This window comes from Armigeres subalbatus, unplaced genomic scaffold, assembly GCF_024139115.2.
Source record: "Armigeres subalbatus isolate Guangzhou_Male unplaced genomic scaffold, GZ_Asu_2 Contig302, whole genome shotgun sequence".
NCBI classification, from domain to species: domain Eukaryota; kingdom Metazoa; phylum Arthropoda; class Insecta; order Diptera; family Culicidae; genus Armigeres; species Armigeres subalbatus.
Genome location: NW_026943045.1, coordinates 70383 through 142471, shown reverse-complemented (window position 1 = coordinate 142471; position 72089 = coordinate 70383). Strand labels below are relative to the sequence as shown.

Below are 72089 nucleotides of genomic sequence, written 5' to 3'. Positions count from 1 at the left end.
GCTCAGAGCCTCCTTTCAAGAGGCTCAGAAGCCTCCTTTCAAGAGGCTCAGAGCCTCCTTTCAAGAGGCTCAGGCCTCCTTTCAAGAGGCTCAAGCCTTCTTTCAAGAGGCTCAGGAAGCCTCCTTCAAGAGGCTCAAGCCTCCTTTCAAGAGGCCCGGAAGCCTCCTTTCAAGAGGCTCAGAAGCCTCCTTTCAAGAGGCCTCAGGCCTCCTTTCAAGAGGCTCAGGCCTCCTTCAAGAGGCCTCAAGCCTCCTTTCAAGAGACTCAGAAGCCTCCTTTCAAGAGGCTCAGAAGCCTCCTTTCAAGAGGCTCAGAGCCTCCTTTCAAGAGGCTCAGAAGCCTCCTTTCAAGAGGCTCAGGCCTCCTTTCAAGAGGCTCAGAAGCCTCCTTTCAAGAGGCTCCAAGCCTCCTTTCAAGAGGCTCAGAGCCTCCTTTCAAGAGGCTCAGGAAGCCTCCTTTCAAGAGGCTCAGGCCTCCTTTCAAGAGGCTCAGAAGCCTCCTTTCAAAGAGGCTCAGAAGCCTCCTTTCCAAGAGGCTCAGAGCCTCCTTTCAAGAGGCTCAGAGCCTCCTTTCAAGAGGCCTCAGGCCTCCTTTCAAGAGGCCTGGAAGCCTCCTTTCAAGAGGCTCAGAAGCCTCCTTTCAAGAGGCTCAGAAGCCTCCTTTCAAGAGGCCTGGAAGCCTCCTTTCAAGAGGCCAGGAAGCCTCCTTTCAAGAGGCTCAGAAGCCTCCTTCAAGAGGCTGGAAGCCTCCTTTCAAGAGGCCTCAGAGCCTCCTTTCAAGAGGCTAGGAAGCCTCCTTTCAAGAGGCTCGGAAGCCTCCTTTCAAGAGGCTCGGAAGCCTCCTTTCAAGAGGCTCGGAAGCCTCCTTTCAAGAGGCTCGGAAGCCTCCCGAGCAGCACAAGTCAGGCAGAAATGGTTGCAGCAACTTGATTGTGACTAAAACTGGTCACATATTAGTTGCAATAACCTATTTGAAACATTTGTGCTGCTAGGGCTCCTTTCAAGAGGCTCGCAAGCATCCTTTCAAGAGGCTCGGAAGCCTCCTTTCAAGAGGCTCGGAAGCCTCCTTTCAAGAGGCTCGGAAGCCTCCTTTCAAGAGGCTCGGAAGCCTCCTTTCAAGAGGCTCGGAAGCCTCCTTTCAAGAGGCTCGGAAGCCTCCTTTCAAGAGGTTTGGAAGCCTCCTTTCAAGAGGCTCAAAAGCCTCCTTTCAAGAGGCTCAGAAGCCTCCTTTCAAGTGGCTCAGAGCCTCCTTTCAAGAGGCTCAGAAGCCTCCTTTCAAGAGGCTCAGGCCTCCTTTCAAGAGGCTCGAAGCCTCCTTTCAAGAGGCTCAGAGCCTCCTTTCAAGAGGCCTGGAAGCCTCCTTTCAAGAGGCTCAAGCCTCCTTTCAAGAGGCTTGGAAGCCTCCTTTCAAGAGGCCTCAAGCCTCCTTTCAAGAGGCTCAGAAGCCTCCTTTCAAGAGCTCAGAAGCCTCCTTTCAAGAGGCTCAGGCCTCCTTTCAAGAGGCTCAAGCCTCCTTTCAAGAGGCCTCAAGCCTCCTTCCAAGAGGCTCAGAAGCCTCCTTCCAAGAGGCTCAGAAGCCTCCTTTAAGAGGCTCAGGAAGCCTCCTTTAAGAGGCTCAAAGTCTCCTTCCAAGAGGCTCAGGCCTCCTTCCAAGAGGCCTGGAAGCCTCCTTCCAAGAGGCTCAGAAGCCTCCTTCCAAGAGGCTCAGGAAGCCTCCTTCCAAGAGGCTCAGAAGCCTCCTTTCAAGAGGCTCAGAAGCCTCCTTCCAAGAGGCTCAGGAAGCCTCCTTACAAGAGGCTCAAGCCTCCTTCCAAGAGGCTCAAGCCTCCTTCCAAGAGGCTCAGGCCTCCTTCCAAGAGGCTCGGAAGCCTCCTTCCAAGAGGCTCGGAAGCCTCCTTCCAAGAGGCTCGGAAGCCTCCTTTCAAGAGGCTCGGAAGCCTCCTTTCAAGAGGCTCGGAAGCCTCCTTTCAAGAGGCTCGGAAGGCTCCTTTCAAGAGGCTCGGACGCCTCCTTCCAAGAGGCTCGGAAGCCTTCTTTCAAGAGGATAGATTGAACGCAATGAGCGCCATGTCGTTTTGGAGAACCAAATAATGTCTGTAATACAGTCGCCATAGTAGCACGGTTCTGATGAATTTTGAGCAACAACTCTTATGCCACTAGATTTTGCGCTGCTCTGGCGATATTCTATGACTCGCTTATGAAAGGACCATTGATCAGTAAAAACTTATCACAACATAGCGAGTGCAGCTTTAACGTCTATTCTCTGAGGTTATTAATCGTAGATTGGACACTAGTAATACACATGTTTCTTTTGAATTCTGTTTTCAGATCAGGGAATCAAAATTCAAGCAACGCCTAACAATATACCTTTGTCATCAACATAGTTTGTTACTGACAAACGCACTTCGCAATAAGCCTTTATCAGAACAAGAACACAATATGATAAGAATTATTTCCATTGCATGTTCTGATATTTCCGAAAATGCGATGCTATTTTCGCTGCTATATAATATAAAAAAATTCGGATATTTGTCATTATTTTTTTCGACAAAAACAAAACTTTGTCGTTGGTTCTTTTTTGTTGCTTGTTTCGCAAGCGCATCCAAAAATTGATTACCTGGTCCAGATTGCTATTCGAAATCAAGGTAGGTGTAGTCTTTGATATCAATCTAAGACAAAAATTTCAAAAGCGTGAGGATTACTACTCCTGGCTACGCCCATCTGTACCACAACTCGGAGAGCGGAAGGAAATGTTGATGTTATACTGAAAAAGAGGCTCTCGACTCAACGACGCTCTCATAAATACCACGGAGTTGGATATTGGGACGGTATTCGTTGGGTCAGAATTTTCCTGTAGCTCATGTTGTGTTTAAAATGTGACCGTCTTACCCCGTAACACACCGCGTAAAATTGTCTACCCAGCGTTACGGGTCATGAACGTATGATGAACTATCAGTCCACAAATATGTTATTACCGATATGCTGTTACCGAGGCGGCTTCCTTTAGTTCTTCGAAACAGCATTGAAATATTTGGGAACACGGTTGATGGTGAACGCAGTATGAGCCAAAAAAGCACCTCTCAGCGCTAAAAGTTGACGGATCGAAATTTCACCAACTAGGTGTCTTTGACCAGTAATGGATTTGATTCAAAACTGGACTCTCTATTATTTATCTTCTTCTGTTTATCGATTCACCGCGAAAGTTTACGTTTCAAGTATTTGTCGATCGCGAAATTTTGCAACGAAATTCTAATACACCTAAATATGTCCCAATCTATATCCTCCAAATCATTCAGGAGTTTGAACCAATTGGTATTCAAGAACAATCCATTCGAGCTAAACAAGTTGAATGTCTTGATTGAATAGCCTTTTACCCAATCTTTTCATAGAAAAAAAATTACCGTGGACATTTTAAACACAGCATGAGCAAAAAATAAATTGTTGAATGATGCGCCATGCAAGCGGAATTGTTGAGTGACGATTAATTTTATCTAAGTATCTTTGGTAACGGAGAAAAACCCATCTATGCTGTCCGAATTAATGAAGCCCTTAATTAATGTTCCAGACAACGTCAATCAATTTCAAGTTACTGTGTTACGTACGTTGCTACTCCGATTTGAATAATCTATCTGTTCTGTAGTCATAAAATTTCATATTGCTAACATCGAAAGTTTACAGTTCGATGACGACCCTTGGCGCAGGAGTACAATCAGCAAGGGTTCTTCAAATCTTCAATATGCACCAACTGGTTGGTCCCGTCTCTGTAGGGTGAACAGAGCAATCAATTTTTAATATCGTGCTTCCTCACTCGTATGGACCGATTGTCATCAATGTCCACCGTTCATCATAATACACAATTGACTGCAACAATATTCCGTCGACGAACGAAGCAATCAAAAATATCTACGCTCTGATATGAGAAGACTCGAAATGCGTCTCTCATGTGTGATAGGCAAACTATCAGCTATAAAAAACAATGGATTTTCGGATATGGGTGTGTGGAGGTGCCAAAATTGTGATTGCAACCAAATTGGCTCCGTTCTTTATTGTTGCTACTATGGATGGATTTGTGGTGAATTTAGAATTTTAACGAATATTCCAAACGAGGGGATTCGGAGCTAATTGAAAAAAGCACCCTTTGGAGATATTGTCGCTTCAATGTGAAAGACGGTTTGAAAAATGAAATTAATTTCGGAACCTTATGAAACACGTCGAGAGTTATTTTCCACTTCAAGGGCAAGCACCGAAATCATATTTTCTCAGAACGGACACAAGCTGGTGCCGGTGTGCGCGGTGGTGAAAGGAATCACAGCATGACACTGAGCACAGCGTGACCTTCCACAGGAGGTAGCAGTGTTTGGTCTTACACCTGACCCAACGCTTCTCGTGAGGATCGCCCAGAAGCAGACAACCCGAACTGGAAAAGAAAGTGCTACGAGACTGGATGAAAAATGACGACATTATACAGCTTCTCGAGCTGGCAAGTGGCAAAGAGCATCCATGCTGTCCCATTTCGACTGACTTACACCATATGGCATTGCACTACTGGAGTTGCGATTATGGGACCTGGTCGAGAAAGAGCTGAAAGGGGGTGGTTACTGGTTATGGTATTAGCATTTCAGCCGTTTCTCGAAATGGAAATACAGACACAGTTCAAAAATCCCATTTATCACACCCATTTTTATGATATCAGGTACATGTACTCCATTATTCTAGGTGTGATAAGATTGCATTGTCTAGGAATGCTGAAATCTTCTCGCCGGTGTATTCAAGATGGAGATCGAAAAATTTGAGTCATTGAATGTGATTTAAAAAGGTTGTTGGTACTATTTTCTTTTTCAATGTTATTAAAATTCAATTACGTCCAGTTTACCTTAGATATGTGAAAAGCGCATTACTATCTTACTAAAAGGTAAATATTGTCTTCAAATAGCAAAAAAACCCTACTAAAACTCCTTCCTTCTTCCTAACAGACTACAATGAAGTGCCCTTCGCCGTTATTGATTATTTGAACAGTTGAGTTACAGAAATTTGCACACTGCGAATGTTCGTACAATCCCGGCCTACCGATTAGTTAATTCTTTGTGCGATTTCCGTCCGAAATGCCACAGTAGCAACGAGTTGTGGTGTCTCCATCGCTAATCGTCGCACCTTTGTTGACGTGCACGACAATAGCATTCATCGTGCAGCTAAATCGTCTTGATGACATGTCGTCATGACTTTTTGTTGCGCTACTATCTTCGTGGTAGGCATGCAACACGAAGAAACTGAATAGGTATTGCGTTGTTCAATATGTATTGTGACGAGACGGCGAGAACGACTATTGTCAGCCCTGATCATATATAATATATATGTGTTAGGGTGGCTCAAAAAACAATTTTTCAAATTTTTTGATGGGCCGCCCTTTCATTCGGTTCTATTTGATGCCCAGATGCTCTGGACAAAATTTCAGCCAAACCGGTTAACGTTTGGGCGGTGCTAAACTCGTTGGAAGTTTATATGCAAAAATGTATGCAGAATCATCCAAAAACAGTGATTTGCAGTTGGACGGTACTATTTACTATCAAGAACCATGATACTCATTCAGTTCTTGTAGAATTTAATACAGAATGTTATGCTGAAAACCGCGAGAAGATTAGAGTTTATTAGGCAAAGATATTAGCAATTTACTGGAGTGTTGTAGGGCTGAATTTATTTCTTTTCAAAGGTAAAAGAAACGAAATTTGCTCAAACCCCACTTCAGAGAAATGCTAATAACTTAGCCGGGCAAACTCTAATCTTCTCGCGGTTTTCTGCATAACATTCTGTATTAAATTCTTCAAGATCTGAATAAGTATCATGGTTCTTGATCGTAAATTGTGCCGTCCAACTGTAATTCGCTGATTTTGGATGTTTCAGCATACATTTTTGCATATAAACTTTCAACGAGTTTAGCACCATCCAAACGTTGACCGATTTGGCTGAAATTTTGTCCAGAGCATCAGGGCATCAAATAGAACCGAATAAGAGGGCGGCCCATCAAAAAAATTAAAAAAAGTTTTTCCCATACTAATTTGAGCCACCCTTAGTCAGTAGATGCTTAGCTAAGCTACAGACATAAAAAAATCAACAAATCTTACAAAATTGGCAGTGACAAAATTAAATTTAATTCTACGAGCTCGTTGTACGCTAAAAAAGATGTGTCAGTTCGGCATGAAAAATCAACTCTCTTTACCCAACCAGCGACTGTTAGATTTTCTAAAAATTCTGTATAAGATCCTACGGAAACCTGCTTAAGATCTGGGCATATGCGAAATTGTTAGTTTCTCTCAAGCAAATATTTTAAGAAAAAGCTTGCAAAATTGTAAGGTCTCTTACAGTATTTGTATGAGAATCTAGTATTTTCGCATATGCCCAGTTCTTATACAGGTTTTGGTAGGTTCTTATACAGATTTGTTAGAAAAACTTACTATCACCGGTTGGACGTATGCAAAAAAGTAATTTTCTAAATAAATAAATCAATTCCCATTAAAATTGCCAATTCAGAAAATAATCTGGTAGAGATAATCATTCGAATAAAAAAATTTGGCTTTTTCAAAACACCCTACGAAAAATAATGGTATTTCAAAAGCTGGAAAAGTTTATGCCATTCGAATCGCGTGAAAGGCGACCTTGCAGTGAGCAATAAAATGTAGCAAATTTTTCATAAACATAAATTTGAATTCTAAAAGGAGGTCTCAAAACAGCTAGGCAATACCGGTGTTTGAGCCCTGAGGGTCTGGGTTGGATTGCAATCATCACTGTTGGTGTTTTTTTTTAACTCGACCGAATATAAACACAAATACGGAATAAAACAAAATAAAAGCTTAGTGTACGAGAAAGGTAAAAAAAGAAAAGGCCTTGCTCATTTCCTTTATTTCCGCCTTGAAATTATTACAGCTACCAATTCCGCCTGGAATAGCTGGAGAAATTCTTCCCTGCAGCTTTACATAAATCAAATATACCTAATCATTGATCTTGTAATCGGTAGCTTCACTCATTCACTTCAGAGTTATCCCAAGAATTGGTGTAAGGTTTTTGCAAAAATAATCTCTACGGCTCATTAGTTTGTGGTGTGTAGCAGTTGTCCTAAACTTAATTATTTCAACTTAAATATGTTTAATTACTATCGAACGAGCTTGACCTCACTCAGTGGCTGAACTGGCGTTGCGTCTTCGGAACCGTAATTATTTATACCACTTCTTCTTCTTCTTATTGGCATTACATCCCCACACTGGGACAAATCCGCTTCGCAATTTGGTGTTCATTAAGCACTTCCACTGTTATTAACTGCGAGGTTTCTAAGCCAAGTTACCATTTTTGCATTCGTATATCATGAGGCTAACACGATACTACTTTGATGCCCAGAAGTCGAGACAATTTCCACTCCGAAAATAGACTAGCACCGGGTATCGAACCCAGCCAGCCTTAGCGCGTCTTACCGCACGGCTAAGGAGGACCCCTATTTCTATCACTAATGGTTTTGAAATTGGGATCCAAAGCAGTGATTGAATAGCTCCGAAAATATAATCTTATTGAACTTTTAGTGAACTTGACACCACTGCACAGTGGCTAAAATCGTGTTTTGAGCGCGTTTAATTATTAGTATCTTTATTATGCTATTTAGCGTATTCAGTTTACTAATCAATCTCCCTAAAAGTGAGATGAAAAATTTATTTTTTTCACTTCACAACATATAAGGTTTGATTCTTCTTAAAAGTTGTAGCAAAAGTTCTCCTGAAAAACTTTGGCGAAGACACCAAGTTCGTAGTTTCGTTAGTTTTGGAGATATTTTAAGTTGTATGCAGAACCACATGTAAAGTCTTTTTTTCATTATATCTTTTTCACTTTATTTTCTACATTTTGTGCATGTTCTAGAAAGTTTTAGATAATATTAAAATACGCCGTTTGGTGGCTTAAGAACTTGAAAAAATAAGAAAATTATAACAGTTTTATTGTATTTTTAGTAATAATTGATTTAATTGCTCATTGACAACGGGCAAATTGTGGCAGTCAATCCCATACGCATAACAAAGTACAAGTAATGAACTTTAAATTAATACCTGACCTGTAGAGTTGTAAGCGAATGTAAGGAATGTTTCATCAAAAACCATTTCCTACTATGTAAGGTAGAAATCAATCACCCATCAGGGAGTTGATAAACTAATGCACTATGCGTCTCCATGTGCTTGTATGTTTATACATCGAACATGTTCAAAACTTGTTGGCATAAAAATCAATAAATGTCCAAAAGTAATGAAATAACAAACTTGGTGTCTTCGACAAAGTTTTTCAGGGGAACTTTTGCTACAACTCTCGCGAAAGGAATATACCTTCCATGTTGTTCAGTGGAAAAAATAAATTTTTCTTCTCACTTTTAGGGGAATTGATCATAAGGATGAATACCTCCAAAGAAGCGTGTCGACTTACTGATAAAATGTCTCGAAGACGCCATTACGCTAAATCACATAATAAAGATACTGTCGTATTCCAGCCGAAATTGGCTGGAATAAACCGCCATTGAATAGCAGTGTGACATTCCGTTCGAAAAGTTTTCAACAAACTGATGTTCTATTTTCACCAAACAGTATCCAGTTACGTAACCTAGCAACTTACCAAAAATCCAACTTCCTTGGATTGCGATGTTTGAACCCAGCCCGAAACAAAAGTACTAGAGTACAAGGTGCACGATATTCTTCCAATTTTATCTATGATTCTTCTGTCATCCCATAAATATCAAATAATAAAATTAGTATCATGGATAGACATAACAACTATTTCGTTTATTAATTCAACATTAGCTCTGAATACAACAGATACTATTAAATAAACGCGCTAAAAACACGATTTTAGGCACTGTGCATTGGTTGTATGGAGTTGATGTGGCATCGCCCCCAGAGCTATCCCTTTATATCCCACTAGTGTGAAATTTTCCTGAAAAGAATTTCCACTTAGGTAACGGTGAATTTGGTGATATTGGACCCCCACCCTCCCCCACGTAACACTTTTTGTATGGAAGGTTTAATTTTTTGTATGGACCGTAACGCGTTGCGTAATTTTTGAAAGATCCCTTATGTATCCAGTCGGTTTCGATTCCAGAGACCCTTGTGATGTATTTCTGAAACGAAATTCCACGGCTCTTCCAGACCCGTCGGAAGTTTTTCCAATGAGAATTTCTTACGAAAGTGGGTGAAGAATTTCTTCCAAAAATCGTTTAATTTTGCTAACATATTTTCATTAATTTCCAGTACACATGACATCACTTGCTGAAGTTTCGTTACAGCTTATCGCCTAGCATTGCCCACAGACTCAACCCAGAGACGTTCACTAATGGGGGTGGTCATCGATTCTGCCACTTGGAAAAGTTTTGAGGAAAAGTAGAATCATGGAAATTTTAATTGGCATTATATTGAAAATGAGGATTAAAATGCCTCTAGAACGTTATAAATTATCATAACATCTGGTTTACAGTTTGTTTTTGAGTGATAAAACGGCCTACTTTTCCATACCAACGGAATGGGTGCTTTAATGAACATTATGCAACTCAAATGGGTGCTATGATGAAAAACCGTAGCTACATTACTACATTTTGCTGAATGAGCTTGGGTAAGGGTTCAAATAGTGTATTCTCTGCGTCGCGTAATAAATGAAATAGTTTGATGAACATGACATCAAAAAAGTGCATCTATCGCTTCACGGCTTATCTAACTATGCAATGTGGCACTGTATCATGGATCTGATTGTTCTCTGCAGTAACATAATTTATTGGTAAGAATGATCATATGGAGTAAATTAGACTGTACAATTTTCTTACAAATTTATCAGATTAAAGTCTATTTTTTGTCATTGCAAAAAATAGCCTCTGCAACTCGTTGCAAAAAGATGATTTTTTCAGCACGAGTTGTACGTTTATCCAACGAGGCTTGCCGCTACTTTTTTAGTGAGACAATTTTCAGTTTGTGTGGTTGGAAATTCAACAATCTTAAGCATTAACTACTTATTCGAGAAAATATAAAAATCAAGATATCATGCTTATTTTGTGTACTTTTAAAATTCTAACCCCATTAAACAAGATTTTTTGGAAAAACATCTTTAATTTTTGTTTTATAACAAAAATATACTTAATTTTCTAGCCACTGCAAGGGCGAATCATAAAATTTGACATTTAGTGGGCTTGTTGTTTTCTAATGTCTTTGCAGTGAGAAAGAGACAAAGCAGACCGTGCAGTGCTCTATATACAAGAGCGTAAAACTAAAACTGGATAGGCACCCCCACCGAGAAGTGATGATAAATCGCATTGTTCTCGCTCATTATGTGTTGGGGACTAAATGAGCTGAAATTTGCACCAGAGGTCTATCTTAGCAGAATAATTGTTCATACCACTTAACCGGTCGATTTCAAGAAACTTTTAGAAAATTGAACAGATCTATTCAAAAAAAAATCCGAATGCAGCATATTTTCAAATGATTTTGTTAAGTTTCTAATCTAATGTGTTTTTTTAGTCCGATCTAGTAGACACCGCAAACGGATTCAAAATGCACCAAAAGGTGATTTTTTACAGCATTTGAAATTGTGTGACTTGTGAAAACTGTTTCAACTTGCAAAAAACTCGAAAAAAAAACTAAAACGTCAACGTGGGTTTGACATCACATTTTTGACGTTTGGTTGCTTTATAATTGAGTTTCGCCCCAATTAGCAAATCCCCTAAAAAAGACCCCAACTGAAGAGAACCCAGTATGCGAATGTTAACTGTAAATGGTTTGAGGTGGATACCCGTGACAACATTCGATTAATTCGAATATGTACCGTCCAATCGAAACGGTGGAGAAACTTTCATTGAGATGATTTTTTTCAAAACAATTCGTTATTTTGTTAATCTTGGCATGAGTTTTGGGCGTGCTTTGTTTTGAGTGACGATCTTCTGAATCGATCCCATCGCTATTTCGGTTAAGTTAGATGCATGGCGCATTGTACACATCCCTATTAGGATATTGGGAGGGGTACTTGTTTTATTCGGTTCGTACATTTGTTCAACAATAAATATTAAATTGAAAAACATTGCAAGTAACCCCATTTGATGAAATATTTTATAAGACAATCCACCTTACTGGTACCTCACCGTTGCATTCAAACGACTCGGAATATCATCCTGAAATTTTTTGTTACATTCTGAATTTTTTTGTGGGGAAAATTTCGGCTCTGAAAACCCCTGAAACTCTCTCCTTCCGGAATTTTGAAATTTCTACCCGTATTTTAGATACTTTCCTACTTTCCTACTTGGAAAATTCATTATCCTTCGTGGAACTTTGAATTTCAACTGAAGCTTTCAGGTTTAAAAGAATCCTTTCCAAAATGTATGAATTCAATTTCAGCTACCTGGAACTTCTTTGTGACATTCTATAACTCTTCTTGCCATCCTTGAATTATTGGGTTTTTCCTCCTGAAATTTTATTAATAACGAGACATTCACTGAAAATCTATTCTGTAGTTTGAAATACCTTCTCCTACATGTGGAACGTGTTAACATTATTCCAGATACTAAAGATGAGCCAGACCCAGGCTAAAAATCTCTTTAATAAAGAAAGAAAAAAATCCAGACACTTCACTTCGATAAACTTTATAAATCCGATTGAAAATTCCGGAACCACGAAAATTGATTTTCAAATTTTAAAAAACGTTTAACGGATGCCAAAAAGTAGTTTGAAATTAAGGTTTAGGGTTATTTGGCCGAATGCCGTTGAAATTTGGTTCCTTATTAAGTGAAGTGAGAAGTGACACGTTCGACAATAAGTGAATAGTGAAAAAATAGATCTAAGAAGTTTTAAAAGAGATGTTCGAAGTTAGTACAGACTAATAAGAAGTACTGAAAACAAAAAATGACTAATAAGTAGTTAGATGTCACAAGCTAGAAGTGAGTTGTTGGAAGTGAGAAATGAGTAGTGAAAAGTGGAAGGTGAGAAGGGAGAAGAAGGATGAAGTAGTATGATAAGCAAGTGACAAGATTGTAATTGGAAAGTAAGAAGCAAAATCAGGGTTGTGCTAAATCATACGATAATACATATACGATAATATAATCATACGAACCGTATTTGTCATTGTTTTGCCAATTGGATTCCTTGTTTATGAGGTTTCATTATTAGTTCGCTTGGGCCAAGGTCGAACGTGTGAATTGTTGCGTGAAAAATTCCAATAAGTAGCGCCAATTTGCAGAAAAATCTGAAAAATGCCACTGATCGCTAGAACTGTCTCCGAACGCCGAACAACATATGAGCAGGTTGAAATCGCTGTTATTTTGCCTGTCTTGGTAAGATAGTTCCCACGCTATCAGCCAAGCCGTTCCTGGGTGGACGTTAGATAAAATAACAGCGATTTCAATTCCGTGTTGTTCTTCAATGGCCCTCTGCTTACGTTTCAACTTCTATACAATTTCATACTTGTCGCTCGCTTGCGATAACTTTCAATTCTGTGCTTCATCGTGCTTTTTAAAAATGCTCCCTTCCACTTTGAGCTTAGGTAGTTCGATCTCACCGATGAAAGCCAATGAAAATCAATCAATAAGTTTCTCGCGGTGTTGAAACCTCATAAACAAGGTGTGAAAAGTTGGCGAGTTGTCATCGACGATAACTTTTCAAATTCTCACTTCTCAATTCTTATTTTTCACTGCTTACTTCTCACTTCTTACATCTCACTTCTCAATTCTTACTTCTCACTTCTTTCTCATTTCTCACTGTAATTTCTCACTTCTCACTTCCCACTTCTCTTTGCTTACTTCTTACTTTTTACTTTTCACTTCTCACTTCCCACTTTCACCTTTCACATTTCACTTTCCACTTCTCACTCCTCACTTCTAAACTCTTACAGCTCACTCTCACTTTTCACTTGTCACTTTTCAATTTTCTTTTTTCACATTTTATCTTCCACTTTTTATTTTTTACAAGTCAAAAATGGTTTTCGTAAAGCCGAGTTGCCGAATAATATGCAATTAATTGAAGTTAACAGATTTTTTTCATTTACTAGTCACTACTCACTTCTTACTTTTTATTTCTCACTTCCCACTTTTCACTTTTCATTCTTCCCTTCTCACTACTCACTTCTCACTTCTTACTGTTTGCTCATACTTTACACTTTTTATTTTTCACTTCTCACTTTTAACTACTCAATTCTCACTTTTCACTTTTCTGAGATAGCATTTAAAAAATAAGATCAAGACCTACAACCAAAAAACAAATCTGACAATTATTGTATAAAATCTGGGCATATACAATTCTGTAAGCTTTCTATACAAATATTGTATTAAAATAATACAAATCTGTATTATTTTAATACAATATTTGTATAAAAAGAAGGTTCTTATGCAGAACTGTATTAAAATCTGCCATCGCCTGGTTGGGTGTATCTCCGAGAAGGAATACTGAAATTCAAGAAGGAATTCCAAAACTTCAATAAATTATTTCATATTTCAACGTTTCGAAAAAAAAACAATAATTCCAAGAAGAAACATCAAGGGACATCAAAATAGTGTCACGGTGTCAAAAAAAGGTAAGGTAAGCAATGTAGTGAATAGACATTACGATAGGTGTTCAGTCGCATAACATGTCGTGTCGATTTAAAATACTAGCAATCACCCTTCGTACGACCCCACTTTGATAACTGAGTTGGAAAATACATTTTATAAAAATGTAATTCAATTTTTGTGTAATTATTGCAATAATCGCACCCCTTGGCTGTGCTTTTCATGCGTTTTATGACGAAAAGTGGTGTGATTGTGCTGACCGTTGCTCAAAATATGAAGAGACTCACGAAGTGGACTATATTGATAACATGCTATATTTGACTTGTGTCATCACAATAAATATAACAAAAGTTATTGTGATAAAATATGTTGAAGGCACCGTTATTTTTAATATGTTGAAGGGAATTCCGTTACTTTTAAAAATTTGTTACGTTTCATTACTGAAAAATAAAAATTTTATCTTCATATCTTTTTTATTCTTCATGTTTTTTATTGTTCCAGAAAATTCAAGATAATACACAAAAAATGCCGTTTGGACATTAGTTGGTTTTATTAATTATAACATAGAAAAGTTTTGAAAGTTTATATGAATTTTTTAGTTATATTTGATATAATTGTAACTTAAGAAAACAATGAAAGTAATTGATTCAATACTTGAACTGTCGAGTTGTGAGCAAAAGCAGTTCCGTCAAAACTCATTTCCAACTATGCATTACCCATGTGAAACGTCAAGTACGCCTTGACCTATAGCCAGGTTGTTTTTGATCGTAGGTCTCAATTCAATTTTCCACAAAAGGTTTAGTCGCAGACTAAAATAAATACTCCCCCTAAACAATTAGAAAATTCCCATAAGAAAATAGAAAATTGCCAATAAAGAAATCAGGGTATGAGCAATAAATAAATATAAAATTTCCACAAATAAAACAAAATTTCCATAAACAATTAAAAATTTTCCACAAAACAAAAATAAATAAGCACTTTTAAAAGCAAAAATTGCAATTATAAAAGAAGAATTTTCCATAAAAAAAATTAAATGTTCCACGAAAAAAAAATACAAAATTTCCATAAATAAATCAATATTAGCAATAAAAAATAACAAAATTATTTTGAGCTTTTTAGTGGATTGTTTTCACCTGTCATAAGACAGGTTTATACAATCCATTGAATTCCACCCCTTAATTGTATCCTGACCGATACGTATTTCGACCTCAACGGTAAGGCCGTCTTCAGTGTCTCGTAAGTCGAGTCAAGTACGAGACACTGAAAACGGCCTTACCGTTGAGGTCGAAACGGCCATACCGTTGAGGTCGGTGGAATTCAATGGGATTGTATAAACTCGTCTTATGACAGGGGAATAAAAAATAACAAAATTTTCCACAAAATAAGTATTTTTTTGCCATAACAAAATAAAAATTTTCCACGAAATGATCAATAAACAGCAATAAAAAAATAAGAAAATTTCCATAAAGAAATATAAAAAACAATCAAACTGTGCTTTTTTTCCATAGATGACCCCTTCTTTAAAAGCGTTTAAAGTTCATGTAAAATTTCATCAGCTTTATTGCTTTCTTGTATTTTTTAATGGAAATTTTCTTATTTTTTTATTGCTCTTTTTTGATTATTTTGTGGAAATTTTTTATTTTTTTATGGAAAAAAAATATTTATTTTGTGGAAAATTTTGTAATTGTTTATTACTAATATTGATTTGTTTATGGAAATTTTGTATTTTTTTCGTGGAACATTTTCATTTCTTTATGGAAAATTCTTCTTTTATAATTGCTATTTTTGCTTTTAAAAGTGCTTATTTATTTTTGTTTTGTGGAAAGTTCTTAATAGTTTATGGAAATTTTGTTTTATTTGTGGAAATTTTATAATTATTTATTGCTCATACCCTGATTTTTTTATTGGCAATTTCCTAATTGTTTATGGAAAATTTCTAATTTTAAATGGAAATTTTATTTAGCTGCAGTCGCAAGCAGTTGTTGGACAAAATCACCATGCGACTCCATATGTTCCACATGATGATTAACATGTTTGAAGCTTGTTGGCATAAAACGAAATAAATCTCAATAATGTAATGAAATCTCAAAATTGGCGTCTTAGACTAGGTTTTTTCTTCAATTTCATCAATTTCTTTTTCTCGTTTTAAAGGTAATTAATCATGAGGCGACTTCTGTGTAACAATCCATACTAAATTTTTTGCTGTTTCATCCAAAAAGTGTGACATGGGAGGTTGAAAATGAGCGATTTTACCATTACGTAATTAATGGATCTTCTCAAACGCGCTATGTACACGATTTAGGCAAGCGTGCAATGGTGGAATTTAATTGAAATATGTTACCTCAATTTGTACATAAATCAAGTTGAAGTTCAAATACTAAGAGCTCATTCTGACGCAAAATGATATAGGTTAGTACACATAGGGCATCACCCTACCCAAAAATGTATGAACGCATCCCCTATCTGTGATCTTCGTCAAAATTGAAACAGGAAATGATCACCTTTCTCTTCCCAACAGTCATCAGTTGACCTAAACGATCGTCGCTCATTTCTCCGACCAATCGATTAGAATATCACGCCTCTATTGTGCGGTTCCCACTCTCTTACGTGAAGTGCGGTAGGGCCTTGTGCACCGAAACCTAGATCTCACCCACGCGATAGGTAGTTTCTTCATAGTGGTGGCTCGTGTTGATTGCTGTGCCGTGGTTTTAACAATCTAAACGATTTATTTGCATGCTTAATTGAAGATTGTGTTCCCCAAAGTGTACGTGAAAATGACCCGTGAGGAGAAATGTTTCGACCTGTGTCCGTAAGGCGGGGAAAACTAATTAACGATCGCACGGTATTGCGGCAAGGATCTACAAGGAACGAGCGTTCCACAAGGCGGTAAAAAAGGGGAACTTCAGTGTACGGTAAGAACCACTACCAGGATAGCGCCCTTCTACCAACACAGTTGCTTCAGCACGATTTAGCAGCAATCGACCTCTGGTCTGGTTTGTTTTTGATATGATCTGAGGTCGATAACCCGAGGTCAGGGGTTGATGACCTAGGCTGTTTTGATCTTGTAATTGTTTTCCGTCTAAAATTGGGAATAACGGAAGAAAGGTGATTAGTCGTAGTTAGGACATTGTGAAGAATCAAGTGCAGTGCTCAAAGTTCAGTGATCATAGCTGATTTCTTCTTGACCAGGCTTGCAAAAAGTTGGTTAACTAAATGAAGCGAAATATTTCTTCGAACTATCCAAGGTTTAGTGCAGTGCAGCCTAATATTGAAGAAATTAAGGTAATAACAATGACTGAAGTTGTTTGAATGTTACTAAAACTTTACTTAAACGTGAAACGGAATTATTCATGCTCGATTTAATTATGAACAAAAGGTATATTCAAGGATACAATGTGAAGCTTTCGATGAAAATGACTAATAGCCGATTACATTTTTTCGTAATTTTTGATTCGACGTAAATGAAAATATATATCCAATGCAATCGAATTTTCAATCACGGTATTGTAGAAAATGACGAGAAACAATGCATGCCCCGTGACTGAATTCCATTTTGCAACACTGCAACAGTTTGCTTCAAAGTGCTACTTTTCTAGACCAGACTGAAATTTGAGCTCAATCATCACAAATTCTTCTTTTATAGTAACGTATCTTCTACTTAAGCTAAAGAAGATCCCTGGATGGATTACACTTACTAGATAATTGATGGGCTACAGGTCCCCCTCGATGAGCCTACGCCAAATGGAGTATCCTTCTCCACTGAACTCGATCCTGAGCCAACCTCAGTTGCCCTCAACGTTCATCGCACTCAGGTCCTTTTCAACTGCGAATGATCATCACAAGTTTTACGCGTGTACTCGGCCTTCCACAAAGCCTACGGTCTCTTCCTGGTTCTTTACTGAATGTTATCTTTGCCTGCGCAATTGCACAAATGCACAGCCCACCTATGAAGTGATATTTTTAATTTACTTAGAAAGTGGACTCGCTTTTCCATCTTCATGTTACACGTTTCTTCTAGTTCATTTTTACTATTATTATAAGTGGCAAGATAAATGTTGTGACAGTATGGAACAATAAATTTCAGTCACTTGTTTGAATGTATTTCAAAAGCTCTCTAATGGATAAAATTTTTAATTTTTTTTGAATAGATAACCTTCTTTTCCAACTTTTAAAACAAAATTATATTGAAAATCTTTTTTGAGAAACTATATTAATTTTGACCTGAATTTCTTTTTTTCACAATTTGTACCGAACCTGATATAGAATCTAGCTTGAATATTATTTTATTGTTGAAATATAAACACCACCAGATGTTATTTTCCAATTTGCTCGATAGATTTTCTCTTTTATATTATGCAGAGATCTCCTGTATAGACTAAATTTACACCCTTCGAGAAATGGCTTACACCGACTCTCAAAGATACGTTCCTTAATCAGTTTCGGCTTCAACAAGTAGGTGGGATAATATTGATTTTGTCCATGCATGCGGTAATAAAGTTCAAACATATTTTAGTTTTTATTTGTGCTGTCCGAATTCATTTTGTTCAGAGATCTGATTTCATGGCGTTTCGCATTTCGGAATTTCATATTTACACAGAGATCAAATTAATCAATGTTTTTAAGCACATCCACCACTTATTTCTTGATAAATAGTGCTTTGGAGCTTCATCGGCCATCAGCATCGAACCCAGCCTAGGGTTGTTTAGGATGTGTTCATAATTTACTTTATCGACCTGCTCTTCCACATACCACTACCTATATTAACAAAAGTAGTAAGAATAAGTTTATTTTAGCTTTTAGTGGCTCGGTCGCTTTTTTTCGGGCAAGTTACTAAAAAGTTTCTTTTTCCGAGCTCTAGACACTAAAGTCTTTGTATTCACTAAAGTCTTTGTATGTATTCTCATTTTGGTCGAAATCCAGAGTAAAAGTCATAAGTCCAGGGTTGATCAAAATCCATCTTTCGGAAGATATAAACGTCCCAGAATGGAAAAAAACTAAAAAAAAAATGAAGCTTTACGAATCTATTGATATATGTCCTAAAAGTGTGAAACGATGGATCTAAAAAAACGCTTAAGACTTGTTAGCTTAAAAGTTGCTCTTGAAATCTTCGTGACTACGCTAAAACTTCGCTAGTTTGTTAACTCGATGTTATTATTAGCTTTTTACAGTAGTATGTTGGAGGAGATCTGTGTTCGTGATTTTTTTATATTGTGAGGTAGGTCCCAGGGGATCAAAAATCCAAATATATCCGCAATGCTGTCTGTAGTCCTTGCTGATTTTCTAACCCTTTTCAAAATCTATCAACCTCCATAGCATCAATTTAACTATTCAGCTTGGATCCCATCATTTATTGATAAGCTCTTGATACATTTCAATAAATCGAATTGTGATTTATTCAATTTTGAATTTGAGTTGTTTTTCGGTACTCCAAAGATACTTCTTGTTAAGGCATTTTGGAACTCTGAACAAATTAGGCTGTTACAAATATTTAGGAAAAATTATGTCCTACTGGTTTCCGAAAAGTCAAGGGGAGGATAATAAAAAATAAATATAAAAATGAAAAAAATAATAATGCGATACATTCAATTTTCAGAAGGAAGCATTATGCATTCTTAGGAATAATTCTTGTTATATTTCGATTTTAAACGGCTATGCAGTCTTTGGGGAATAAAACAAGATTTTTAATTGTCTATCGATTCAAAACGGTATAGTGTCTTAATCAGGGAAAATGAAATGTTGTTTCCTGTCTAACAGTAACGACCAAAATTAAAATACATATTTAAAATAGAAATTCATAAAAGTATGGGGAAAAGCCAATAAGAAATTAAGGTATAAGCAATAAAAAAAATCAAATATCCCTAAATAATGCAAAATTTCCATTAACAATTAAGAATTTTCGACAATTTCATTTTTTTAAATGGAAATTGCAATTATACAGAAAGAATTTTTCGTAGTGAAATCATAAGTTAACATTTTTTTTGTAAAGCTTTTTATTCTATCGAGAAGTTAGTGATTCACATTGAGGTAAAACATAAAATTTTCAAACACTAAGTTTTCGGGATGTATTTCTGTTACATAACTGAAGCATTTCCCGACTTCTCCAAGTATAAATTTTTGAGAAGTGCAACTTAAGGTTTATTTTGACAGAAATACGGCAAGTAGCTTCGAAAATATTTCTTTTTCTTTTGCTCTTTTGTTGCTATAATTATCGAGTGAGGGAGGTATCGAGATGGGGAACACATTTTTATTCTTTCCTAAGTTATCAAATACTTTTAGTAGTATTTGGTTTGAAGTCATTCGGCTGAACGCCATTCAGTCGAAACGGTAATTTTTGACCAAATGCCGTTTGGCCGAATAGTTAAACTTGTTTCCTTATTAAGTGAAAGGAGAAGTGAGATGTTGATGTGAGATTGAGAATAATGATTGATTTCTCAATTTTAGTCATTAGTCACATTCAACTTCTCCCTTCTAGCTCCTAGTTTTCACTTCCCACTTCTAATTTTCTTCTACACACGTCTACTTTTCATTAATCACTTTTCTCTTTAAATTTCTTATTTCTCATTTCTCAGTTTTCACTTCTCATTTTTCACCTTTCCTTTCTCTCTTCTCACTGCTCACTACTCACTTCTCAATTCTCAATTCCCACTTCTCATTTCTTTCTAATGAAGAAAAACGGAGAAAAAAGGAAGAAAGTAGAATTAAGAGGGATGAAATAATAAGGGAAAGTGTAAAGGAAAAAGAAAGAAAATAAAAGAAAGAGAGAATAAGGAAAAGAAAAGCTCACTTAGCGCTTCTCACTTCTCACTTTCAATTTTCACTTCTTACTTCTCAATTCTCATTTCTTAATACGTAATGCTCACTTCTCACTTTTCGTTTCTCGTTTCGAATTTCTTATTTCTCATTTCTCACTTTTCACTTCTCACTGCTCACTCCTCACTTCTTACATAGCAATTCTCACTTTTTAATTCTGAATTCTCACTTTTCACTTCATACTTTTTACTTTACAATTCTCACTTCCCACGTCTCACTTCTCACTCCACCTTTTTCACTTCGAATTTCTCACTCCAACTTCTTACTTTCTACTTCATCGTAAACTCTCATTTACCTTGAAATATAATCGTAATATCGCTTCGCTTCATTCATTTACCAAAACAATCGATCGGGACGAATACACAAAAAAACCTACGGTGAGTCAATTGGAGGATTCGGGAAAGGGTCGTTCGGTCGAAACTCATTCCCAAGTCCGTTAGCCAACCGATAGCCTGAAACCGATCTGGCCAAACGGGTAATTTGGCCGAATAGGTTAATTGGTCGAAAAGGTCAGTTTCCAAGTAACATTTTAAGATTTATCATGCTCTATAAGAGGTTTTCATGACCAGTTGCTAATAAAACTAATAACTCCACCAAAACCTCTTCATGACATCATTAAGATAGCCTTCCGGCTTAATGGACCAATCTAGAAGAAGTTATTAAAACCGTATTAAGAGTAGTAATAAAACTGCAATACAACATTGTATTGAATTTGTTGATACTCTATAAAAGGTTGGCGTGACCATCATAAGAGTATCAATAAAACTGTTAAATTTCCTATTATGGATTATATTTATTGTCATCCCATTGCCTTTGTTTTTATTTTCACTAGATAACAATGTCCTCTATGTGAAGCTGATGTGTGGAAAATAATGCTTTTGATTCTACTTATGGTTGATGTTGAAAATGAAGCATTATTTAAGTAGTTCTTACAACAGAATGACATGCGCAACCAAATTTATCGTGAATATTGAGCTCGTAGAGGCTTTAAATCAACGCGCCTCGAAATTATCAAATAATCACATGAAAACTGAAAAATTAAATAATTTTCCAAACTACTCAAAATATTTCAATTTCAAATAGTTTGTAATTAAGTAACCGTGGTTCTATAAAAAAACCTTAGGAATAATTTAATTCCACTAACGAATAGTCTATTTGATCGTAATTGATGTATTTTTTTCAATCACTTCTATGATTTTGATCATTGTTCCAACATGGCGACATTCCTTTTTATGAAAACAAAAAATCTGGCAATAAATAGCTCAATGGCTTTTGTGATAACCTTAATAATTCTCCTTAGTTACTTCATGACCGTTTTAAATTTGTTATAAAACTTTGTCATGATTACACTTCCCTACAACAGATGGCCTTCGGTTCGATAACATGCAGACTAGTGGCAGAGGCGGGAAGCACTTTTCCATCCTACGGGCAAAGATGCCAAATGTGTGGAAATAAAAGCGGATTTACGGATCCGTATAAGAAATCTGCGAATATTAGTAATTTCCTGAAATTAGTGAAACTCACTGAGGAAAATGGACGTATGATTATCAATCAAACGCCTTATGAAAATTTGCCACAAGGAATCGGTATGAATTTAAATATGTTGCCTTATGAATGATGATTTTCATTCGAAAAAAAGCAGCAGACTGGGTTCGAACCATGGATGTCGAGGTCGGGAGGCCGGTATGTAGACCACACGCCCATCGACGCTTGAATACTCGGGAAGGTAACTGCGTATAAGAAGGACTGTTGATGGAAAAAGCAGTCGAAGATTCATAAGGTGCCAGTTATGAATTTCGATAGTCCAGTTCGCTGAGTGATACGAATATATGGAATATTACATATTCGTATTTTTGGTGTAATTCGTAGGAATCAAATATGGTTATACAAGGGCAAATTATTTAACCAAGAGGACATATGCATGAGGAAAAATGTAAAAAATATTTACTCCTTCACTTTTTTTAGAAACCGGAAACTCGATATCATTATGAAATAAAATGATTCTTCATCACATCGGCCTTTAATGAAAAGCCGCAATCCAATTAAGTGCATATATTTAACAGCATTTCATATGTATGTGTCTCATTTCCCAAATCAAAATCAAAACTAACATTAAAGTTACAGTTCAATATTTTTCAAATAACCCTGCTGATAGCACATAATTACTATTGATCGAAATCGAATTGTTTTTGACAAACCTTTATTGGTGTTATTGGATAACACAGGAGATTCTTATGACCAGGGGATTTTTTACCTGTCGCTTTTGAGCTATTTTTTTTAATTTGGTAAATGAGAAGCATCTTAAGTTTATCAGAAACACATGGCACTCACATTATGTCGGTAAAAATATGCTAACCTCATTATGCATCTTTTTGCGTGATTCACGTATAAGTTATACAGCAACACTGCATTCCAAATTCAACATGGCGAATAGATCCAGTCACGTTGAGTAGTTTTAAAGCAGTGACCCAAACTGGTTTTATGACGCATTTGAAAGCAATAATAAAACTATTTTTAAAACTTCAAAGTTAACAAAAAGTTTAGTTTTAAAACATGGTTTATAAGAGTTTTATGGATATCTCAAGAGTGATATAAAACCTTTGTTCGTTAGCATTGTTTATGACCACCATAAAACAATAGGCTTTAATTATTCCCACAATAAAACCTTATTAAAATTCATATAAAACCCAACGGTCACAGGATTGCTACTTGGGATACTCCTTCCTGTAGTTTTTGTAAAGACGCACAGGTAAACACGGTCTTCAAATAGCAAAAAAAAACCTACAAATATTCCTTCCATCTTCCTAACTAACAACAAGGAGGGTAAGGGAGGTATTTTGGACCATCAGTTCGACGGCTCATATTTTGGACCACTGAGTGCCAATTCCCCTTGGTGGTCCAAAATAAGAGCCCCCGTAAGGGTGGTCCAAAATACATCCTTTACTAGACGTGGCCGGTGCCGTTATAGATCATTTAAACATTTGAGTCATTGAAACTTGCACACTTAGAAAGCTTGAACAGTCCCAGTCAATGATTGAATTGATTCTTTGTCCAATTTTACTGGTACTGGTCAATCACGGAGTAGCAACCATAGATATGTGTCGTCCTAATGACCTTCGGCTCAGTGATTTATTCGGCCAAATGGTATATTCGGTCTAGTGGCCTTCGGCCTAATGGAATTCAGCCAAACGGCTCTTTACCGGATAATTCGAATCATGTAAGATACCGCTCTTGAATCAAATCGTACATGAGTTTCGAGACTTTCAGCTTTGCTCAACACTGACTGATCGTCACGACGCTACACCCAACCAGCGGATGGCAGATTTTAATACAGTTCTGCATAAGAACCTTACAGGAACTGTATAATAATTGGGCATATACAATTTCGGAAGATTTTATTACAATTATTGTATTAAAATAATACAGATTATTTTAATACAATATTTGCATAAAAATCTTACAGAATTGTATATGCCCAGATTTTATACAATAACTGTTAGATTTGTTTTTTTGGGTGTACCCATGATTAACGCAGTCAATTCATGATCCCACGGCGCCACGCGACTTATACAACTGATTCATGAATCCCAAACTGCGATTACTTAAAAGATTAGTTACTTAATTAGTTGGTCTTTGATAAAGTCTTTGGGACTAGTTTATCGACACTAAGTTGTAGATCTGGAACCATTTCTGGGCCTATAACCTGTTGATGAAAAGAGGAAGCTGTAACTGCTGGTAAAATTATCAGTCAGTAACCTGCAATGGAGTATAGGGAACTCTACTATTGTGTTTTCGTTGTGACTCGTGAGCTTATGGTCCCAGTACGATTCCACTGCGAATCTTCAGTGTACAGCGACGTGTCTGACACTACCTAGCATTGCCGCAAAAAAAAAGCTGCTTGAATTAAAACTTAGAAATGGTCTAAATCCAATATATAATACACCCAGTTAATAAAGCAATGAGTTAACCCCACGAGAAAAATCACAAAAAATCAAAGAAAATTCAGGGGGTATTTAAAAAACTGTGAAAGATCAGGTAAACCGAGAAATTAATGAAATCCAACAGTGTAAAAAAAGTGAATTTAGTTTTATTTTGAATTATTTATCATCTGGCCTTTCTCAATTATGAACTTTACCCATAATGTTTGAAAAAAACTTTTTCATCACAAAACAATAATGTTTTAAAAAACATCGAAAATTCCAGGGATCACGGGTTTCCCCGGGATATATAAGAATTTTCATCCCGAATCCCGGGACAGCAAAAATTGCTGGGAAATGGAAACTCTAGTAATAAAGGTTTGATGGCCAGGGAACGTGACGTATGATGGTTTCAAATGCTTGATTTTTATAAGGAGTATCAACACCCCGTTGTAAATTACGGGAAAGTAGTTCTCCACCACTTTTTCTGGTTATGTATTGTACTTCGCCATATTGCTTCAAAAAATCAGCCCGGTGGTGTGCTTCATAGCCGGCGACAGGTCATGAACGCGGATCGGTACAGCTACGCAATCTATATACTCCGGGATTTAAAAATTGTGTATATATGTTGGGCCCTCCTTAGCCGTAAGACGCGCGGCTACAAAGCAAAACCATGCTGAGGGTGGCTGGGTTCGATTCCCGGTGCTGGTCGAGGCAATTTTCGGATTGAAAATTGTCTCGACTTCCCTGGGCATAAAAGTATCATCGTTTTGGCCTCATGATATACGAATGCAAAAATGGTAACCTGGCTTAGTGCTTAATGAACATTAAGCTGCGAGGCGGCTCTGTCCCAGTTTGGAGATGTAATACCAACAAGAAGAAGAAGAAGTATGTTGTTATTAGGTCTATGATAGCGAGTGGATGTTATGCTATATTTCCCAAATAATACACAGTTGCAAATATTGTGTAATTGAATATTCTCCACGTTCGATACCTTCCATTTCATCTCCAGAACCTGGTGCGTTTTAGCTACTTGCGTATCACTAAGCACGGGAAGTATACTAAAGATCGATCAGCTTTTACTTCTCATTTCTCGCAACTCACTTTTCCTTTTCCGCTTCACTAACGTCTTCTTCACTTTCCGTTTCTGTTTAATTCTTAATTCTATCTTATTACTTCCCACCTCTGTGAAAGAGAAAAACATGAATGTGAAATAAGAAGGGAGACGACTCACTTTTCACATCTCATTTCTCACTTGGAACTGTGAATAGTAAGAAGTGAGTATTGATACGTCTCTTTACTCACTTGTCACTTCTGTTTCTTATTGTTCACTGATTAAATGGTTCCGAAAATATCACAAAGCTATGGGATGATCGTTTGGAACTGGCCAAGGATTCAAGGATGTTTTGAATTTCCCCGAAGGCTGTTTTGATGGTTATTTTGCACACATAGTTCGTCGGTTCGAATATTTACGAAAACATCGCTAAGCTTTAGAACGAACTGATGGAATTAGCCATTTTTTCGGATGTCCCAAAAGACTTTCCGTGGCCGCTCAATATATGAAATATCCAAGGAATGCCGCCAAAACTCATAGGGCAGAACGATAGATTTCATGACAGTTTAGCATTCCACGAAGAGTCTATGAACGTGTAGAATCAAAAGGGGTTTTTTGATTTTGATATGTTTTGTTTTTTTTTACCGAAGACGAGGCATGAATTTTAATAACTAAAAAATTTCTAACATTACGGCAATGGGTTGTCATGAATTTCTCGCAGAAATTTATGATATTTTAGTGTTTTGATGAAATTCTGGAAAATCCTTCCTGGAATTCGGCGAATTTCTTTCCAGAATTTAGAGAACTCCTTAACTGAATTATGAGATTTTTAAACTGTGGTTCTGCATATTCCTTGTTAGTATTCACATTGCATCGAACTCCCAGAACTCCGGTTCATAAGATATTGTGTAAAATTTGCTATTTTTATTTGTATTTTAGTTGTTCATTTTAATTGAATTCATTCATTTTATTGTAGGAGGGTGATCTTTCGAAGACGCTCATCTACTCTATGGTCAGCGCTGTGAAAAAAAACCACGTATTTTTGTTTAAAAATTGATCCAAATGTCCCGTAGCCCCGAGCCAGCGGCACCTCTCTAAATCAGATTCCCAAATAGTAAGCCCAACATCTATTGAAAAGCCAAAACTGAAAACCAAAACATGATGATCGTTCCACTCACCAATGTTTCAATTATCCGCAAAGCGAATTTCGGTGGTCATCTCTCGATATTGAGCCCATTATCGCAACGTTTGCCATCAGCCCAGGGACCATTATTAATTGATTGCAAATAGGCATTCATAAATCGGGCGCCGCAATTGTACTTTGGCAGAGTTCGCGAGCATTCGCTGTTTGGACGATTTTCATCGTGGCAAAGTGAACAGCAGTGGCGGTGGCCCGAACAGACAATATACAATGGACCGAATTGTTGTTTGAGCAGCACTGATGGCAATTTGTCGCCGATGGCACTGCAATGGATGGCTTTCGGTGTTGGCGGCAAACAAGTTCTATGCAGGCAGCAACGAAATTCCAATCGGATTCAACCGCCCCGGGGAGAATGCTCAAAGTGTTACATATGTAGTATCATGTTGGTGATTTATGTGTTATCTGATAATGGGAGTTTGGAGTATTATGGCGATGCGATGCTTCGCACTTTCCTGCGGTTAAATCATATTTACAGTTACTCACCAAATAGTGAAGATATGAAATAATGCGTAACGTTAAAGAAATCTTTATAAAAAACATTTTTTAATATTCATGTGTCATTACACCCACGCAAACTTACACCGTCGAGGAGAAAGTGGTTGGCGTTGAATTGCATTGCTATTTCATCTACTGAAATTATATTAGGTAAGGATCATGCTTTGAATGATGTTTTACGCAAGTAAAAGTTTTTTTATTCATTACCAACTTTATACGGCTCAACAGTGACCACATGGCACAGAGTCTGACTGTACTGGTAGATCCTCCTAAGTAAGGATTACACTTTGTCAGTGCTTCCCATTAGGCAGTCCTGTTCGTACAAATTGCGCTTTGTCTGACGACCTGCAGCATCGCCATAACATCGTCAGCCGAACGTTATTTATGAGATACAATCAATTATGTGTAGAACAAAAAATCCAATTTATTTGTTGTCTTCCATCAACCATTGTGCATGATGCAGCCTCAGTTCTATACGCAGCTCTTGTCCAGTTTTTTTTGTTAATTTCCGGAATGCATCCAGTTGACTGATACGATGTTTTTTCCCGCCCCCACAGAATTCATCCATATCAACCCAATCGCTCGTCAAACGCCCGTTGTGGTAGATTTATTTCCGTGCATGCGAACGGCGACGACGACGACCCGTCAACATTGTCACCTGCCGTCACCGTAATCCCGTGTTAAAATCGAGGTACAACGAAAAACAGCCCATCAGCTACATCAACAAACAACAGCAAACCAAAAAAACATCGGCGAAGCTGAAAAATGATGGCGGCATCTTGTCCACCTTTCAACAAGCACATCTTCATCGGTGGGGGCCCGCCGAGCGAAACCACGGGCAGCGAGATCTCATCGGTGGAGAGCGACTGGGGCGATTTGCGATTGATTGCGGCCCAGCTGGGGGTGGCCAATCCGGACGATCTGCATGTCGAGCGGTTCAAAGTGGACCGCCAGAAGCTGGAGGAAATGATCAAAGGTAAGGATGCCGTTGTACCACGTTGATGTAATTTGCCGGAAAACAAATTGGCTCCAAGGTTTCCAATCAGGGGAACATTTATGGACACGAATTAACTTCTAATCACCTTTGTTAGCGTGAAATACACGATGTTCAAGCTATTTGGATTCATATGACACCTGATATTTTTATATTTTACATTAATGTACTTGAGATAGGTTCAAACTAATTTCTTCACTTCCTATTCTGATATAAGAGATAATTTGGTTGAAATTTGATTGAATTGAACGCCATTGAAGCTTTATGGTGTTATCGTGCCTATAATGATCTACAACCGTATTTTGACCAAAAAACTTTCATTAAATCGCTCAAAGTAAAGCGTGGTTTCCAATTAAATCAAACTAGAGTTGTTGAGGAATTACGCATTAACCTGAAACTGAAAATCATGAAGACTGTTCTTCGAAAAATGTTCTTTAGTTGAGATGCACGCGCAATGAGGCCTCTGATCATGTATTTCTCCACAGTTTAATCAAAGCCAGTATTCCCTTTATCATTCCACGTCATTACATGCTACTATAGTCTGAGGAAAGGATCTGCCAAATAATCATTAAAAATCGTACCTTCAATTTTCTGTCACAATCGTACCACAGAAACTTACTTCGAAATCTGAACTAAACTATGAAGTGGGTTGGTCGATAGTGATATAGATGCGGAAATCTAATCTAATCTAATCTAATCTCATACTTGCGTAGCCAATACTTGAAAGCATCCTGGAAAATGACGGTTTCTGAATTCCGTCATTTTTCTTTTCATATGGCCAGGCCAACTACGCAGTATGTACCGCAGAGATGACTCCTAGATATTGAGCGACTTCAGGAATACCTAAAGTCAGCTGATAGCTTGGAATCGAGGGGAAAGGAAGAAAGCGTGGACCTCCCGTACCAAACGCTTCCAATGATATAGATACCTAATATATAATAAAAATCGTGTGCGTATTTATGTGTGATGTATTCAAGTTTGTTTATGTGTGTATATGTATGTATGTATATGAGTGTGTATTAAGGTGGCTCAAAAAACACTTTCTCAATTTTTTTGATGGGCCGCCCTCTTATTCTGTTCTATTTGATGCCCTGATGCTCTGGACAAAATTTCAGCCAAATCGGTCAACGTTTGGGCAGTGCTAAACTCGTTAGAAGTTTATATGAAAAAATGTATGCAGAAACATCAAAAACAGTGATTTGCAGTTGGACGGCACAATTTACGATCAAGAACCATGATACTCATTCAATTCTTGTAAAATAAAATACAGAATGTTATGCTGAAAACCGCGAGAAGATTAGAGTTTATTACGCAAAGATATTAGCATTTTACTGGAGTGTTGTAGGGGTGAATTTATTTCTTTTCAAAGGTAAAAGAAACGAAATTTGCTCAAACTCCACTGCAGAGAAATGCTAATAACTTATCCGGGCAAACTCGAATCTTCTCGCGGTTTTCTGCATAACATTCTGTATTAAATTCTCCAAGATCTGAATGAGTATCATAGTTCTTCATCGTAAGTTGTGTAGTCCAGCTGCAATTTACTGTTTTTGATGTTTCTGCATACATTTTTCCATATAAACTTCCAACGAGTTTAGCACTGGCCAAACGTTGACCGATTTGGCTGAAATTTTGTCCAGAACATCAGGCCATCAAATAGAACCGAATAAGAGGGCGGCCCATCACAAAAATTGAACAAAGTTTTTCCCATACTAATTTGAGCCACCCTAGTGTGTATGTGGGTTTATATGTGTAGTGAATGTGTGTGTGTGCTTTTGTGTGGGTGCGTGCGTATTTAAATAAATTTACAGTTTATTAAAACCTTACCTCTGCTCAATAATTCTGACGCTGAACCAATAGCCAACACGCACTGAACTGATTAACTTTATTACCGCCCGCGCAATGCAAAACACAAAATTTCGGCAAATCGCGCGATCGTTCTGCCGTCCGATACAAGAGAAATCTCGAGGATCCGGAGAGTGCGAGATAGAGAGATGAGTAGTATGAGCCGGAGCAGACAACTTAGTGGTCTGAGTTCTATACTTGGGCGACCATACGTTCTGACTGCGACCGTCGAAATGGGAATCTGAGGGTGTCGTGAAATGGCCGCGGGAAAGTTGGTGAGCCCTACTACGATAAGCTTCGGGAGCCTTCTCACACCTTGTTGCTGATTGCTGATAACCACCTTGGCGAAGAACTTCAGATCCATCACCGTAAAGCCTTTGTGGCACTTGAGGTTTTAAAAGCCCAAAAAAAAAACCCTTCGTTGAAAGGAAAGCTACCCAATAGGATGGCTCAAAAAACACCTTTTCAAATGTTTTGATGGGCCGCCCTCTTATTCGGTTCTATTTGATGCCCTGATGCTCTGGACAAAATTTCAGCCAAATCGGTCAACGTTTGGGTGGTGCTAAATAAAGGTATGCGATAAGACACTTTTTCCTAACGAAACGAAACGAAACGAAATTTAAAATGTCTGCTTTGATTCGAAATGAAACGAAACGAAATATTTACATTTACTTTCCAAGCTTCGAAATGATACGAAATCAACGTCCATTTAATTCGAAATTTTTCGAAACGAAACGAAATTTTATTTTTTTTCCGCGGAATTTTTATTGAATTGATTTTACATTATGTACGCAATTTTGATTTCATTTTCTCAAAGTCAAAAAACTGCTTTGCGCCTAATAGAATTATAGAAGAAGCAGTCTATGATAAATCGCCGTGTTCCCGTTTACCTTTGGTGATAAGGCGATACCCCAGCATTTGTGCCGCTTTCCAGGAAATTCATCATGGAGTGAGTGCTCCCGAATCTGATCAGTTTTATATCAGTTCAGGTTTATATCAATAAGTATGTATATAATAATATAGGAATTGTGGGATTTTTTTTATATTTTGATTAAAATTCTATTTAAAACCTTATTTCATTTAAGACTAATGTGGTAACGTTGAAGCATAAGTCATATTCATTTATCAGCGTGGTTTTATGGTGTTGAGCTAAATCAAAACCAGAATATTCGAATATAGTATACGCAAATAGAGAATTGTTAACAGCATACATTTGCTCGCTAGACGAATCCTCTGCACCATTCTAAAATGCACAAAGATATGTCTTTCAGATTGTGTTTCAGAAATGTGATCGCGAAGCTTTTACGACTGCAGTTTAATAGGTAGGAAGTAATAATTTTTACTGCCTTCTGCAAAAATTTGTAACAAAAGTATATCATTTCCCTTCAAATTCAACCTTTTTATAGAATACCCATAGTCTTATATTTTTTGGAAAAGATGTTCAATTTTGATACACATATTTAAGTTTGCCATTTGAGGTGTTTTTCACGATATATTGCGAAAAAAGATTCGGCTGCCGGTGGGACTTGAATTTTATTAAGTACACGGACGTATTACCAATTATACAACAGCTGCGAGAAGTTGTTTCATAACCAGTGACATAACAATGTGATATTAGTCAATTCCCCGTATCCATCGAATTTAACTTCCCTCACAAGTTATTAATCAAGAAAAATATACAATATACAATCAGATCGACGAACCAAGCTATTGTGTGTTTGTCCTTGTATATGTGTTTGTTCATATGAGACATGCAAAAATTGTTGTCAAATTGTCATCCTCATCCGACTTCAATTGAGTGTAAGAAACAGCTGCTATGGACGGCCACGCCCTTACAGTCAATTTAGGATAAGGAGAGGAAAATTAGTTTAATACTCATTATTATAAGATTATAAGAGGAAGTCTCTGCATCTCCGTGAGCGCCACGTGAAAGGTAATCCATGTGAAGCCAACTTGGTAAACGACTAAATATTTTATTTATTGTAAACCAAGTTATTTTGAAAACTCGAAGACGAAAACCGTGTTTCAAATCAATCCAAGGCAAAATCATGTACACCCGATTCTTTTTTACACGGGGGATGCGATCCGTGTGAAAAAAGTTTTTAGTTCAAAATTTGAAAATCCGTGTAAAAAAGTTTTATGATTTCTCGATGAATCATGCAAAATGGAGCAACTTTGCAAAACATTTTGTTTGGGATTTTGTTTACAAGGCCGTGTAAAAAAATCCGTGTTAAAAAAGAATCAGGTGTACTTCGTTTAATGTTCTCCATAGGGCCTTCTTAACTCTTAAGCGGTGCTTAGTCATGCGCTTAAACCTAGTTTGAAGCATAAGCGTTGAAGAAGTTGGCGTACAATAAAAAAGAGGCGCTATAAAAATACTTCACAAGGGCATTAGGAATTTACGCCACGACTTTGCCTCTTTGACAAAGTTGTCCGCGAAATTCCGCGGAATTTCGTTTCGAATCACCTGAAACGAAATTTTTCGAAATACCGCACATGCTTAGTGCTAAACTCGTTGGAAGTTTATATGTAAAATTGTGTGCAGAAACATCCAAAAACAGTGATTTGCAGTTGGACGGCAAAATTTACGATCAAGAACCATGATATTCATTCAGTTCTTGTAGTATTAAATACAGAATGTTATGCTGAAAACCGCGAGAAGATTAGAGTTTATTACGCAAAGATATAAGCATTTTACTGGAGTGTTGTAGGGGTGAATTTATTTCTTTTCAAAGGTAAAAGAAACAAAATTTGCTCAAACCCCATTTCAGAGAAATGCTAATAACTTAGCCGGGCAAACTCTAATCTTCTCGCGGTTTTCTGCATAACATTATGTATTAAATTTTCCAATATCTGAATGAGTATCATAGTTCTTCATCGTAAGTTGTGTAGTCCAGCTGCAATTTACTGTTTTTGGATGTTTCTGCATACATTTTTGCATATAAACTTCCAACGAGTTTAGCACCGTCCAAACGTTGACCGATTTGGCTGAAATTTTGTCCAGAGCACCAGGGCATCAAATAGAACCGAATAAAAGGGCGGCCCATCCAAAAAATGAAAAAAGTGTTTCTCATACTAATTTGAGCCACCCTACTACCCATTAACGATATTAATTTGTTCGAATTTCAAGAACACTTTATTAATTTAGACTCTCCTATCCTTTTTTACAAATCTGATGTTTTCACCAAACCGTTTATTCTTTTTCCTATGTCACTAATTTAGGAGAATGTAACGTGGATTGAACTATGATTTACAAGACTATATTCCAAAATTGGTATTTCCAAACTTCTGCCACTAGACTGATTCACAATCGATTGGTCTAACTAGCTTGCCTTTACAAAAGTGATTGTTAGAGTCTTCTAGTTTGCCTCATCTCAGGCCCGAACACGAATATAGAACAAAAGAATCTACAATGCAAGTGCTTTGCAGACCCGAAACGACAGCTTGTCTTATGTCAGATGCAACCCGATCCGAAGATCTTCTTTCCTTATTTCAGCTCACCGTATGGACCATAATTCTAAGTGCGAACCGTATCGCTGAGAAGTGAGCCATCTCACTTTGCGGGACCCATACTTCTCTTACTACTATTTGGAAATGTTGAGAGAATTTTCGAAAGGTGCCTCAATTTAATACGTGAGCCTAGAAATCTCCCTTTTTATTGAGAAGAGGTACTGCGGCAAACTGATTGCTGTATGCTAGAAATGGGATACTTCAGATATTCCTTCTAACTCTAATATCGGAAATAATTCTTCTCCTATCGAACTGAGCAATCAGTTCGATTAGATTGATGATGAAATTGAGCAAATCGAATCTACCTCTAGCCCAGGTGATTCGATTCATGCGAAAAAGCAAAGGATTCCGCCAATTGTGGTATCTGTTGCTGAGTTTTCTGGCTTTAGGAATGAGATTCCGACTATTTTTAGTAACCTTCAGGAGATCTTCTTCTTCTTCTTCTTCTTCTTCTTGGCATTACATCCCCACACTGGGACAGAGCCGCCTCGCAGTTTGGTGTTCATTAAGCACTTCCACAGTTATTTAACTGCGAGGTTTCTAAGCCAAGTTACCATTTTTGCATTCGTATATCATGAGGCTAGCACGATGATACTTTTATGCCCAGGGAAGTCGAGACAATTTCCAATCCGAAAATTGCCTAGACCGGCACCGGGAATCGAACCCAGCCACCCTCAGCATGGTCTTGCTTTGTAGCCGCGCGTCTTACCGCACGGCTAAGGAGGGTCCTTCAGGAGATCAAGGTTTCATTTCAGATTGCCAGGAAGGGTGACTACCGCGTTTTGCAGGGATCCTTTGACGATCGCAAACGTTTTCTTCAGTATTTAACTGAGAAGCGCCATAAATTCTTCACATACGACGACAAAACTGATCGATTGTTCAAAGTCGTCTTGAAAGGTCTCCCCAGTTATGATAAATCACTGGATGAGATAAAAATTGAAATTTCTCAATTACTTGGGTTTTCACCAGTCCAAGTACTTAAAATGAAAAAGAAATCTCGCTCTGGTACTTCCCAGAGGGGTATTTCTCAAGAATTTTATTTAGTTCACTTTAACAAAAATTAACTAAATAATATGAAAAGTTTGGAAAAGGCCAGTATTGTGTCCCATGTCTGTGTTACATGGGAACATTTCCGCAGGCCTGGGAGGAATTTCCAAAACCCCACTCAGTGCCGTAAGTGCCAAAATTGGGTCACGGAACTAAACATTGCCACATTGCTAAATGCATGATTTGTGGTGGAACCTCTCACGCCAAGGATGCCTGTCCTGTGGGAGAAGATTCCAATAAATTTAAGTGCGCCAATTGTGGGGGCAATCATAAATCCAATTTCTGGGAATGCCCGTCACGCAAAAAAAATTGAATTCCCTTGCAAAATTGATGATGGGAAATTCCAATAGGATCCCAGATTCGACGGGTAAACATATTTCATACCCACCACAATCAACGAACAAAATTTGCTCCTGCCTCTCACCGGGTAACGAGCAGTTCGTCGAATTCTAATTTTACAAACACGCGACAAAATTTCATTTCTGAAAATTTACCGACGATGAATGATTTTCATACCCATTCTTCAACAAAAAATAACGTTCGTTCTGACGACTCAGGTAGCATATCTGCTTCCGATTTCGATTTTCTAACTGAACAATTGCATCACATGATACAAATGTTAAAAACAAATACCAAAACTGAAGCTGTTCAGGTTGGTATCAAATTTAATCAAAAAATTGTTATTGGACTTCGTTTTAATGGATCCAAATAATACTTTGAAAATTTTAAATTGGAATGCCTGATCTTTAAAGGATAAGGAAGATGAATTATTGAACTTCCTATCAGTTTATAATGTGAACATTGCCATTATAACTGAAACATATTTAAAACCTGATCTTTTCATCAAAAGAGATCCAATTTTTTTACCGAAATGATCGTCTTGACAGCGCCTGTGGTGGGGTCACCATTGTCATTAATAGACGTATCAACCATTACTTATATTCTTCGTTTGAAATCAAAGTTTTCGAAACCTTGGGAGTTTCTGTTGAAACAAATTTTGGACAGTTCTCTTTTATTGCTGCCTACTTGCCTTCAGTGCAATGGGCAGCAAAGTGATTTGTTGAGAGCTGATCTTCAAATTCTTACTCGCAACAAATCCATTTTTTTTATAATTGGTGACTTCAATGCCAAACACCGTTCATGGAATAATACTCAGAGCATTTGGTAAAATTTTATTTGAAGATTGTTCTGCGAGATATTATACTATCCAATATCCTAATGGACCAACTTGTTTTTCTTCCAGTCGAAATCCTTGTACAATTGATTTAGTTTTCACGGATTCAAGTCAGCTGTGTGGCCAATTGGTAACTCATGCTGACTTTGACTCTGATCTCCTTTCTGTGACGTTTGAAATCTCTCAAGAAGTCATTAACAATCCAATCAGCTCTACTTTCAATTATCATAGAGCTGATTGGGATTTATATAAAACGTATATCGATAGGAGTTTTGATGTTGATATTCCTATCTATATCACTTTTGGTGATATCGATAATGCTCTCGTATCTTTGACAAATTTAATTGTCGAAGCCAGCCAAATTCAACTCCATAATTATTGACGACGATCTTCAGCTACTGATCCATCTTGAAAATGTGAGGCGAAGGCAATACCAAAGAACTCGCGATCCCGCGTTGAAAGTTATTTGGCGTGATTTGCAAAATGAAATTAAAAAACGTTTCGCTATTCTGAGAAATACCAACTTTGAGAATAATGTCTCAAAGTTGGTTCCCAGTTCGAAACCCTTTTGGAAATTAACGAAAATTCCTTTAAAAGAACCTCAAAAGCCAATTCCAGCGCTTAAAGAAGGAAATAAAATTTTATTAACAAATGGCGAAAAGGCTCAAAAACTTACTCCGCAGTTTGAGAGTGCCCATAATTTTAGTCTATGTCTCACTAGTCCATTTGAGGATCAGGTTACACGGGGAATCGACGATATTCTCAATCAAGAGAATGTTTTTGACCCTTCGTTGGGAGCTAATTTGGATGAAGTGAGCTCTCTTACTAGACATTCAAAAATATGAAAGTCCCGGGTGATGATGGTATTTTCTACATACTTATCAAAAAACTTCCTGAGAGCTCTTTATCCTTTTTGGTTAATTTATTTAACAAATGTTTTCAATTGGCATACTTCCCAGATAAATGTAAAAACGCCAAAGTTGTTCCAATTTTGAAGCCGGAACAAAATCCACCCTTAGTTATCGCCCAATCAATTTGCTTTCTTCAATAAGCAAACTGTTTGAAAAGATTATTTTAAATAGAATGATGGTTCATATTAATGACTATTCTATTTTTGTTGATGAGCAATTTGACTTTCGGAATGGACATTCAACCACTCATCACTTATAAGGAGTTACGAATTTTATTCGGCTCAATAAAACTGAAGGATATTCGACTGGAGTTGCTCTTCTTGATATGTAGAAAGCATTTCTAGACCAACATTTGAAAAGGGTGTAACAGCCAAAATTTATTCCTTCTGATTCATCGTCTACGTATATAGCTTTATATGTAGACGAAGAATCAGAAGGAATAAATTTGTGCTGTTACTCCCTTTTCAAATGTTGGTCTAGATTTGACAGTGTTTGGCATGAAGGTTTGATTGTAAAATTGATGAATTTTAATTTTCCTCTGTACATTATAAAACTGATCCAAAATTATTCATCAGATCGCTCAGTGCAGGTAAACTATCAGAATTCTAAATCTGACAGATTACCTGTAAAAGCTGGTTGTAGAAGGTTTGCTTTGAAATCTGAGACGGTGCAGCGTTATCCATAATTTCATTCCGTATGGATTCTTGACGGCGTAAGGATCCATTGTGATGCGGCGATAGTTTGCTATTTACGATCATTAGGAATATACACTGTATTTCTTTTACCCTACTGCCCTTTTTTCAACCCGTATTTGGATTAATCAAAAGGAGATTCAAGAGATCCTATCAAGAGAACCAGTAAACTTGTATCGATCTAGCTGTCACGGAAATATTGACAGAATTCGCAAACTATTCCATGAATAATTTATTCAAGAAATTATTAGAGGAGGAAGGTTTGACCCTACTATTGGATTGAAATGTGACATAATCAAACTTGGTTATGAATAATAATGAAGTTATTTTCTAACCAGAATAAATAAAACACTTAATGAAATTGATTTTATTATTATTAGTGTAATTAATCCATGTAAAGTATAATAATTTCATTCTCTATGATCTGCATCTTCAATATTACTAATATTTTCACTCAAAGAAACACTAAAAGCTGACTCGCTGAATGTAGCTGCTTGTTCCGCTGCTGAAAGAAAAGATTCACCAAGACGATCTCGTGCTTCCAATGCTTCTATGTTTCTCTTCAAAAGCTTCATTTTAGATTTTCAACTTTCAACTAAGGGTATGCGATAAGACATTTTTTCCTAACGAAACGAAACGAAACGAAATTTAAAATGTTTGTGTTGATTCGAAACGAGACGAAACGAAATATCTATTTACTTTCGAGACTTCGAAACGATACGAAATCAACGTCCATTTAATTCGAAATTTTTCGAAACGAAACGAAATTTTGATTTTTTTTTCCGCGGAATTTTTATTACATTATGTACATTATGTACGCAATTCTGAATTTATTTTCTAAAGGTCAAATAACTGCTTTGCGACCAACAGAATTATAGTCACAGAAGAAGCAGTCTGTGATAAATCGCCGTTTTCCCTTTTACCATTGACGATAAGGCAATACCCCAGCATTTGTGCCACTTTCAAAGGAATTCTCGCTTAACTTTTCAAAAGGACCTAAGTAACATTTTTTTCATGAATTAATTTGAATAGCGCAATCAACAGAACAACATGAAAGCTATTGATTGCGCTATTCAAATTAATTCATGAAAAAAATGTTACTTAGGGCCTTTTGAAAAGTTAAGCTAGAATTCATCGTGGAGTGGGTTCTCCCGAATTTGATCAATTTTATATCAGTTCAGTTTTAAATCAGTAAGTATGTAGGGGAACGGTTCGCCACTTCATCTCATAGCTCCTATTTCAATCCCATCAAAAACAAAGCAATGAAAAAGAATTTGGTTTGTTTATTATTTTTGTGATTTTTTTCAGCAGTGAGCACGCATGTTGACAAAAACAAGAGACGAATTTGGTGCCGTATTTCTTTGTTTAGCGATGAGATGGATATATGTACAGTGAGATGGAGACCGGAACATTTCCCCTATATAAAAATTTAGGAATTATGGGATTCATTTTGTATTCTAATTCAAATTCTATTTAAAACCTTATTTCATTTAAGACTAATGTGATTATGCTGAAGCATACTTCATATTCATTTATAAGCGTGTTTTTATGGCATTGAGCTAAATCAAAACCAGAATATACGAATAAAGTATACGCAGATAGAGAAATGTTATTAACATACATTTGCTCACCAGACGAATCCTCTGCACCTTTCCAAAATGCACAAAAATATGTCTTTCAGATTGTGTTTCAGAAATGCGATCGCAAAGTTTGTACGACTGCAGTTTGCCAGGTATGAAAAAATATTTTTTCCTTTTTCATACAAAAGCATGTAAAAAAGAATATAATTTCCTTCAGAATTCAACCTTTTTCAAGGAGGCTCGGAGACCGGAGATTTATGTACAACCAACTCGACGAACCAAGCTATTGTCTGTTTGACCTTGTATGTGTTTGTGCATATGAAACATGCAAAAATTGTTGTCAAATTTTCATCCTCAACCGAGTTTAATTGAGTGCAAGAAACAGCTGCTATGTACAGTATGAGTCGGTCACGCCCTTACAGTCAATTTAGGATTAGGTAGGCTGACCAGATCATTTCGGTGAAAAAAAATTGGTCAAACGCGTTTGCACAACGGGAGTCAAAACACTTGTGACAATATGCAAGAGCAGTGGAAATTCAAAATTTATGGGCTTAATTTTCATTTTTCGTGTTAGAAGTTGGATAAAATTTTTAGAGTGAATTACTTACCACCATAACTTTCTATTGTATTAGGTTAGTTGTAGAAAAATGCAGAACTACAAATATTTCACTGTTCAAAGGGGCGAGAACAAAAACACGAAGAAACAAAAAAATACGCATTTTTAAATATTTTAAAACAAATATGGAATTTTGGAATTTTATTTTGATCTACTCTACATTAACACATACATTAAGGATTTTATCACTGACCAATATCAAAAACTTTTCCAATTCTGAACAGTTGGATTTTCCCATCATTTTTCTTATTCGCTCAATCGGTTCTTTATTTTATTTGAGGTCAACTTCCTTGATGAACCTTAATTTTTGACGCCTTTAAGTATTTTTTTAAATTTAAAACTGAAATAAAAAAGTGCTGTTTTTAAAGATTAGCCTAACATTTGCTCGATTTTGAATCGAGTGTTTTTTTCAGGGCGGTTCACACGTGCAGCACTTTTTTAGCATGTGATTAAATTTTTTTTAAATAGTTAAATGCTTAAAAATTATGGGTTCTTTGGGAACATTAGGCTTAAAAAAGCCAAAGAATCGATTGAGACATTAAAACGAAGGCAATTTTTGACGGGAATCGTCAATTGAAAATAAAAAAAAGTAGTCAGATAAGAAAAAAAAATTAAAAGACAAATGCGAACAGAGTGGGATTATTAATTTCTCGTGCTAAAACCCTTTTTCATGAATTAAAGTCAGGAAAAAATTGCGGATAAGAATAACAAGAATCTCAACAAGCAAAGAACATGAATAAAAGGTAATTTTTATTATTTCCATCAATATGGTTGGCGCATACGAATAAATGCCAAATCCAATCAATTAACAGTCCTTTTTGATCGAAATTGATTCAAATGATACTACATGTAGCCTTACACCTCGGAAATCTTGTCCATTTATTTTGTTCTCATGTGCTTCCAAAAAGGCGCAATTTCGTCGTGGAAAGTAAAACAAATCCTGGCGAAATTTGCAGACAAGCTCCTGATTTGTAAACTAGCCTGATCTGTAAAGTACGTGAGGACTGAAATCCGAACAAATTTTCCCTCGTTGAAACTACCTTAGATTCGATTTTGTTCTGTTGATTTATAATTTATAATTGATTACAGTCCAACTGGGGTGTTTATTGATATATTTTAGCTTTTTCAGTCTGATATATTCAAACGGGTTTATATTCGCATTGCCCGACGTTTCGGCCCGTTTATTCGGTCTTTTTCAAGGGAAAAGCTGTTTGCCGTTCTTCATACACTTAACAACTATTAAAATATATGTTAGGATTAGAGCTTCTGGTATTTGAACACATAATTTGATTGTCATTAACATTTTTTTTAACACTAAATGGGACACTGTTTAACAGACTGAAAAAGCCAAAATATATCAATAATTTATAATTATTTTTAATTATACGATAATAATCGTCGTTTTTTCACAGTGGATGATTTCGATATATTCAGAATTATTCAGAAAGGTTGCAAAACCTTGATTCATGTTTCGAAAAGAATCAAACGACTGAAAAATATATGGTAAAACAAATTTGATAAAAGGAATTGCCTACTTCGCAAGAAATGCTTAATGTTATTAACATTGAGGCGTGACCTGATTCTCAGGATATACTTCCCTATCAAGTAACCGGTTCCGTTCAATCCGCTGATGAAATTTGCCAAATTTTAATGCCTTCGGAATTAGCAGAAAAAAACATTGAAATGAAACTTTTTGAAAAATTCTCTTTTTGCCACCTGTTGTCATTAACTTACCTATTTGTCTTTAGATTCCTGTCTAAAATATTGAATTTGTTTGAATAATGTTTTGGAGCTCTTTGGAAAAATCAATGAAGAAACGGGACAAATTGAGGTTTTTGTAGATTACGACGGGACAGCATAAAAAGGTCTAAAAAACGGGACGGGTGAAGAAGTTGGCCTTTAATAAAAAAAACTTTACAAGGGCCTCAGGAATCCGCGCCACGACCTCTTTGACAAAGTTGTACTGATCTGATTCATATCTGATTATATTTACAGTCTGAGCCTGACATCTCAAATATTAGGTCGGACCACTTTAGGAAAAAAATGGGATAGAATAGTTAAAGATATTTTTCGTTTTCTGGTGGACATTTCTAATGAAACACCGAAGACGTTTTAAAGAAGAAAACTAAATACGTATTTGTCGATTCAGAATGGGATTAATTAGCAGGCGTTAATAGAAAAGTTTGTATAACATTAGGTTTTGTAAACAGCTTTATGATTTTGTTCAGCGGCGCAGCCAAAATTTTTGATAACACACGACCTTACGAGACAGTATGCTTTAAGTCTAAATTTGTTTCGAAATTCCGCGGAATTCCGTTAAATTTCGTTATAAGCTATTTTTTTCTAGCGAAATTTTTGTAATTTTACGAAACGAAACGAAATCAATAATTCAGATTTCGCCATGCTCAAATTCCGCGAAATTCCGCGGAATTTCGTTTCGAACCACCTGAAACGAAATTTTTCGAAATACCGCATATGCTTACTTTCAACCGTTATTTCAAGACTGTTGAATGTGTCTCTTATTTCATCGTGATAGCCTGCATTACCGTTATGAGCCACTGAAAAGTTTTGCCGAACTTGTCTCAATTGTGGTAGCTCTTTCGCTGTAAAAAGTTTGATTAAAAGGGATGATGGACCTTAATTTACTAAGGTAAGAAGTGTAGTCGCCATTTGGCTTGCTAATTTCGCCAACTTGGAAATCCTTGGATCTCGCAAGAATTTTATTCAATCGAGTGGCTTCACTCAAATTGGAAACATTTGCACAAAGGTTTTTCCAGCCTTGTAAGCTTTGCGAGCCAACTTGAAAGAATCCGTCCCTGCTGAATGGCATCTGTTCCAACTCCTTCTACACCGCTTCCTGAGCTTAGCCAAATCGGAATTCCACCACGGGGTTCCTCTTGAGGTTTTCACAGAACGCAAGGGGCAAGCTTCTTCAAAAGCTTCCACGATATGCAACGTTGTAGTATCAACGGCATCATCCAAGTCGGTAGGAGTTTCAATGGATGGTAGATATCCATGAAATTTTGTCGAGAGCAACTCTGTATAGAGATCCCAGTTGGTTGAACGGGGATTTCTAAAACGCAAGGTCTGCGAAGAAACATTCAACTAGTCAAAATAGATGTAGCGATGGTCAGATATGGATTCCTCATCTAACACATGCCAATTCGTCAACTCGTGACTGATTCTATTGGAGCAGAGAGTTATGTCTAGTACTTCTGCTCTATTAGATACCATAAAGGTTGGGCGATTGCCTATGTTAAGTAAACCAAGTTCGGTACTACTTAAGTATTCCATCAAGCTGGAGCCTCTCAGATTGATATCCGAGCTACCCCAGATGACGTGATGAGCATTAGCATCACTACCGACAATTAGCGGAAGGCCTTTTGACGTGCAATAACTGACCACTTGTTTGAAAGCATCCGTAGGGGATGGTTCATCATGTGGTAAATAAACCTAACAATAGGCGTATTTCCTGACGGGGGATCCGCCAGTTGCATCAATTGTGACAGCACATACAACTCTGGTTGTTAGTTCAGAGATATGTAAGTGTAGCAACGATAGCGTTGTTAACAAGTACACATGCACGCGGCATTGATCGAGAGTTTGCCATTTCATTACTGAAAGCAGCAAAAACCGGGTTCACTAGGTTACCTAGGTAGAAGCTACCCTTGCGAAAATAGGGTTCCTGCACCAACAGTTTTTCACAAACTCCTTTGGAGCATTCCCAGAGACTCCCCATTTACCTGCATCTTTTCTTGAGGTTTGACCCTTGAACTTTTAGACCGCAACGAGGAGCCAACAGCCGTACAAACCATCAGGAAGTTTTGATTGGGCATAGTCGCAATTTTCAGTTACTCTAAGTAGTTATTTTAAGTTACTCTCAATCGAATCAGCGTCATCACGGTCAGAAATTGAATTTATTTCTTCTGCGTTCCAGTCCGCGACAACATCTACATTAACGTATTCGTTGGGATAAGCGAACCGAAGAATTGTGTCCGTTTCCTGATCCAGATAGCCATGCGTCGCCATTGACGTCGCTTCCTATTCAGCTCCATCTCGCTTTCCGTTTCTTCTCAGTGCCCATGTGTTAATAGATAGAAGAAGTTAGAAACTAGAAGCATAGCTGTTCTTGAACACTTACCTATATGCGGTATATAAGGCTATCTATTATTCCCTTTGAAACTTGCTTATCCAAATCAATATCCGATAGGGTAAGACACCCAGAAATCGCCCTCCCCCCAGTTTTCGCATACCTATTTTAAAATCTTAATTTCTCGTAAACTAGTTTTTGAAAACAGATACAGTTAAAGTTTTTCCATACAAGCATCAATCAATTATGAAAAAACCTGAGCTTTAACTGTTTCCAGCAACTAGTTTTCGAGAAATGAAAGTTTTAAAGAAGGTGGGCGAAAACTGGGGGGAGGGCGATTTCTGGGTGTCTTGCCCTATTGTTCGCAGAAACGCAAGTCGACGTAATATGACAAGCAAATATTTACAAAATGATCAAAACATTTACAAAACAATTATTATAAAATATCGAAGCATGCGGGTGTTTTTTGTATGATGAGGGACCGTGACTGAGCGAATAATTTTCGCTCAGGAGTCTAACCGTAGACTGCGGGACGTAAGCTTGCTACGAAATCCGTAATAAACCTTTTACGCAGCTGCAATGAGGCTTTTCACTTCGCTGGTAACATATGTGGGTGTGGTAAGATGTGTCAGTCGTTCATCAATCAAGAGATGAGTGCCTCCAGAAGTGCCTGCTGGTCATCCAGCAGTCTCACGGAGGCGAGATGCTATTTGGTCGAATTTAGCATCCTGTCACTACGCGCGGCCGGTGTTAGACTGGTACAGAAATAACAATGTTGTCAAAATTTCGTACTATTGGAAAATATTAGGCACGTTATTCGAGAACGAGCTGGATTTGAAGAAACTGTAGGAAAAAAATATCAAAAGAAGTCGGCCTAACCATTGTACAAAACCTAATGAAAGATGTCAAGGACGAAGCGCGGTCATTCAGTCATGGACAGGAAATTTATCAACCTAATAAAATAGAAACCTACACATAGTGTTGTAGTTTATTTCCTTAAATTTTGAAGAAAATCCGCCTAAAATAAATTTTTGGCAACCATTTTTTGTGTATTTATCTCATTTTTATCGAGCATACTAAGTCTTTATATTCAATTGAGTTAGAACCAGAATGGCGAACTAGCGAGGTTATTTTTCTCTCGAAATCCATACACGAAGCGTACCTGTTGTAGTGTACAAGTAAAAGCTTGTATAATTGTATCATGCTCTGAAACACTGAACTCTGAATTCTAGATGGTCCATAATTATCAAGGGTTCCACTGCCGGGAAATTTTCCTTACAAATTTTCCATAACGGCAAATTCTCTTATGTTTGATCCGACAAGGGATGCGCATTTAACCCAAGTTCCTTGAGACTAGAACGGCCATGTATCATATCAATTGATGAGTCCTGCAACTTCGGAACGCGATTTTATATGCGAATGGCAGATATTCCAATTCTGACAGCATCGGTACCTTTCATAACCATGGCATGCCATGATCCATCTTAAATTGGCATTATGATATAAATAAATAATGATGTTTATTTTCAGTTGAAACATATTCAGAAGGAATGAATAGTGCTGAGGAGTTCTTCACTAATGTAAGTTTTCTTTTTTACGCGCATTTTTCATCGACCGACCTCATAACCGACCTTTCAATTCCCGCAGATTATGGAGGAAACTACTACGTACGTCAGCTGGCCATGTCGGTTGAAAATCGGTGCGAAAACCAAAAAGGATCCGCACATTCGCATCGTCGGCAAGATGGCCGATGTGCTGAAGGCCAAGGATAAAGTGATGGCCCGATTGGACTCCCGGGTAATTTGAAATCATTTTCCATCTGCGTTGCTCACAGCCTATTCAACGAACAATTGTTTCGCAAACAGGGGAGTCGCGTCATTATGAAGATGGACGTATCCTACACGGACCACTCGTTCATAATCGGCCGTGGGGGTAACAACATCAAGCGCATCATGGAGGAAACGGCGACCCACATCCACTTCCCGGACTCGAACCGATCGAATCCAACGGAGAAGAGCAACCAAGTGTCGCTGTGTGGCAGCATGGAGGGCGTCGAGCGGGCACGTGCGATGGTTCGCATATCGACGCCTCTGTTGATCTCGTTTGAACTGCCGATTCTGGCTCCGGGTAAAGCTCCCCCGGACAACGAAACGCCATTTGTTAAAGAGGTGGAGAAGGAATTCAACGTGCAGGTCATATTTTCCACCCGACCGAAGCTGCACTCTTCGCTGGTACTGGTGAAGGGCTCGGAGAAGGAAGAACTGAAGGTGAAGGAGGCCACCCGCCGGCTGATGGACTTCATGTGTGAGAACATTGCGGTAAATCTCTTTACTACAATCTGAAGCAACGACGGCTCGATTATGAATTTTAATGGCTAAATTGCAATTTCCACAATAAATTGTTTTTCGTTTCTCCCGTGTACTTCTTCAGAATCAGATACCCGTTCAGATGCAGCTGGAAATATCCACCCAGCATCATCCGATTGTGTTAGGGCGAGCCTCGGGCAACTTGCGAGAAATTATGAGCCGAACCGGAACCCAAGTGAGTTCACAGAATTGTAATAGATGGGTTAATAGGACGGGAAAATTTGTTGCGTTTCCACAATAACGATGTATGATTGTTTATTCCTTTGACTACTTATAATTTTAATACTAGAAATAGCTACGAAATAGTTTGCGTAGGAAAACAATTAACTTTCCTATCCTATACCAGTGGAACTGGAGTTCAAACGCTACTTTGTTATGCATGAACCATCAATTGTTCCATTTATAGTCGATTGCATTGCCTGTAAGTGCCAACCAGATATCATGGACCATCATTGTATCTTGCTTTTCTATCTCGTCTCCATATAGATAATGTTTCCCGATGCAAACGATGTGAACATCAAGCCAATCAAGCGCTCCCAGGTGACCATTACCGGAACGATAAATGGCGTCTATCTGGCCAGACAGCAGCTAATAGTAAGCAATCTCTATTCCTGGAAGGAGTGCAATCGAAGTACACAATTTGCATCCTTTATTTAATTGTTTTGATCGTCTTCTAGCCGGATATCAGTTCACATTGTAATGGAAAATTTATTTTCAATTAAACACAGGGAAACCTTCCAATTGCGTTAATATTCGATTACCCGGAGAATACCGTCGACTCTGAAGAGATTGCCAAGCTGATGTACTCGCATGATGTTTTCATTTCGGTTCGACAAAAATCACGGCAGAGCACCCTCTGTATCGTAATTAAGGGAATTGAGAAATTTATTTCCAACATATACGAGGCCCGCCACCAGCTGCTTAAGTGCACTGGGCCCAAAGTGGCAGCGGAAGTCCCCCGATCATATTTGGGACCAAACGAGCAAGCACAGAATTCCCAAAATGTGTCGCAATTGTTGGCCGGACCAACTCCCCAACCGTTCTCCCCTTTGTCGCCCATCAACCCAATTCCGTTTGCGTCGAACGCATGGCCTTCGCCAACCCCACCTCAGGAATTTGCTCTCAATCAAATTCGCAACCAGTTCCAAAACCTCCAGATGGGAACCTCGAAAATGCACCACCCGTTGGCAATGCCTCCGGGCTTGGGAAAACCACAATTGCATGCTATGAATAATTCAATGCGGCCAACACATCTGCAAGTCCCCGGGGCACAACAGCAGAACCATCGCGTACAGTTGGGTGGTCGAGTATCGGATGCTGGCATCCCGTGTCAAAACACTAGCAACAGCAGCGCTGGGGGTGACCATTCCAGTGGTTATCACAGTCTCAACTGCAGTAACAGCTCGCTGGATCAACAACTTCAATCATTACCGGGCTCTTCGGGATCGGCCTCTTCGTCGCTGATCAACAGCTCGCCCGAGACGAATGGAATGGGTAGTGCAGCAGCGCTGAACCGGTGCCGCCATCTAAGCTATAGTGACAGTCCCCAGTACCAGACGGACCTTTCGGACCAGCGGACGCCGATGGCCTACGAGCAGAAGGTTTGTTGTTCAACTGCAAAAAATACATATCAATACAAATCACTTTTTCCATAGAGCACACTCAACGATACTTTCGTGTTCAACTTTGACCCACGTGTTGTTGCCGGCTACAAAGCGATGCACCTTCCACCGCAGCAAGGCGAACTCAGGACTCCGACACCGTCCTGGCAGGGTTTGGGCCTCAGTCAAACCTCGCCGGCTCCGCTCGAAGCATGCGACCTGAGCTGGGTTAACCACAGCGGCAGCAGCAGCAGTAGCGGCAACGAGTCACGCCTCAACATGACTACCACGATGATCGAAGTCACTCCGATGCGCCAACGTGAGCAGCTATCGCAGTACAATGACGTTACATCCATCCTGACCAGCCTGGGCCTGGAGCATTACATCAGTGAGTTAAACGAAATCCTATCGATGTTTGTTAATAATTATTGTTCTCCCTTAGAAAACTTCATCAACGGTGAAATCGACATGACCGTGTTCCAGACGCTCACCGATCAAGACTTGCTGAACTTGGACATCAGACCGTTGGGCGCCCGGCGCCGTATATTGATGGCCATTCATGATCTGTACACTCGCCAGCACGGGAACCCATTCGCCAACATGTCTCCGGCATCGTCTTCGTCGTCGATGTCACGCTTTTCCGGATCAGCCGCTCCGGGTGCGGAGCGACGTACCTCCAGCGGTCAATGAGATGTTGGTGCGATGATGGTGGTGAGTAAGAAACCTTAATCATTTTTAACGAATCTAAACAACAATCGGAAAATTCGCATGGGGGTATCTATAAGTTTCCATGTGAGCAGAGCATTGGAGTTGCCCATAAGTGAAGAACCATCTTTTTCGGTTGGCTTAACTCGCGACTCTTTGAATAACGTACATTAATTACTAGACTTAAAACGCCTGGAAGAAACAAAAATTAGGATATATAGGGGGAGATCCCCCAGCGCCGGACACCTCCCAATACCACTTCTAAAAACGGCACTTGCAGAGATCCCTCCATCATCTTATTTAGTACAAAAGAAAGATATTGAAAAGTTCTTTGCCTGCATTGTATATCAGATCCTCATGTTGTAAACTTTTTACAAAATTTAAAATTGAACAATAATGTCAAAAATTTTCATTTTCGCCTTACTTTTGAAGGTTTGAATCAACAATTTTAAAATCAATCGAATGCATTCTGATTATGTCGAGATGTTCAATATTAATCATATTTTAAATAGTGTTCACGATTTGCTAGATATATAATGTATATGTGGGGCAAAATCAATTTATGTATCCGGTAGCTGTCCCCCGGGTCCGGACACTGAGTTTTTTTATGTGATCAAATAGCCATTCTTTGCGCCTGTTTTGTTAAACTTACTTCAATTCAATTGTTTTTTCTTGCAAGGGTTTCAGAAAGCCACAGAAATAAGCAGAAACAAAATTTGAGAATGCCATTGAAAATGGTGGGAGTTTTGAATAGGATATAAGAAATTTAGCTGGAGAGTCAAGTATGCTATCTACTAACACGTGTTAATATCTACAACTTGAAGCAAGTGAGAAATATTACTATTCTTAATGCTGCCTTTACTCATGTAACGAGAACTTGGTAATATTTGAACATGATGCAATAGTGTCCGGTACTAGGAGACACTTTTCTGAACCGTCAAAATTTTTCACCAAAATTCATCATCAAAATACATCGTCCAAATACGTGTTCAAATGATCAAATATAGTTTGTATGAATCATCAATGATCATATTTTGTGTATATGGTGTACAAGTGAACATAATCCGGATAATTAGAGAGTTTTTCGTTAAATGGCTTATGTGTCCGGCACTGGGGGATCTACCCCTAATTTGAAAATTGTCAATGCAAAATCAAGAAGAAAGCATTATCCGAATTTTAATAACACAAAAAACAGGTCTTTACTTTTTTCCAAGATTTTGGTTTGAATCTCTTCTATTTTCAAGTAGAAATTCTTCTGAATTTCAACTGAAAATAATTTTGAATGTACAAAAAAATTATATTACATTCCAATGGGACTTTTCCTTTATATTATTATTATTTTTTATTTAGACTAAGGCCGAAGTGGCCTGTGCGGTATATAAGAGTCTTCTCCATTCGGCTCGGTTCATGGCTACACGTAGCCAACCACGCAGTCTATGGAGGATCCGCAAGTGATCTTCCACTTGATCGATCCACCTTGCTCGCTGCGCACCTCGCCTTCTTGTGCCCGTGACATTCTGGCTACGTGCCCGGCCCACCGCAGTCGTCCGATTTCTGCACCCCACCATAGATGGTACGCAGCACTTTCGAAAACTCCAAGTGCATGTTGGTCCACCACGAGCATCGTCCAGGCCTCGTGTCCGTAGAGGACTACCGGTCTTATGAGCGTTTTGTAGATTGTCAGTTTGGTACGGCGGCGAACTCTATTCTATCGGAGCGTCTTGCGGAGTCCAAAGTACGTACAATTTCCAGCCACTATGCGTCTCCGAATTTCTCTGCTGGTGACATTTTCTGCAGTCACCAGTGAGCCCAAGTACACAAATTCTTCTACCACCTCGATTTCGTAACCACCGATGCAAACTCGCGGTGGGTGGCTCACATTGTCTTCTCTTGAACCTCTTCCTATCATGTACTTCGTCTTCGACGTGTTGATGACTAGTCCGATCCTCTTAGCTTCCCTCTTCAGTCTGATGTATGCTTCCTCCATCTTCTCAGAGTTACGTGCCATAATATCTATGTCGTCGGCGAAGCCAAATAGCTGGACGGACTTATTGAAAATTGTACCACTCGTGTTAATCCCTGCTCTTCGTATTACCCCTTCCAAAGCGATGTTGAATAGCAGACACGAAAGACCATCACCTTGCCGTAACCCTCTGCGGGTTTCGAAGGAACTCGAGAATGCTCCTGAAACTCGAACTACGCACATCACCCGATCCATCGTCGCTTTGATCAACCGTGTCAGTTTATCCGGAAATCCGAGTTCGTGCATTAGCTGCCATAGCTGGTCCCGATCGATTGTATCATATGCGGCTTTGAAGTCGATAAATAGATGATGTGTGGGCACGTTGTATTCGCGACATTTCTGCAGTACTTGGCGAATGGCGAACACCTGGTCCGTGGTGGAGCGTTCGCCCATAAAACCCGCCTGATACTGCCCCACGAAATCCCTTGCAATTGGTGCTAGTCGACGGTATAAAATTTGGGAGAGTACCTTGTAGGCGGCGTTCAGCAATGTGATTGCGCGGTAGTTGCTACAATCCAGCTTATCGCCCTTTTTGTAGATGGGACACACGACACCTTCCATCCACTCCTGCGGCAAAACTTCCTCTTCCCAAATCTTAGTAATGACCCAGTGCAGCGCTCTAGCCAGTGTCTCACCACCGTGTTTAAATAGCTCTCCTGGTAGTTGGTCAACCCCAGGGGCTTTGTTGTTCTTCAGCCAGCCAATCTCCTCCTGGATTTCCTGGAGATCCGGAGCTGGTAAAATTATGTCCTGCGCGCGTTCACACATATCAGGCTGTGGCACGTGGCCCTTACGTGAACGGTTTAACTTCTCTTAGAACTTTCGTGTGTTATTAGCGCAGTACAGTTGCTCCGTCTCTTCACGGTCTCGATCTTCCTGCTGGCGCTTTTTCCTCCGGAAAGTTAAGTTTTGTCTGTTCCGTGCTTGTTTATATCGTGCCTCGTTCGCCCTCGTGCGGTGTTGCAGCAATCTCGCCCATGCTGCATTCTTCTCTTCCACTAACTGCTCACATTCGCCGCCTTTATATGTCGATATATAAATAAATTCAGGAGAATTCCCATGAAAATTTGGAATTGATTCTTGTTGATATGAGTGAAAAAAATCCGTCGAACTTAGGAAGAACTGCCCGTGACAATTTGAAATAATATCTCGTGGAAATGCGAAAGAATTTTCCATCGAAATTAGGAAAAAAGTTCCCTTGGACATTCGGAAGTATTCCACTTGGATATTTGGAAGAATTTTGCATGGTAACCCTGAACAATTTTCCTTGAAAGTTTTGAAGAATTTACGTGCAAATTTTCCCGAAGAGTTTCTCGCTGAATTTTGGAGAAATTTTTCGTGGAAATTGGAACTAAGTTTCTGTGACAATTTACAATTACAACAATTTTATTTATTTATATATTGACACAGTTTTCTATAACGGCTGTCGTACAAAATGAACGGCTGAAAATATAAGCTGGCCGAACGGGTCATATGACCGAAAATGTTGTATGACTGAACGGGTATATTGAAGAAAAGGGGAAGGGCCGTTTGACCGAATACTGTTCGGACGAATGCCATTTGGCCGAAGGCCACTAGGCCAAAAGTTGTTTGGCCGGATATACTATTTGGCCAAACAGACCATTAGGCCGAAAGTCATTTGGCTGAAAGGGTCATATAGCCGAATAGGTCATTTGGCCGAAAAGTGCAATTAGCTGATAAGGCATATGGCCAAAAAAGTCATTTGGCCGAATAAATCATTTGGCCGAATAGGTCATTTGGCCAAAACCTTTCTTTGGCCGAATAAGTTATTTGACCGAATAGATTATTTGGCCGAACAGGTCGTTTGGCCGATCAGGTCATTAGGCCGAATGGGTCGTTCGACCGAATGTGTCATTTGACGTCTCATATCTTTTACTATAAAAAATGAGAAAAAAGAAGTTAGAAGAAGCGAAGAGTGAGAACAGAGGCGTTTCCCTTCTCACTTTACGCAGTGACAAGTGATAAGTGATAAATGATGTGATAAAATCACTTTTCACAGTAAGAAGTGAGAGATTAGGACCGGGAAATGAGTAGTGAGACGCCTCACGACTCACTTCTCACTTCTCATTTCTTACATCTCACTGTGAAAAGTGAGAAGTAAGACATCTCACTACTTACTTCTCGCTTCTAACTTTTTACAGAAGCGAGTGAGACATCTCACTTCTCAATTCGCGCTTCTCACTTTTTACAGTTAGAAGTGAGAAATGAGGAGTAAGTACTGAAACGTCTGACTACTCATTTCTCATTACTCACTTCTCGAAGCAAAAAGTGAGAAGGGATAAGTGAGTAGTAAGACGTCTCACTTCTCACTTCTAAATTCTCATTTTTCACTCCTCATTTTTCACTTCTCACTGTGAAAAGTGAGTAGCACGAATTGGTTTGTAAACGTCTCACTACACACTTCGTACTACTCGTTTTATACAGTGAGAAATGACGAATGAGATGTGAGACGTCTCATTTCTCACTCCTCATGATCTGTTCGGCCAAATGTTCTATTCGGACATATGACATATTCGGCCGAATGACCCGTTCGGCCTATTAACTTTCGGCCAGATGGTTTGTATACTATTTCGCCCCCGAAAAACATTTCGCGGACTTTTTTTTCGTAGTACGACATTTCGCGGAATGAACCAAATCTCCCAAACACATTTCGCCGAGTACACCTTTTTTCCGAAAGATATTTCACGGAATGTACTTTTTCACCGAAAGTCATTCCACGGAACGTCATTTGGCGGAATTCGGTTAGAATAATTAACATGGAAATATTAACTGAATTCTGCTTAATTACATGCAATACAATACAAATTCTTCTGGATTGTGATGTAAAGCAATGAAAGAAGGTAATGCTTTCTTTAAATGACCGCATCTGGTCGGTATAAAGATAAGAAAGGAGGTAGTACCTTCAATAAATTATTGCATCTGCCCGGTATAAAGCATTCTTTGAATGGATGCGTCTGTCCGGTATAAGGCGAAAGAAGTTGATAATGCCTTCAGTAATATAACGCGTCTGCTCGGCATAACGTGGAGGGAGTGCTAATGCCATTTTTGAATGGATGCGTCTGCCAGATAAAAGGCGAAAGAGAAGTAATGCTTTCTATAAATGGATGCTTCTGCCCGGTATAACGCGAAGGAAGGGGTAATGTCTTCTTTAAATGGTAGCACTGTTTGTGTGACGACTGTTTCTTTTGTATTTTAGTAAAAAACGGCTACTCAGTCTAAATTTAGTAAAACGAGTATGTTATTTACCCAACGTTTCGACACGGGGATTGTGTCTTCCTCAATATTTTCCCCCTGAGGAAGACACAATCCCCGTGTCGAAACGTTGGGTAAATAACATACTCGTTTTACTAAATTTAGACTGAGTAGCCGTTTTTTACTAAAATATTAAATGGTAGCGTCTGCACAGTAAAAAGCGAAAGGAGGATAAAATACAATCTTTTAATGATTACGTAAGGCGTAAGGGAGAAATAAAGCATTAGAGATAATAACCCCATTAAATCTGGCCCGTATGCCAGATATAATAAAGGGTTTGTAAAGGGCAATTGAAATTTCGAAAACTAGTTCTACATATTATGGGATGCATTCCTTAGCTGTACGTGATGATGCGTGGCTACCGAGAAATACTATGCTGGGTTGAACTTCTGGCCCGGTCTAGGAGATTTATCGATTAGAAATTTACTCGACTTTCTTGAGCATAAAAGTTTCAAAGTGTTAGTTAAACTCGTGTTATACGAATGCAAAAAAAAATGTAACTTGGCTTTGAAACCTCGCAGATAATAATTGTAGAAATGCTGAATGAACACCAAGCTATTATTATTAATATAGTAAAAATAGTATATTCCACGAAATGGTACATTCCGCCAAGTCATTCGGCGGAAGTTAATGGTTTGTTCAGCCGAGTGGCATTCGGCAAAATGATCCTTCCCCGCAAAACGTCCAGTTTAAAGTACTTTATTTTTTCGACCGAATAACATGTCCGGCTTGTTCGTAAATAGCCTTCCTTAAACGACATATTTGATTTAATGTTTGGTCTTGATCATTAATTTTTTTGGGCTGAATCACCCATTTGGCCAAATAGTCTGTTTTGACGGTATAGGGCACTGCACGGACTGCTTTGTCTCTTTTTCGCTGCAAAGAAATTAGAAAACAACAAGGCCAGTAAACGTCAAAATTTATGAAGAACGAAAGAGAAAGAAATGTTTCCGTGCAGTGCCCTATACGCAATGGGTAAGGGTATGCGATAATACACTTGTTCCTGGCGAAACGGAACGAACGAAATTAAAATATTGATTCGAAACGAACCGAAACGAAATATAGAATTATTTTCGAGACCTCGAAACGATATGAAATCAAGGTCCATTCAATTCGATTTTTTCCGAAACAAAACGAAATTTTAATTTTTTTCCGGGAATTTTTTGTTGAATAATTGATGATGTACGCAATTTAAATTAATTTTTAGGAAATACAATAAGGCCTTCACAAATATTTAATTTAGATGATGTCCTAATGATCTCCGGAAGGTCGAGGGTGTGAAGGTAGCGGGGGTGATAAAAAAATGAAAATGAAAAAAATCAAAAAACTCCTCGGGTTTATTGAAGAATGTTTTGAAAATCATTATTTTTGCAAAATGTATCCACAAATCAATCAGCACGAGCTATCAGAGGTTTGCTAACCATCTGACATCATGATCACGCTTAGGATCATAGGGGCGTAACTGCGTTGATCGATGTTTTCTTTTTAACAATGCAGCGAATTTAGACAGTTTGCCATAGACTTCATGGTTTGAAGTGGTAAAGGATGGTTGCATCTTGCTTCAGAAGCAACAATCATGATTGTAGCTTTGAATCTTTTACGATATTAACGAAAAGAAAAAAATCGATGAAGAGTAATCGATCAATGAAGTTATGCCCTTATGAAACTATGCGCTATGATTTGTCATGTTTTTTAAATCCCTCTTCTACGTGATGTACTATAAAGTAAGTCGATTTCTTCAATTAGGTGCAAGAAACAGCTACTAATGACAGTATGAGCTGAACCTGAAGGCAATCATGAGTCTTTACTTTCACCAATTCTACTGATCTTTCAATCCGTTCTGGACTTTGACAAATTCCATACAAAGTTCTAGAAATACCTACGACGCTGCAATGTTACATACATATTTTGCAAATAGGAACCGTCTTAAGGATTGTATGTATATTTTATTAATTCGCTGTTATATCACAATCACAAATAAGGCCGTTACAAATATTTAATTAACTTTTTGTCCTACTGGTCTCCGAAAGGCCAAGGTGGATTTGTTAAAGAATGTTTTGAAAATCCTCAAAACTATTTTTTTATTTTGTTGCCCCCTCAAAATATTATTTTTTGGCGAAAAAAATCCGAGGGAGGGGAGGAGACAAAATAGATTTTAAATATTTGTATCGGTCTAGGTTATATGGAGAATCTTTAATCCTCTAAAAAAATATTCTTACTTTCAGTGAGATTCAAATTGTAGTTTGAATGTGAAATGTTGTACCTTTTGTTTTCCTTAGGGGCTTCTTCATGCTCGCTTAAACCTGGTTTAAGGTCTAAGTGGAGGTGAAGGCCTTTAGTAGGAAAGAGACTCACAGAAAATACTTCGTCAAATGCGCTAGTGATCCACAACTTTACCTGCAAGACAAAGTTATCAGTATAACTAATTCTTATTACGAACATTCAAACTCTACACGGAGAAACACGTTTACTCATTAATGGGTACTTTTTCTTTGCTATCTCTTTCCCTCTGCTGAAAAATTTACCCATTTTGAGAGAATAAGTGGATCTACTCATTTAAATGAGTAAATCCACTTATTCTCCCAAAATGGGTAAATTTTTCAGCAGAGAGAAAGAGATAGCAGACAAAAAGTACCCATTAATGAGTAAACGATTTTTACCGGGTAAGCCTGACGTACACACCCGTTTCAAATCACTCAGAGACTGAGTGAAATTGCATTGCAGTCTCTTTTTTCCCACACAAATCTTACTCAATTTTCGTAAAAAGTAAAACTACTCAAAATTTGAGTAGTTCCACTTTTAACGAAAAATGAGTGAGATTTCCGTGAGAAAAAAGAGACGGTTATACAATTTCACTCAGTCTCTGAGTGATTTGAAACGCGCGTGTATTAATAATTGCGTTAAATCTGACGCATTTTCGTTAAAAATAGGATAACCCAAAAATTGCTTATCGTTTTCTGTTGAACATTTCCAACAAAATACTGAAGACGCTTCTAGATGAAAATTCAGTACGTATTTGTCGACTCGGAATGGGACTACGTAAATAGTAGGCGTCCATATTGTAACAAAATTTAAAAACAGCCACTTTGATTTTTTCAGCGGCGCAGCTGAAATTTTGAGTAATTTGAAGTACGATATTAGTTTAAATTAGTTTAGAAATTTCGCGGAATACCGTTAAATTTCGTTAAAAGCTAGTTTTTGATAACGAAATTTATGCAAATTAACGAAACGAAACGAATTCAAGTAATCAAATATCGCCATGCTCAAATTCCGCGAAATTCCGCAGAATTTCGTTTCGTACCACCTGAAACGAAATTTTTCGAAATACCGCATGTGCTTATGGATTCTATGGGTTCTATGGGTTTGCAGAAATCGCTCTCAATAGATAACAAACAATGGTAAAAAGAGGCAAAAACCTCTTCGAATCCTAACGAGCCATAGAAACAAATATATCTCGCGCTAAGTTTCATAGGGGTGTAGCTGATCGATTTCTCTTAATCGATTTTATATTTTGTTACTAACTCAATTGTTTCAAAAGCTACAATCGTGATTATTGATTCTGGTGCAAGATACAATCATCCTTAACACACCAAACCATTAAATCATCGACAAATAAGCGCAATTCGGTACAATAATAGAAAGAAAACATCGACGAAGAGAAATCGATCAATACAGTTACGCCCCTATGAAACTAAGCGCGAGATATCGCAATTGTATACAACAGTGGTTCTCAATCTGGGGTACATATATCCCTGGGGGTAACTTCGTTGACCCCGGGGGTACCTCAAACAAAATGAGCAATGGCGCATGTATTGCATTTCCAATAAAAACTTAAAGCTTTGATAATTTTGATATGCTTGATTCCCCAAACTTTGTATTGTGCAATATGCATGGCGACCAGTTCATCAAAGCCTACGAAAAGCTCAGTACTGCCGTAATGTGAAAAAGTGACGTATACGCCATTTTCCAAAAATGGTATTAACGAGTAGTACTCATCGAGCTCTTCAACATGAAAATGGAAAACATGTAGGTTGTAATTTGGTGCATATGTTATTATTCAGATTATGACTGAGCAGCTTCGTAGCAAAAGCCTTCTTCAAGCATCTCAGAAGCCTCCTTTCAAGAGGCTCGGAAGCCTCCTTTCAAGAGGCTCGGAAGCCTCCTTTCAAGAGGCTCGGAAGCCTCCTTTCAAGAGGCTCGGAAGCCTCCTTTCAAGAGGCTCGGAAGCCTCCTTTCAAGAGGCTCGGAAGCCTCCTTTCAAGAGGCTCAGAAGCCTCCTTTCAAGAGGCTTGGAAGCCTCCTTTCAAGAGGCTTGGAAGCCTCCTTTCAAGAGGCTCAGAAGCCTCCTTTCAAGAGGCTCAGAGCCTCTTTTCAAGAGGCTCAGAAGCCTCCTTTCAAGAGGCCCAGAAGCATCCTTTCAAGAGGCTCAGAAGCCTCCTTTCAAGAGGCTCAGAAGCCTCCTTTCAAGAGGCTCAGGCCTCCTTTCAAGAGGCTCAGAGCCTCCTTTCAAGAGGCTCAGGCCTCCTTTCAAGAGGCTCAGAAGCCTCCTTTCAAGAGGCTCAGAAGCCTCCTTTCAAGAGGCTCAGGCCTCCTTTCAAGAGGCTCAGAAGCCTCCTTTCAAGAGGCTCAGGCCTCCTTTCAAGAGGCTCAGAAGCCTCCTTTCAAGAGGCTCAGAAGCCTTCTTTCAAGAGGCTCAGAAGCCTCCTTTCAAGAGGCTCAGGCCTCCTTTCAAGAGGCTCAGGCCTCCTTTCAAGAGGCTCAGAAGCCTCCTTTCAAGAGGCTCAGAAGCCTCCTTTCAAGAGGCTCAGAAGCCTCCTTTCAAGAGGCTCAGAAGCCTCCTTTCAAGAGGCTCAGAAGCCTCCTTTCAAGAGGCTCAGAGCCTCCTTCAAGAGGCCTCAGAAGCCTCCTTTCAAGAGGCTCAGAGGCCTCCTTTCAAGAGGCTCAGAAGCCTCCTTTCAAGAGGCTCAGCCTCCTTTCAAGAGGCTCAGAAGCCTCCTTTCAAGAGGCTCAGAAGCCTCCTTTCAAGAGGCTCAGAAGCCTCCTTTCAAGAGAGGCTCAAGCCTCCTTTCAAGAGGCTCAGAAGCCTCCTTCAAGAGGCTCAGAAGCCTCCTTTCAAGAGGCTCAAGCCTCCTTTCAAGAGGCTCAGGCCTCCTTTCAAGAGGCTCAGAAGCCTCTTTTCAAGAGGCTCAGAAGCCTCTCTTCAAGAGCTCAGAAGCCTCCTTTCAAGAGGCTCAGAAGCCTCCTTCAAGAGGGCCTCAAGCCTCCTTCAAGAGGCTCAGAAGCCTCCTTCAAGAGGCTCAGGCCTCCTTTCAAGAGGCTCAGGAAGCCTCCTTTCAAGAGGCTCAGAAGCCTCCTTTCAAGAGGCTCAGAAGCCTCCTTTCAAGAGGCTCAGAAGCCTCCTTCAAGAGGCTCAGAAGCCTCCTTTCAAGAGAGGCTCAGAAGCCTCCTTTCAAGAGGCTCAGGAAGCCTCCTTTCAAGAGGCCTCCAGCCTCCTTTCAAGAGGCTCAGAAGCCTCCTTTCAAGAGGCCTCAAGCCTCCTTTCAAGAGGCTCAGAAGCCTCCTTTCAAGAGGCTCGGAAGCCTCCTTTCAAGAGCTCAGAAGCCTCCTTTCAAGAGGCTCAGAAGCCTCCTTTCAAGAGGCTCCAGAAGCCTCCTTTCAAGAGGCTCAGAAGCCTCCTTTCAAGAGGCTCAGAAGCCTCCTTTCAAGAGGCTCAGAGCCTCCCTTCAAGAGGCTCAGGCCTCCTTTCAAGAGGCCCAGAAGCCTCCTTTCAAGAGGCTCAGAAGCCTCCTTTCAAGAGGCTCAGAAGCCTCCTTTCAAGAGGCCTCAGAAGCCTCCTTCAAGAGGCTCAGAAGCCTCCTTTCAAGAGGCTCAGAAGCCTCCTTTCAAGAGGCTCAGGCCTCCTTTCAAGAGGCTCGGAAGCCTCCTTTCAAGAGGCTCAGAAGCCTCCTTTCAAGAGGCTCAAGCCTCCTTTCAAGAGGGCTCAGAAGCCTCCTTTCAAGAGGCTCAGAAGCCTCCTTTCAAGAGGCTCAGCGCCTCCTTCAAGAGGCTCAGAGCCTCCTTTCAAGAGGCTCCAGCCTCCTTTCAAGAGGCTCAGAAGCCTCCTTTCAAGAGGCTCAGCCTCCTTTCAAGAGGCTCAGGAAGCCTCCTTTCAAGAGGCTCAGAAGCCTCCTTTCAAGAGGCTCAGGCCTCCTTTCAAGAGGCTCAGAAGCCTCCTTCAAGAGGCCTCCAAGCCTCCTTTCAAGAGGCTCAAGCCTCCTTTCAAGAGGCTCAGAAGCCTCCTTTCAAGAGGCTCAGAGCCTCCTTTCAAGAGGCTCAGAGCCTCCTTTCAAGAGGCTCAAGCCTCCTTTCAAGAGGCTCAGAAGCCTCCTTTCAAGAGGCTCAGAAGCCTCCTTTCAAGAGGCTCAGGCCTCCTTTCAAGAGGCTCAGAAGCCTCCTTTCAAGAGGCTCAGAGCCTCCTTCAAGAGGCTCAGAAGCCTCCTTTCAAGAGGCTCAGAAGCCTCCTTTCAAGAGCTCAAGCCTCCTTTCAAGAGGCTCAGAGCCTCCTTTCAAGAGGCTCAGGCCTCCTTTCAAGAGCTCAGAGCCTGGAAGCCTCCTTCAAGAGGCTCAAGCCTCTCTTCAAGAGGCTCAGAAGCCTCCTTTCAAGAGGCTCAGGAAGCCTCCTTCAAGAGGCTCAGAGCCTCCTTTCAAGAGCTCAGAGCCTCCTTTCAAGAGGCTCAGAAGCCTCCTTTCAAGAGGCTCAGAGCCTCCTTTCAAGAGGCTCAGAAGCCTCCTTTCAAGAGGCTCAGGCCTCCTTTCAAGAGGCTCAGAGCCTCCTTTCAAGAGGCTCAGAAGCCTCCTTTCAAGAGGCTCAGGAAGCCTCCTTTCAAGAGGCTCAGAGCCTCCTTTCAAGAGGCTCAGAAGCCTCCTTTCAAGAGGCTCAGAAGCCTCCTTTCAAGAGGCTCAGGCCTCCTTTCAAGAGGCTCAGAAGCCTCCTTCAAGAGGCTCAGAGCCTCCTTTCAAGAGGCTCAGAAGCCTCCTTTCAAGAGGCTCAGAGCCTCCTTTCAAGAGGCTCAGAGCCTCCTTTCAAGAGGCTCAGAAGCCTCCTTTCAAGAGGCTCAGGCCTCCTTCAAGAGGCTCAGAAGCCTCCTTTCAAGAGGCTCAGAAGCCTCCTTTCAAGAGGCTCAGAAGCCTCCTTTCAAGAGGCTCAGAGCCTCCTTTCAAGAGGCTCAGAAGCCTCCTTTCAAGAGGCCTCTGGAAGCCTCCTTTCAAGAGGCTCAGAAGCCTCTTCAAGAGGGCCTCAGAAGCCTCTCTTCAAGAGGCCTCAAGCCTCCTTTCAAGAGGCTCAGAAGCCTCCTTTCAAGAGGCTCAGAAGCCTCCTTTCAAGAGGCTCAGAGCCTCCTTTCAAGAGGCCTCAGGCCTCCTTTCAAGAGGCTCAGAAGCCTCCTTTCAAGAGGCCTCAAGCCTCCTTTCAAGAGGCTCAGAAGCCTCCTTTCAAGAGGCTCAGAAGCCTCCTTTCAAGAGGCTCAGGAAGCCTCCTTTCAAGAGGCTCGGAAGCCTCCTTTCAAGAGGCTCGGAAGCCTCCTTTCAAGAGGCTCGGAAGCCTCCTTTCAAGAGGCTCGGAAGCCTCCTTTCAAGAGGCTCGGAAGCCTCCTTTCAAGAGGCTCGGAAGCCTCCTTTCAAGAGGCTCGGAAGCCTCCTTTTTATACAAATATTGTATTAAAATAATACAAATCTGTATTTTTCCAATACAATAATTGTATTGAAAGAATACAGATTTTGTATATGCCCAATTATTATACAGTATCTGCAAGGTTCTTATGCAGAACTGTATTAAAATCTGCCATCCGTAGGTTGGGTGTACGGACTATAGAAAAAATGCGGTAAAAGAGATTCATATCCACACCAAATATATTTATCATGTACAGCCATGATGAATTACGAAAATAAAGTTAAAAAAAATATCACGTACAGAACACTCATAACACCGATGACCGATAAGACCGCTAAGGACTTGGACCATGCTCGGGGAGACTTGTAAGCACTTCGAGAAGTGCGTGCTTAATACCATCTCTGGCGGTGTGCAAGAGAACGGTGTGTGGCGGTGAAGAATGAACCACAAGCTCACCCAACTCTACGGTGAACCCACTATCCAGAAGGTTGCTAAAGCTGGAAGGGTACGATGGGCTGGGCATGTTGCAAGAACGCCGGACAGCAACCCTGTACCGATGGTGTTCGCTTTTGACTCGACAGGTACAAGAAGCCGTGGAGTGCAGCGAGTGAGATGGGCTGATCAGCAGGTGCAGAACGACTTGGCGAGCGTGGGGAGCAACCGAGGATGGAGAGATGGAGGATGTGGCGTCAAATTGTTGATTCAATGTTATCTGTTTAGATGTAAGCTAAATAAAAAAAGAAAAAGTATTGCATTCAATAAGCAATGTTATCAATATGCCAAGCATTTACTAAAATTTTTCATGGGGCGTTTGTGGAAAATGTGTTTTGGATTGCGTTTTTGCTAATCTTCATTCAACGTTTACGAGTACATACGGTTCGTCGAAAATTATGAATGATTCTACAGTTTCGCTACACTCACAAGATTGCCTTCAAATGTGAATTCTACCCTGCATGCACAGGAACAACGTAACTGTAATAGCCACAATTTTAAATAAAATAAAAGTAAAAATAATACGCGTTTCCTCTAAATAACCGTGACGTTTAGTAGAACTCCCTATATAGCTTTTTCTCTGGTACACGCGTCTTTCTTCTTCTTATTAGCATTACATCCCACACTGGGAAAGAGCCGCCTCACAGCTTAGTGTTCATTAAGCACTTCCACAGTTATTAACTGCGAGGTTTCTAAGCCAGGTTACCATTTTTGCATTCGTATATCATGAGGCTAGCACGATGATACTTTTATGCCCAGGGAAGTCGAGACAATTTCCAATCCGAAAATTGCCTAGACCAGCACCGGGAATCGAACCCAGCCACCCTCAGCATGCTCTTGCTTTGTAGCCGCGCATCTTACCGCACGGCTAAGGAGGGCCCCGTTACACGCGTCTTAAGTTTTCAAATAAGTTGAGCACGGTTTTCAACATAATCATCATTGCTCATTCTATTGCCATTTTATCTAATATTGAAATTAATGACCACTACCCACCTTGATTCCTGATAACAATCAGAATGAAGGTTTCAAAAGAAACATGAGTGTCCAATCCACGAAGTTTACCGTAACGGTGCTATGCAAGCATGCTATATGTCATAACCATTGTAATAAAACCTTTATTACACTTTTTAGACGATATTCTTTGACATCCCAAATGAGTGGGATGGGATATTATATAATAATCAGCATAAAAAAGTCTTTTTACTATGAAACATCAATTATTATATGTATGATAAATGCCGTTGTCGGAATACCATGTAATACGGCATTCGCCTCTGAACCATCAATGACAGTTTATTTTTACGTTTTCTTTCCCAGGTACTAGAAGGAAATTGCTAACAAGTTCAAAAACAACCCTGGGCGTTTCGGCGAGCGGCACGTGTACATCCGAGGAGAAGGAAATTAATTAAACTAGCTTTTAATTAATCGTTTCTTCGAGCCGGCGCGCGGATAACGAATGTCATCCAAGGATTCAATTGAAATCGGTTGAACAAGAAAGCAATCAATGGCCTACGGCGAACAAGAAATTGCATGTGAGTTTGTTTGTTCGCCTGGGTCCGGACGACGATTCTGCTTCTAGAAAGTGTTTAATCCGTGTTAAATCCTTTTCGGATTTTGCATCCATGCGGCAGCCATCTGTGGGCATTGATCCGGAAAAGATTGCCTCTGTGCCGCTTCTCGCCTGATCAGGAAGAAGTTTTCGAGTGCCACAACAGAAAAATATTTTTAATTAAATGCAACATTTCTCCGGCTGCTGGCAGTCGAATCACACCGAGCTACAAAAAAAAAAACATTTCCTCATCCGACCACCGTATTTCCGTCCAGGGTGGCGAGCACCACATCATCACCGGTAGCACCACCGTCATCCATCGTCACCATCTGCATTATATTTATTCATTTTCAACGGACGTTTGGCTCTCCCAGCCCCCCCTCGGGTTGAGCTTTCTGCTACATTCAATTAACACTGCAAAATTTCCCCATTTTTTCCTCACACAAATTGCATGCATCTCGTCAAACACTCACACTCACTCAGATAAGCTCAGTTTTAAAACGTTCCAGGAAAAAAAGATCCGCCTGTTTTCATTATCGCAGCTTAACCACTCTCGGGCGGACCATCTTGGCTTTCGTCTAATTATGTTTCCATACGGATTTCGCAATGACCGTGGTAATTTAAATAAAAATTCAATTTCATCACCATTGCCTCCAACCATCGCAGCTTCGAAAGCCTGCCGCCATCAGAGAGGTCGGAGATAATGAAAGCCGAAGGGGGTCTTTTCTCCTGCTTCTTAGGTGAAATGAAACTTTGATTGTTCTTTGTAAAGTCACAATTTTAAATAGTTTATTGTTTCGAGGTCAAAGTTTCGTTTCGGCCGACTAGGAATAGGCTAAGATAAGCAAATACACACACACACACGCACACATACGCTGAAGCACCCGAATCGGTGCCAAATTGTAACACGGTTAGGCTAACACACGTGAAATTGTAATTTGTAAGAGCAAAGCTCTACGGGTAAATCGGAAAGGCCAACAGCCATTACTAGCGGGCTGATTCAGGGTGCGCTCAGTTGCCATTAATTGTAAGCCATGAAGAATTTTTTAAATACAAATTGCATGTTCATTCATCGTTCAGCATTTAATTTTTCGAGTATTTACTAGCAAGATATGGAAAATCATCAACCCTTTAATAATTGTTGACCTATCAGTTGTTTGCAATGTTATTGACTACAGTTGGCAAAAGTTTATACATACTTGAAAGAACATTCTTTATTATAATCAAAGTTATCTAGCATCAATAAACTGCATGAACCACTTTCATAACATTAATGTATTTTGATTTGCTTGAAAGAAATTGTCCAGCTAACGTCCGCGGGAAAATGTCTATCCGATCTCCCGGTCAATCGCAACATATGGTGGATATTTTTCAGGCTAAGGAAGAATCGACATCTTTCACTCACCACTCTTTTCTCTTGAGCCTGCTAGATAAACAAAATCGTAGCATTTGGATGACACCTTTTTTCGTTTTTTCACGTTTTCATCTCACGCATTTTTCGCGAGAATTATCGTCGAACAATTATAAAAATATGTGGTCGCGATGAGACTCGAACCTAGATTTTTAACGATAGTAGCGTAGTGCTAGCCACGCTACCACGCTAACTGTATATAGTTCATATGAGTCACAAAAGTTACTACCGTTTGAATTGGTGATGGCACAAAAAGGCTCTAACGTGTAAGAAAACGAGCAAACTAACTCTTCGTGGCAATCGAAGTTAGCGAAAAATGGTTATCACTCTTCACTTCAGACTGTTTATTTTCCCGCAAAGCAATTTTCGCTGAAAAATTTCGGTAGTGAGCATTCTGTCCTGCATCCTGAGATTGAGTGAGCATTATGAACCCTGATATTAACATTTGATTTCGAAGAATTTAGTTTCTTGTGTACGGGTAATATTTTTAATAAATTTTAAGGAAATCAGGAACCTGATATGATACCAATTAAGTACTCGCCTCTGTCGATGCCATTAAAGGAGCTATGAAAAATGACACACGTTGTAAAAAAATGTATTATTATCGAAGTTTCATGTACCTCTTATTTCTTTCACAAAAAATTAGGCAAGGTCACTAGAAATGAGGTACAGGGCGTTTAAAAATATTGCATCGGCTATTTTTTACAATAAAGCGATTTTTATTATTTTTTCTCCAATACACCGTATTAAAATTAAAAATATACATATGTGTAGCCTTTCTTTGTATATAAATCCTATCTTGAAACAGGTCCAAAATTTATAAGAATATTGTTTTTCTGTGATTGAAGCGGGTTTTCAAGTATTTCTTGTTTTTTTTATTTTTGCTATATTAACAATCATCTATCTCCGGCATCAATACTGTTGTCTGATAAATATTGTTTTTTTGCATTTCTATCTCTGACATTTGCACTAGATGACCTGCCCACTGAAGTACACCATATTTTATAAGATTCATATTTTTTGCCTTTGAACATATTAGTTTCCTTGTAATTCGTGCGTATGCGCTACGCCGTCCGTGAGCCAAACCACGTGGAGGCAAGACCACCAACACCTGAATGGCGCCATTAGAAGTGAAGTGCGAGTGCAGTGGTTCCCGCTAAAACATCCGCTGAAAATTCTTCGGTGTTCAGAAGGGCAGTGCGTGAAGCAGAAAAGTCATCGAAACCAGCATCGTAGCTCGTGCGGTCGAGAACAATCGATTTCCGCTTTCTGGTCTCCGAACCGGACAATATCAGTTTTCACACCGCCAGCTATTTGCGGACCCGTCCGAATACGGTAGCCAGTTTTTTGGGTTTCCATTCCCGACATCGCCAGACCATCTGCCACCAGCGGCGCAGCCACGGTTGCCCATTACGAGCGTTTTGCTCCGCGAAGAAGTTTCCATTTTGAAAAACGAACACCGTGGTCAACATCCTTGTACCTTCGAGTTTCAACACGCTGCCGCATCGCACCATTTCCCCAGGAATTGCCTGCACCGTCAAGCTTCATCTCGTCGTCGCCCTAGGGCGGATTCACCCGCACTGCCACATCGCATCGTTTCCCCAGGTGAATGCATCGGCAATCTTCGCCACGTGCACCGCATTCGTCGCCTCAAGCTTCATCTCGTCGTAAGGCGCATTCGTCGCCTTTGGCGAAACCACCGGTACCGCCAAGCACTACCGCACTGCCGTATCGCATCGCCTCCCCGGCCAACACTGCCAAGCCCGCCACGTCATCGAATACCACCGCCAACCTGGGAGCAACATCGCCGCAAAAGTATCGCTAGAAACAGGTTAGAACTATCCTTAGTATTTTATATTATATAAAATATTCTAGTGCGCGCACGGTAGGGTATCAGGTACCGCAATCTATCTATCTTCTATCTATCTATCTTCTATCTTCTTTATCTTTATATATATATATATATATATATATATTATATATATATATATATATATAAAAACCAATCTATGTATGTATGTTCGCTAACTACTTCTGAACCACTTGGCCGATTTCAACCAAATTTGGTACAGACATTCTCTATCCTCAGGGGAAGTTAACAAAGGGGTGGTATGGTCATGTAGAAAAGGGGAGGGGTGGTGGGAGGGTTTTGTTTAGAAAACGAACAATTCTGTGTAACTTTCAACTCCCAGGACAGATTTCAACCAAATTTTGTACACATATTCACTACGAGGAGGTAATCATATGGGAGGGATTTGGGAAAGGGGAGGGTCTGGAGGAGGGGTTTTGTTTAGAAAACGGGCAATTCAAAGTAAATCATGAACCCCTGTACCGATTTCAACCAAATTTGGTACACACATTCTACATCATAAGGAAAAGATAACAAAGGGATGGGATGGTCATTGGAAAAAGGGAGGGTATAGGGGAGGTGTTGTCTTTGGAAAACGAGCAACTCAGTGTAACTCCCAACCCCAGGACCGATTTCAATCAAATTTTGTACACATATTCACTATGAGGAGCCGATCGTACGGGAGGGAAATTTGGATAAGGGGGTAGGGGTCTGAAGGAGGGTATTGTTCAGAAAACGGGCAATTTAGTGTAACTTCTGAACCCTGTACCGATTTCAACCAAATTTGGTACACACATTTTCTATCCCTAGGAGAAGATAACAAAGGGGTGAAATGGCCGTTGAGAAAAGAGGAAGGGTAAAGGGAAAGCGGTTGTCTTTAGAAAACGGGCAATTCAGTGTAACTCCTGACCCCAGGACCAATTCTAAGCAGATTAAATGATTAAATCATTCAACTCTATGATTAAAGATTATGATTAATGAATTATAATTTTTGAAAATGATGACTGATAATGATTAATGATTAAATTCATTTTTGACAATAATTAACGATTATGAATAATGAAAAACCGTTGGATTATGATTAACGATTACCGATCGTGATTAAATGTTGACACACTATGTGTATGGTTAATGATTAACGATCGATATGATTAATGATTGATGATTATGAATGATCAAATTGCATAGTGATCCATAATCGAGTAACCTTTATTCCAAATTTTAAAAGGTATGATAATTATATGATAATGATTCAAGATTAATAAATAAAAGCAAGGTATGCAATGATCCAATGTTCCAGCATAACTTCTGTACCCCTTGCCCGATTTCAACCAAATTTGGAACAAACATTCTTTTTCTTAAGAAGGCGAAGATGACAGGGATCGATCAACTCTACACTTCATCGAAATCATGGTTTGCCCAGAGAAAAGCAATGATTAAAGTGTTTCCTTCTGGACGGCAAATGTGATCATTTCTTTAAAAATAGACGTTTTTCCGGAATAAAGGCATCGGTGTATGTTTTTCCTTCTTTAGAAATAGACGTTTGCCCGGAATAAAGCGATTTTGGGTTTGATCCCATTTTCAAAATCAGTCAATGTTTTCAAATGTAATCTACCTTCTTTTAATCAAATGATGAAATATCAATAAGAAAACACAATTATCCTTTTGACCTATTCCAATTCCGATGGTGAAAAAAACTGCGAATTAAACTGGCAACTCCGAGCAAGGCCGGGTACATACAGCTAGTATATATATAAAACTCAATGTTTGTATGTTTGTATGTATGTTCCAGCATAACTTCTGAACGCATTGGCCGATTTCAACCAAATTTGGAACACACATTCTTTATCTTAAGAAGACGACGATAGGGGGGTTAGGGATGCTCTTTAGAAAAGTGGGAGAGTGTGGGGGGAGGGGTATTGCTAAGGTATCGAACAACTCAGTGTACCTTCTGAGCCCCTTGGTCGATTTCAACCAAATTTGGAACACACATTGTTTATCTTAAGGAAACGACGATGGGGGTTAGGGATGCTAAGTTAAGATTGGGGAGTTAAGATTGCTGTTTAGAAAAGGGGGAGGGGTATTGCTTAGCTATTGATCAACTCAGTGTATCTTCTGAACCCATTGGCCGTTCTCAACCAAATTTGGAATACACATTCTTCATATTAAGGAGACGACGATAGTGTGGTTAGGGATGCTCTTTTAAAGAGGGAGGGTATGGGGGGAGAAGTATTGTTCAGCAATAGATCAACTCAATGTATGTCTTGAATCTAATGACCGATTTGAACCAAATTTGAATCAAATATTGTATGTCCTAAGAAAACAATTTTACTGGATGTGGGTAGGTCATTTTAAAAGAGGGAGGGTGTGAGAGAGGGGTATTGTTTAGTTATCGGTCAATTCAGCATAACTTTTGAACCCATTTACCGATGTCCACCACATTTGCAACCCATATTCTCAGTTTAAGGAAGACTATGTCAGACTGGGTGGAAGTGTCATAGCTGAATGAGAGAGAGGGTATATTTAGTAAACGAACAGTTTAGTATACCCTTTTACTGAATGGGTCAACTCACACAAAATTTGTAAACACGTAATCTCTGCCCAAAACTATTATAGAGAGGCTGGGAGACACTTTTGGTATGCGGGAGGTTATTGAGGTTGGGTATTGTTTAGAAAACGACTAAATTTAAAATCCCTCTCCGGTGTTGAACTTAGTCTGTAGATTAAAAATACACCTTAACAAAGATTAAAAACTAAAATAAAATAAAATCCCTCTTATTTAGTTCATTCGAGGTTCTTTGACATTGTACAATGCTCCGAAAACAAATTTCCTGAATTCCTCAAAAATAGCAAATCTTCGACAATAACATTTTCCCGGTAATAACATTTCCCCAAAAATGACTTCAACGAAAATGATATTTCCCAAAAATGATTCTTACCGATACACATATCCCAGAATATGACATTTCCCTGAAAATGACATATCCCTGAATGAAGCAGGCCATTAACATAACACTATTTGGCCTAAGGTCATTCGACATGAAGGGCATTTGGGATATTTATGAACAGCATCAGAAAAACCTTTCATAGAAAGCATGCTGGGTATAGAACAATGGTAATTGTTACCCTTCATCGGAATCATGGTTTGCCCAGTGAAAAGCAATGATTCATTTGTTTCCTTCTGGATGGTGGATGTGATTGCTTCTTTAAAAGTAGGCATTTGCCCGGAATAAGGCAATGGTGAGTGTGATCCCTTCTTTAAAAATGGGGGTTTGCCCGGAATAAAGCATCGGTGGATGTTTTTCCTTCTTTAGCAATTGACGTTTGCCCGGAATAAGGCTATTCAAACCAACGATCTCTTTTTCTAGATCAGTCAATGCTTCCAAAAGCTTTCTTTAAATCAAATGATGAAGTATCAATAAGTTAACACAATTACTCTGTTGACCACTTGGTTTTATCTTTTTTTGATTGTGAAAAAACTGAAAACCAAACTGGCAATTCCGAGCAAGGCCGGGTACATAAAGCTAGTATTGTATAAAAATTCCCCGAATACAAATATCTTTGAAAACCATACTTGCCGTCCAGTAGATTGGAATACGAAAACCAAATTTCTAGGTCTGATTGTTCCGTTAGTTTTTTTAAGTTTGATTCCTAGTCGTTCTTTAGTGTTGAGAGGATTGTCTTACAACCCGTCCTGACCTAGATAGCCGGGCAAGCTACTAAAATGCGCGTTTCCACATCACATTCAGTGAGTGGAATTTGTTTTCTTTGGTAGCAGAGAAGGTGCCGAGTCGATCGCAACAGAAGGGTAGTAACAGAAGGGTAGTTGTGCATGCGTATTTTTGGATAAATTTTCAGTTTGTTTGGTTGCGATAATCGCTAGCGCACAACAAAAGTTGTCGTAGTTGTGACGAAGCAACCTTGGTCGAGGCAATACAGTTTTCTCTTTTTTTTTTTTGGTATCGTTTCGTTTGGCCAATCACCAGGGTGAAATCCCGTTACAGAATATCGAGATGTAAGGAGACGACTTTTGCTTATTTAAGGATTTTATTTCTTCACGCATTATGTTCTTAAAAAGCTTGTCTTCAGTACCATCATCGGAGGTGAGAGCGGATCACTAATTCGACAACATAGAATGCATAAAGTATGAAATAGATGCACTTAAGGGCAAGAAAGTCAAATTATGAAAGACTTCTTTGAACGATTTTGAACGACCTCCAGACTGTCAGTAATAGCGATCACCCATGGCCCATTGTCACCCATTAATGGTAATGGTATTGTAACACAAAAGAACGTTTGAACTTTTCGTAATACTTATACAGTAATATCCCGATTTTATCACCCCCCTGGTTAAATTTGGGGTGATAAAACAGGGTATGTGACAAAATTGGAAAAAAAAAAATATTTCCAATTATTTAATTCAAAATATGAATCATTTTGTGCCTTGGAAAGGCCAAATCCGTGAACGGTACCCGTTCATTCATTTATTTAGTTAACATCTAAACAGATAACACTGAATCAACAATTTGACGCCACAATGCACGGTTCGAGGCCGCATCTCTCCATCCTCGGATACGCCCCATGCTCGCCAAGTCGTTTTGCACCTGGTCTGCCCATCTCGCTCGCTGCGCTCCACGCCGTCTCGTACCTGCCGGATTGGAAGCGAACACCATCTTTGCAGGGTTGCTGTCCGGCATTCTTGCAACATGTCCTGCCCATCGTACCCTTCCGGCTTTAGCTACCTTCTGGATACTGGGTTCGCCGTAGAGTTGGGCGAGCTCATGGTTCATTCTTCGCCGCCACACACCGTCTTCTTGCACACCGCCAAAGATGGTCCTAAGCACCCGTCTCTCGAATACTCCGAGTGCTTGCAAGTCCTCCTCGAGCATTGTCCATGTTTCATGTCCGTAGAGGACAACCGGTCTTATAAGCGTCTTGTACATGACACATTTGGTGCGGTGGCGAATCTTTTTTGACCGCAGTTTCTTCTGGAGCCCGTAGTAGGCCCGACTTCCAAAGATGATGCGCCTTCGTATTTCACGACTAACGTTGTTGTAAGCCGTTAGCAAGGATCCGAGGTAGACGAATTCCTCGACCACCTCGAAGGTATCCCCGTCTATCGTAACACTGCTTCCCAGGCGGGCCCTGTCGCGCTCGGTTCCGCCCACAAGCATGTACTTTGTCTTTGACGCATTCACCACTAGTCCAACTTTTGTTGCTTCACGTTTCAGGCGGGTTTACAGTTCTGCCACCTTTGCATATGTTCGGCCGACAATGTCCATGTCATCCGCGAAGCAAATAAATTGACTGGATCTGTTGAAAATCGTACCCCGGCTGTTACACCCGGCTCTCCGCATGACACCTTCTAGCACAATGTTGAACAACAGGCACGAAAGTCCATCACCTTGTCTTAGTCCCCGGCGCGATTCGAACGAACTGGAGTGTTCGCCCGAAATCTTCACACAGTTTTGCACACCATCCACCGTTGCTTTGATCAGTCTGGTAAGCTTCCCAGGGAAGCTGTTCTCGTCCATAATTTTCCATAGCTCTACGCGGTCTATACTGTCGTATGCCGCCTTGAAATCAACGAACAGATGGTGCGTTGGGACCTGGTATTCACGGCATTTTTGAAGGATTTGCCGTACAGTAAAGATCTGGTCCGTTGTTGGTACCCGTTATTTCTTGCCAAAATTGCTTACAGGATATTT

General features: G+C 39.2%; 1 protein-coding gene across 2 annotated transcripts; it reads left to right on the top strand.

Annotated features, from left to right (window-relative positions):
* The first annotated feature begins 16162 nt into the window (after positions 1-16162).
* Positions 16163-64208, top strand: LOC134203967 (protein bicaudal C). 2 transcript variants are annotated; one of them, XM_062678805.1, is made up of 11 exons: positions 16163-16443; positions 27566-27984; positions 44995-45044; positions 45112-45261; positions 45330-45782; positions 45895-46005; positions 46317-46424; positions 46559-47431; positions 47486-47819; positions 47874-48142; positions 62890-64208. In XM_062678805.1, exons 2-10 carry the CDS (start codon positions 27774-27776, stop codon positions 48119-48121), a joined length of 2538 nt encoding a protein of 845 aa, XP_062534789.1. In that variant the 5' UTR covers positions 16163-16443; positions 27566-27773; the 3' UTR covers positions 48122-48142; positions 62890-64208. The 2 variants fall into 2 exon arrangements, with proteins under 2 accessions (XP_062534789.1, XP_062534788.1); XM_062678804.1 differs by lacking the exon at positions 16163-16443 and adding an exon at positions 16625-16813.
* Positions 64209-72089: the final 7881 nt, after the last annotated feature.

What these genes read in the sequence shown, in the direction of transcription:
- LOC134203967 (XM_062678805.1), top strand. Translation starts at nt 27,774, where the DNA reads ATGATGGCGGCATCTTGTCCACCTTTCAACAAGCACATCTTCATCGGT. An exon ending in CTGAGGAGTTCTTCACTAAT is followed by an intron (nt 45,045 to 45,111) that starts GTAAGTTTTCTT and finishes CAATTCCCGCAG; the next exon opens with ATTATGGAGGAAACTACTAC. An exon ending in GGGCCTGGAGCATTACATCA is followed by an intron (nt 47,820 to 47,873) that starts GTGAGTTAAACG and finishes GTTCTCCCTTAG; the next exon opens with AAAACTTCATCAACGGTGAA.